At 44.7% G+C, this 70,856-nt stretch overlaps 2 protein-coding genes across 6 annotated transcripts; one reads left to right on the forward strand and one right to left on the reverse strand.

Annotated features, from left to right (window-relative positions):
• Positions 1-814: 814 nt before the first annotated feature.
• On the forward strand, positions 815-20,874 carry ZDHHC7 (zinc finger DHHC-type palmitoyltransferase 7). Of its 5 annotated transcripts, none has more exons than XM_041458679.1 (8): positions 815-960; positions 6,280-6,365; positions 8,635-8,963; positions 11,566-11,690; positions 16,075-16,171; positions 16,415-16,496; positions 17,633-17,763; positions 18,769-20,874. In XM_041458679.1, exons 3-8 carry the CDS (start codon positions 8,652-8,654, stop codon positions 18,943-18,945), a joined length of 924 nt encoding a protein of 307 aa, XP_041314613.1. In that variant the 5' UTR covers positions 815-960; positions 6,280-6,365; positions 8,635-8,651; the 3' UTR covers positions 18,946-20,874. The 5 variants fall into 5 exon arrangements, with proteins under 5 accessions (XP_041314613.1, XP_041314616.1, XP_041314612.1 ...); XM_041458678.1 differs by having other exon boundaries at positions 832-1,046; XM_041458680.1 differs by lacking the exon at positions 815-960 and adding an exon at positions 2,426-2,541.
• Positions 20,875-21,005: 131 nt separating this feature from the next.
• LOC121348784 (hepatocyte nuclear factor 4-beta-like) lies at positions 21,006-49,467 on the reverse strand. The gene is made up of 10 exons (XM_041458677.1): positions 49,353-49,467; positions 43,268-43,472; positions 41,309-41,403; positions 32,993-33,099; positions 31,846-32,001; positions 31,090-31,177; positions 29,722-29,874; positions 27,391-27,627; positions 25,758-25,871; positions 21,006-24,623 (listed from the first exon to the last, which is right to left on the reverse strand). The coding sequence occupies exons 1-10, from the start codon at positions 49,465-49,467 to the stop codon at positions 24,487-24,489; spliced, it is 1,407 nt and encodes a 468-aa protein (XP_041314611.1). The 3' UTR covers positions 21,006-24,486.
• Positions 49,468-70,856: the final 21,389 nt, after the last annotated feature.

The raw sequence follows: 70,856 nt of genomic DNA on the forward strand, positions 1-70,856 counted from the left end.
CACCTGCAGAGCAGCACAGCACGGACCTGGAGCTGCTGCCGAGAGCCCAGAGGAGGCTCCAGGGTGAGCAGAGGATGGAGCAGCTCTGCTGGAGGAAAGGCTGGGATTGTTCACCTGGAAAAGAGAAATTTCAAGGTGACCTCATGGCAGCCTTGCAGTGCCTGAAGGGAACCCACAGGAAAGATGGAATGGGACTGTTTGTAAGAGCCTGGAGTGACAGGACCAGACGGAACAGCCTCAGACTGACAGAGTACGTTTGGATTAGATGTTAGGAGGAAATTCTCCCCAGTGAGGGTGGGGACACCCTGGCACAGGTTGCCCAGCGGAGCTGCGGCTCCCCTATCCCTGGAAGTGCCCCAAGCAGGGCCGGACCATGGCGCACCCTGGGACAGTGGGCGGTGTCACTGCCTATGGCCGGGGTGGGATGAGAGGATCGCAGCCCTCCGTGCCCGCTCCATGAGGGCGCTGCGGGTGTCCCTGCCTATGGCCGGGGTGGGATCGCAGCCCCCCGTGCCCGCTCCATGAGGGCGCTGCGGGTGTGCCTGCCTATGGCCGGGGTGGGACGGGAGGATCGCTGCCCCCCGTGCCCGCTCCATGAGGGCGCTGCGGGTGTCCCTGCCTATGGCCGGGGTGGGACGGGAGGATCGCTGCCCCCCGTGCCCGCTCCATGAGGGAGCTGCCGGTGTGCCCTGCCCCGGCCCCGGCCCCGGCCCTGCCCTCAGGGCCGCGCCAAGGGCGCCCCGCCCGCCGCGCCTGCGCAAGGCCGCGCGCGCGTCCCTTCCGCCTCCCGCGGAAGCGCCGCCTCCGCCGCTTCCGGGATCCTGCGGCTCCTCGGGAGCCTCGGGAGCCGCGGGCGCGGTGGCGGCGGGCGCGGAGCTCCAGCGGCCGGGGCCCGGCCCCACCGCCCCACCGCGCCAGGGCAGCGGGGCCGCCGCCGCCGCTGCCGCTGCTGCTGCTGAGGTAATAAACCTCGCGGTCCCTCCCCGCGCCCCGGCGGCTCCCCGCGGCAAGGAGCGCGGTGGCCCCGGGAAGGGCGAGAGGGGAAGGTGAGCGGGGCTGAGCCGCCTCAGGCCGGGCTGGGCGCTGGGCTGCTGTGTGGGCGCAGTGCGTGGGGCGTTTCTGCGTCTGCTGTCGCTTTCCGCGTTATTTACACCCCCCAGAAAATGAAAAATTCTCCACCGGCAGCTGTGGGCAGAGCGCGGCCGTGCCCCCGTGCCCCGGCGGTGCGGAGCCCGGGCTGCCGCCGGGCGAAGCTGAAGGGCAGCGGGCAGCTCCCGTCGGACTCGCCCCTTTCCGGCCGTGCCCTGCCCCTTGCTCCGGGGAGTCTCCCTGGTTTCTGTGCTTCTCGTTTTCCTCGTTTCCATGAGGGGAGAACGGCGCTTGCACGAGTGGGAATGTAAATAGCTCTCAAACGAGAGGGTGGGTTCGTGCAGCACAGCGTGTGTGTGATCTGTGCCGTGAAAAAAAGGGGTTGGGAAATCACTGGCTACTTTTTGTACTGAATATCCCCGTGTATGAAGGGATCGGGATGCAGAATTACAGTGATGTAACTGTTTGCTTTGCTGGAGACATAATTAGGTTGAAGTCGCCGTGACTGTTCACATTAACAGACTTAAATTAGCTCTTTTGAAGTGAATGCTCTCTGACTTGGAAAATTTGTAGATAAAAAGGAGCCGTAGTGGTTCATTAGGAGATGAAACTGATGTGAAATTCTAGTGGTTTGAGATTAGAGTTAAATAGCTGAGATATCTGTGGCTGAAAGGAATTGGTGATACTTTTATCTCTCTAAATACACTATCTCTCTTCTTGGTTTTCCCTTAGCATAGTATATTTTGTATCATACAGATCTGACGATTTCTTTTTTATGCCTTTTATGAGGACGGAGAACTTTTAAGGAAAGTGAATGGATGGAATTTTGCAGTGGTTGAATGGCTGAACATGAACATAGAGGAAATACGAGGATTTATGTGTCTGATACGAGGAACATTTGAGACAAAGACTTAAGCATTGCTCTGATGAATATTGCAAGTTGCTAGTGAGAATAGTTTAACCAATAGCATTATTTTTTTGGAACCTGGGAAGAAGAATCACGTGGATATAGATGTGGATATAACAGCTGACATAAAAATGTGCTTGCAAGGTTGATACCACAGAGCAATCACTGTGTGTGATACCTGAGCTCTCTTCAGTGGAGTGTGAGGATAGAGTGTGCACTGATGAATGCAAAACTTAGAAATAAAAAAATTACTCTCTCAAGTAGGGTGTGATCCATGCAATTTTTGTTGGCAAAGAGGTAAAACTTTCAGCTGGTACATACCAGTGTTGATATTGGTGTGAGCCTGCAGCCTTGTGGAGTCTGATCTGAATTTGAGCCTGTGGCCCTGTTCCAGAAGAGGCAGAAATCAAAGCCCAGCCACAGATTGTGTTCGTGTCCTTCTCAGGTGAAGGTTGTTTAATCCAGGAGCCTTTTGTCCTTGCTGCTGTACCCAGTGAACTCTTGGTGGATCAGATAGTGTTCTTTGCTGGGCAGCAAAGTCATGGGTAATATATTTTCTTTGACTTTCACATCTCAGGGTGAAAGATCTGTTATTGAAAAGATATCCTGCTGAGCATCTCTTGTATTACTTTGTGCTTTTGGAAGAGTGATTTGGTATCATAAATCTATTCCATATCTGATGGCTTTGTAATACTTTGTACAAACATGTGTTGTGAATACATGCATTGGGGTGTTTTCCTGCATTTTTAATAACTTCTTTTATTGTGACTTCTCATTTCTGGGTTTTGAGGATGTTTATAAAGATGCTGCTGGCATAAATCATAGAAATGGTTTGGGTTGGAAGGGACCTTAAAGATCATCTTGTTCCCAGCCCCTCTGGGAAGATCCTCAAGCAGATGGGATTGCTCAAAGCTCCATCCAGCCTGTCCTTGAGCAATTCCAGGGATCCAGGGGCAGCCACAGCTTCTCTGGGTACCCAGTGCCAGGCCCTTACCAGCCTCACAGGGAGCAATTAATTCTGTATATCTCAACTAAATTTCTTCTCTTTCAGTTTAAAAAAAGACATAAATAATTAGATTATCAACTTCCCAATAAGACCTTCATAGTTATGCTGAAGTATTTCTGTATACCTTTAGTCTGAGCTGATTTATAAGCAGCACATCCCCTTTTCACAGCTGGAAAGGAGCAATTCCAGTGTTTCATGATGGACTGGCTTAAGGAGAACTGTTACAGCAGCTTGACACTTGACTGTATTAAATATGTACTTGGTGAATATTCTCTTCAATGTGTACACACAAATAATCTCACATTAATTCCATGTTCACTGTGACCTGTCCCTGTGTGCCTGCAGGAGAGCAGAGATGGACCAGCGCAAGGAAAGGGCTGCAAGGCATAAATGGGAAATCCAAGAGACACTTAATATATTGTAAGAACAACAACAGGGTTTTGGAGAGATGCTGAGCTGTGCCACTGAGCATGGATTTGGGGATAAGTTGATGGCAGCACTCCAGGGTTGTATCATTTATTCCAGCTGCTCCTCTCCAGAGTTGTGTGTGTTGTGTTAAGGACATCCCAGGTTCCCAAATTGCTGAGAGGGTGGCTGCTAGACCATCCCCTGGGAAAGAGCTGAAACAGCCACAGCTGACTTTTTAAATGCCTTTGCAGCTTGGCTTGCTGGATCTGTAATGAAAGTAGGTGATTCTTCTAAATGAGACGTGACTCTGTGCAGACGTTATCTGATCGATATTTATCGGTCAGCAGTGCACAGTCCAAATTGCCCATGGGTGCAGGAGGAGGTTTGCCTGCTTGGTTTACTTAAAACTCCCAAGTTCCTGGAGTTAATGTTTATGCTGTAACCTCTTAGGGAGATTACAGGGCTGTAATTTTGATTTGCCACCAGTGCTCTGCTTCCAGGTGGGATTTAAATCCATTGTATGCAAGTGCTGCAGGACTATTATTCTAATGTGCAATGTGTGTTCGTGTCTCTACAACTATGGAGAGCAATCAGAAATGTTGAAATAAAGGCATTTTCTTTATTGTGTTACCACTGAAATGGGAGGAATCTTAGGAACTGTCCATTGTGTAGCTTGAAGGAAAAGGCAACCAAAAAAAGTTATGCTTTGACAGCTGATGGATTTTTAGCCTGTACATAAATTCTTACTTGTTTAAAAAAATCACAGAGAAATAAGCTTTTCTTTTTTCCTACAGCTATGCTTTTCTATTCATCCTCAAAAAATAGCAGGGAAAAGGACTATTCTTAACTCTGAAATGCCTGGTTTTTTTTTAATTTAATTACCAGCTCAGGGACCTTGTGATACAATTAGTTGTGTTGTGTCATTTGTCTTCCCAATGCCCTTTGCAACCTTCTTCCACTAAACCCAGTGATCTTACAACGCCATCCTTCTGCTGGCCATGAGTTTATAACATAACTTCTTCAGAAGTTGTTTGGTTTTATTCCAACAGTACATCTGCATTTTAGACCTGAGTTTCAGTACCAGTGAGGTGCAGGTCAGGTGACACATTCCCAACTTGAGAATTTCAAATAACACCTAAGAGTGGAACAGGGTTGGCTCAGGTTTAATATACCCCCATGTGCAAACATAACATCGGGCATGAAGCACTGAATAATTTGGTGTTACCTTCTGGTGCTAAATAAAGATTTGTACGAGGTCAAATTAAAAACTGTTGCTTGATGTATTAGAGGTTGAAGTGTAATGCTTTGTACTCTAAGTATGCAACAAAGAGTAAATTTGGTTAAGACAGGCATTGAAGCAAATAAATGAGAGTTGAGGGAAGCTGTGAGCATCTCAGTGGGGATGCTGAGCTCTTCATAAAGGGAGAGCTTTCAAACATTGATCCTCTTCCCCTGCAGGGACCCAGGTGGGGGCCCTGGTGTGGGCAGCTGGGGAGGAGAAGGAAGGGGCAGATCACATGGGAATGCCTAAATCCATTATCCCTGCAAAGCTGAGCTGAGGGGACACTTGCACATCAACCAGTAACTGGTGAGGCTGTGACAAACACAGATTTTGCCCAGGATTGCAGTTGGGATTAGGGACTGAGTGAACAAATCACGTCCCTGTCTCGTCAGTGAACTCCCCAGGAGCAATTGCAGCCGGTGGCTGAGTTGAATATTTCACCTGCAGAGGCTGAGTGTGTCGTGTGCCGCCGCCTGTCATCCCCAGCTCCCCACGGGTGGGTGGCACTGCGCATTAATGGCACACACTCTGCTCCTGCGTCTGCTCAGCTGCCACCAGATGCCACCTCAGTGACAGCTTAATGGGTGTGCGTTTCACAATATTGTGAAGTTTAAGGAAAGTCTAAAAGCTTATTGGTAAAGCAAACCGCAAAGCAATCACAGCTTCCTGCAGCGGTACAGAAGATAAGGGGGGTGGTTTTAAACTAAAAGAGGGTCGCTTGGGGTTTGATATCAGAAGTTTTTCACAGTGAGGGTGGTGAAGCTCTGTCAGGGGTGCCTCATCCCTGGAAATGTCCAAGCTCAGGTTGCTTGGGGGTTTGGAGCAACCTGGCATAGTGGGAGATGTCCCTGCCCGTGTTAGATGGTGGCGCTAGGTGACATGTAAAGGTCCCTTCCGACCCAATCTCTTCCATAATTCTGATATATTCATAATAAACATTTGCATTACCGTTTAGTCTTGCAGTAGAACATTTGGGTTTGTTTACATAAGGTAAGAGACTTCTCCTTTCCAATTCCCCTTGAACTGGGCACATTTGAAAATGGGTACGGAAGAGCTCCACCCATAATGATGTGTTTGGAGTATCTATTTCTAATAAGCTGCCTTCAGAAGCTTTTCAAGAAAGTGACTTTGTATTTGCTGTAGCTCTGAAATGTCAGAATCCTTATATTACTTTCAAAACATATTAAGTTAACCTTGCAAATAAGAGTGATTTCTACGTCACAAAATTTAAATCAAATAAATAGAGAATAAAACCAATGAAGAAGAAAACCCTAGGTGCTTCTTTAGGCAGTTTTAATCAGACAGCAATTCAGGCCCACACCTCTTCTGTTCTCTTCCCCAAATAGAAATGAAATGCAAGGTTCTGTGCTGCAATCCTGCTCCAAGTGCCATGTGGTGATTTCCAAAAGTTAACAGTCAAAAATGTCAAGGTTTCAAGTACCTGGTTTTCTAAATAAAACACGAACTTTTTCATTGTAGCTACATGCAGCATGTTTCAGAGTGCTACTATTGATGTCTATTATTTGTACTTAGCAGTATTTTCCTGTTGCAACTTTGCTAATCAGTTTGTTGGTGATGTCTTTGCAGATTACATCAGACATGACTATGTGAATAACCAGGGATAAGCCAAAGGCAGGACAGGATGTCAGAATAACATACAAAACGTTTTTGAGGTATTTGTTTTGCTTTGGATTTCTTCAATTGTGCTAAAATTTTTTTATTGTCTTTAAGACATTTAAGCAAAATTAATGCAGTAATTCTGTGCCATTCCATACTTAAAACCTTCTTTAAAAGTTTTAGAAGCCCTTTGTAAATGAAGTAATAACTGATTTGCATGGTTATCTTCATGTTTCAACTGCATATTATGTATTTTTATGACACTTCAATTTTCTTGACCACAAGGGGTGGTGATGTCCCAAAGTGCTATTGGACTTAATTGGGACAGATTGTAGTTTTAACTCTGAACATTAAGAAAGATCAGGGTAATTTGAACTGGGTGAAAAGAGGGCCTTATTCAGGTTAAATTAAGCTTGAATTACTTTTAAGTAATAAAAATATAAAGCTCATTCTTTGCTAAGGAAATTTTCTAGTGTGTGACATCTTCATCCTTGGCTTAGCATCTGCATTCTGGTGAGAGAGAGGAATTTTGTCCAAAAAAACCCCAATGTGTGAACAGAAAATACAATTTAACTCCTAGAAATTGTAATAGATCCAAGCAGCAGAGCTGAATTTCAGTTTGTTCTGTTCCACAAGCTGAGAATGTGTCCTTCAGACACCTCACAGTGTCCTGGGAGCTTCCCAGCTATTTTTGCAGTTGCCCTCACATCTCTCTGCTGCTTCTGCATGTATTTATTTTTATTTCTGGTTTCTTGGGTTGCTCCTGCCTGGTTCTGACATCAAAGCTTAAGGATCAGAAGGATTTCCTGGGCAGAATGTGTTATTCTGATTCCTGATAAAGAGTTTTTAAAAGGGTTTAGACAAACACAGCTTCATCAAACACCATCTCAGTGCCAGTGTCTTCACCTGGTAACGGTCACTTGGACCATTCTAGAGGAACAAAGTGATCCCATATTCAAGGTCTTGGGATGGAAATTGAAATTGCAGTGCCATAATCCCTACAGTCGTGTATAGGCTCTCATTAATAAGGGGGGAAAAAGGGAGACCTCTGTGTGCCTGTCATAAATCAATAGAAATGCTTTCAGGTTTCTCTCAGACATGGCCTTTAATAGCAAGAATCAATATGATTTTTAGAACACAGTATACATTTAAAGCATCAGGATATTCTTCAGACCTAATGCTTAAGCTTTGATTTGTCTCCTCTCTGTTGATAGCACTTCAGTTCTGCCATTCCATATCTTTCCTTGGGAGAGATGTCTGGAAAATAATTCTGTTTTCATGAGAACTGTTAAGGCTTCACATCTGGTTTTTGCTCCATATTGGAAGGACAACAAAGCCCTTAAAAGAGTTTCATGAAATTAAATGAATTAATGTGTTCTTTGAAAATCTGATTGATGTAATCCATTGCCATGTCCATTTAACCAGAACCATTTGTTTCCCTTAAGTTTGGGTTGATCTGAGACCATTTGATAAGTTTTCCAATATATCTTTGTAACAGGCTTGTGGTTTTTCCAAAACAATAACATTTTTTGTCAACAAATTTAGCTGCTTTCTAATTTGCTGTGTTGTTTGTTATGAGCAGTGTACTAGAACAGCTTTATTTCCATCCTGGTTTCTTTCTACTCTTCCCTCGCTGGAGCAGAATGAAAAGTCAACAGTCTGGTGCCATAATTTGTTGTTTTCAGAGAGACATGAGCTGTAATTTAATGAAAACTTTACCATTTTAGTTTGAGATAAAAGAGAGAAGTTGAGTTTTTAACAGAAGAGTAGGAGTGGTTTGTGAGCACAGCATGATGGAAATGAAACCACTCTAAAATCCCTTTGTCAGGCATTAAAGTTGCATGTTAGTGGTGGGTTAACTCTGGCTGGACATCCACCAAAGCTAGTCTGTGTCTCCCCTCAGCTGGAGAGGGGAGAGAAGATATTTTAAAAAGGCTTGTGGGTCAAGATAAGAGCAGCAGAGATCACTCAGCAATTACCATCACAGGCTTGACCTGGGGAAATCAGCTTAATTTATTACCAATGACATTAGAGTAGAATAATAAGAAATGAAAACTAAAACCAATAACAAACAAAACTAAAAACAAACAAAAAAACCCCTAAAACCAAAACCTTAAAATGTGCCCCCCCTTCTTTCATATTCATCTTGCTGTAGTCACAGAATCGCTCAGGTGTCGATCAAAAAGAATCCCAATTCTATTTTGAACTTGAACATGCTTTATCTCCCAGAAACCAAAACCCAGAGCCAGCTGTACTCCATTTCCTCATTAATAATTAATAATAATGGTGATGATGATGATGGTGGTGGTGTGTTTGTCCCTGCAGGGCGAGGCCAGCAAACCATGCAGTCATCAGGGCACCGTTTCCGTGATGTCGAGCACCACCCGCTCCTGGCCGACAATGACAGCTACGACTCCTCCTCCTCCTCCTCGGAGGCTGACATGGCTGAGAGGGTCTGGTTCATCCGGGATGGCTGTGGCATGGTCTGTGCCATCATGACCTGGCTCCTGGTGGTCTATGCAGACTTTGTAGTGACTTTTGTCATGTTGCTGCCTTCCAAAGACTTTTGGTACTCCGTGATCAACGGGGTTCTCTTTAACTGCTTGGCAGTGCTGGCTCTGTCGTCACATCTGAGGACTATGCTCACTGATCCAGTAAGTATCCAGGAGTTCCTTGGCATTGGATTGTCCCCTCCACCTGCATAGAAGTTTGGAGAAGTGATATCAGGTCTTCTGCTGCGAAAAGTAGTGTTCGAGTCAAAGTCCTCGTGTTCGAGTCAAAATCCTCGTGTCAGATTAAAAATATTTGTGTTAGTCAAAATTCTCATGTTAGATTCAAAATATTTGTGTTAGAATCAAACTTCTCATGTCAGATTCAAAATCCTCATGTCAGATTCAAAATCCTCAAGGTTTAGATTATACCTGTGGTTATCATCAGGATGGTTCCTCTACTTCTCCTGTTATTTCATTAATGAAACCACAGAGGAACAGTCTATATAAAATTTATAAAAGTGTTAGACTCAAAAAAACCAGGAAAATATTACTCCAGGTCCTGAAGAAGCTAATAAAGTTTAGTCTTCCCTGTCCTCATTTTTCTTACTTTTTTTCATCAGATTTATTTTCAAAATTTGTACCTTCATCCTTTTGCATCTCTTTAATTGCTCCCATTTGTGGCACATGGAAGGATTTTTAGAGGTGGATGTGCTACAAAACCTCAGGTACACTTGGCATAATGGAAAAACCACTGTTCCATGTGATTCCTGCATTTTTGTCTTTGAATATTTGGAGTCAGAGGGAGGGGAGATTTAAGCTGAACACACATTGAAGCATTGTAGGTGTAAGAGTGCATTTACAAGAGCACTCTTGAAAGTGCTCATTTCTTAGAACTTTTACTCCTCAAGATTTCAAGAGATTAAACGGTTGATTTTGTACTAAAATCTATTATTATTTTTAGGGAATAAATCTGGGGAAAACATCTACTTTCTTCAGATATTTGAAGAAAAATGGAGATTTTTCTCCAGTATAGAGAAGTTAAGGGAGTGTTCAAAAACCCAGCATGGTGTTGTAGTTAATTATTTTCTAGGTCTTTGATTTACTTCTGTCCACACCCAGTGATGAAATATCACAACTTCTACAAGCTGTGACAGCTGAGAGTTAATGGTTTAAGGATTTATTGCTTATAAATATGAGCTGATAAAACTGGGTATCTTTCTAGACCTGTGGTGTTTTTTATGATACAAACTGAGATGAGTCACTGCTGTTTTCCTCCATTCCTTTCGTGCTGACTCCCAGAATGGAAGGCACAACTGTGTGATAGAAACGAAGATGAAAGGAACGAACTGCCTCAAAACCTATGTGAATTAAATTTACTCTTGTAAATATAAAAATAGATTTTTGGTGGCTGGCTGTGACTGTGAAAGATGTTTTTGAAATGGAATCTATTTTTGTCAGCAAAATGCTTGAAAGCATGGTGTAAGGTTCTCATCCTTGTGGCAGGTGAATAGGGGAATGTGAGATGTTTACACCAAATATTAACTGGGGTAAGAACGTTCAGATTGCAAAATCTACCTCAGGAGTACAACATGAGTGTTTAAGGAAGTCTCTGTGTACCCCTGTGAGCACCTGGTCAGGTTTGAAGCACCACTCAGCCAGAGAGCTCACCTGGGACAGGACCTGGGCTGTGTCTTGCCTAACACAAACACAAATTTGTTATTCCAGGCCACAGGTAACAAAAACTCCCTGCCTCAGCAGAGGGGTGTTTGGCAGTGGAATCTGAGTTCCTGCTGGCTTCTTAATTCTGTCCCAGAACTTCTTAAGGTGTTTGTGTCAAGTGCTGATGTTGCCAGGGAGCATTTTTGAATGAGAATTAATTGTGGAGTGTTGCAGTTGGCTTAGGCTGACCTGCAGAAGGCTCTCCCTGCGTGAAGGAAGTGCTGACCTGGAGCAGTTGTACAGAAAGGCCACTTGGATGTCACATCCCAGTTGATTTCACAATCACTTCCCCTCACAGATAAGGCCTTATCTCCACAAATGAGCAGGGTGACAATGGTGCAGTCCATTATTTTCTCCTTACTAATCCAAATTTAGATCCTGAACTCAGGATGCAGCTCTGTGATAATCAGATCAGATGACTAATCACTAAAAGTTAATTTCTTTTCCCGATCAATTATTTTTCTTTTGAATCAATTCCTTCAACTCTTTACCACAAAGCTGCACAATAAAGAAGAGTAAAGAACCAGTGCTGGTCCTGCTAACAGAGTCCAAGCTGAAGATTTTAGGGAAAAAAAATTACAGTTCTCAAAAACTTGGGCCAGGTGGTTAAACCCTGGCTTCAGAGTTGAAATAACATCTTTCAAGTAGCTGCTGATTGAAGTTTTGTGTATGGCTTGGCCCATTAATCAAATGCCACAATAAATATTCAGGCTAACTCCTCAGCAAATGATGGGCAGTGCTTGTATCTGCAGGGTAAGATGTGTCTCCCTCTTCATTTCTGTTGGCTGGTGACAGGATTTTCTATGAGAATTAAGCTAATACTTGGCCAGAGATGAGTCTTGCTGGAGTAAAGCTGAATTTGAGGTCAAGCAGAGGTAATTTATTCGTTTGGAATTGATTCTGGCTTATAGGAGACTGGCTTTGAATAAATGAACTTATTTCAGCAATTATCCTGAGGTTACTGGTATGAAGTCTATGAAATGTATTTTTGAATGCTCTCATGCCATTTAAGAAGCTTTTTCTCCTCTAATTGAAATGATTTCAGGGGGCTGTGCCCAAAGGAAATGCCACTAAAGAATACATGGATAATTTGCAACTGAAACCAGGAGAAGTGATCTACAAATGTCCCAAGTGCTGTAGTATCAAACCTGAGCGTGCACACCACTGCAGGTATGCCAGAGTTCCTTAAAGAGTTCTGCATTTGGAGGCGTGGAATAACGTTCCTGATATTTGTTCCTTTTTTCCCCCACAAATTCCTTTTGGTATCCACTATACTTTCAAATTCCTACATTGCAGAGTATTTTATGAATGTAATGCACTATGGCCAAAAATTACTGTGGATGAGGGGAGAGAAGTAAGAGACTCTATGATTTTATTAAAATAACTGTGCTGTGGTGTCTTAAATAATTTTGATCAGTGAATATCTTTTCCTTTATATCATTCCATTTACTGTGCTGTGTGTGAGTAATGCAGGGCAAAGAAAAGAATCTCAAATTTCTGAGGGAGCTGATTTAAGAAGTGACTCCTGCAGTCTTAAATTAACAAAATTTAGAGTAGTTTTAAATGATTACTTTGTGTCATCTCTTCTTTGCAGCGCATTTGAAGTTATATGTGAATTGGCAGATTATTTTTCCAAAGTTGCATGAATAATTGGTTAAATGCACTTCCACTTTCTGAAAATCCATTTGAATAAGGACAGGAATGATGGTCATTTGAACTAAACATGCTATGGAAGAGGTAGTTAATGTATATTTTTAATTCTCCGTCTTGGGAGTTTTCAGGCACTGTGGAAATGCTTTTGTAGTGTTTATTGTGTGCCAGTTGAAAATAGCTGTGCCTGCATAATCAGGCCTTACATAAAGATGCAAATGCTTCTCGTGGCTCTCTAGGTGTGGGGAGTGATGTGTGTTGAATTGTGAGAAGTACTAAATTGAAATCTCTGAGTTAGTGCCTGTCAAAAGCACAGAGCAGAGTCTTGTCAGGACTCTGAGATGATTCTGAGCTTTGTGGGTTCTAAATTAACAGCCTTGTGTGTGTCAGTGCTCAGTGCTATGGCTGAGAAGCTGCTCCCATTTATAAATACTCAGCCTTGGCATGGAGCTCCTGTTCTTCTCTCAGCTGTGAGTGGGTTTTTGGATCTGGAGTGTGAAGGAAGAAGTTCCATGGATAAACAGGCGAGGATGGAATGGTCTCCAGTTGCTTTGTGCGTGCTTTAGGCTGGCTTTGCTCAGGTGCAGATCCCAGGGCTGCCTTGCTGTGCAGGGATGCTGCTGCTGCTGCTTTATCAGCTCAGGAGTGCTCACTGGAGGATGGCTGGGGGAGGAGGCAGCACAGCTGCTCCTGGAAAATCCCTGGGGATCCAGGAGAGCTGTGCAGTGTTCACATGGCCTGGCTCTGTGTCCATGAGGGACAGCTGGGAGCCCCTGCAAAGATGGGCTGGATCTCACTCATTTTCTCATCCCGTATTCAGGTTGATTCCTACAGAGACCTTGCAGGTATATATGGAAAGCATTTCCCACATCTTTGGTCCTGGTAGGATTTGCTGATTTGGAAGGAGCCCTAAGTGAAGCCATAATCTGTTGAACTCTATATGAGAGATAAAGAGCTGGAGTATCAGACATCCTGGAGCTCAAATGCCTTCTTTATAGCAACAATTTGAGCAACATTTATTGTTAAAGCAGAGCAAGAATGAACAATGTCTGTAATAAAGGAAATTCCTGATATTTTCAAAGGGTTTGTTTTCCCCAAGCACCTGTTTGGGGATCCAGCTTTGTCTGTCTTAGAATTGTTTTAATCCTTGGTCAAATAATCTGTCAGATGATTTACCTAAGGGTAAAGGAGGCATTTTGGGGCTTGCTCAGTGCATTCCTGGCTCCACAGAATATCTGAAAGAGAAAGCCAGAGCCTGAAAGTGTTGTGAGGCTGCTGTCATGTTTTTCTCAGCAGCTGGTTCTGGTTTAATTGTCTTTGTTTCTGTTAATCTGATTCTTTGCCTTCTATGCAGGAGTTCACCCAATAGAAAAATAGAAATAGGGTTTGTTTGATTATGCTGCCAATTTTTTTATTGGTTTGCAAACCCATTCCAAGGACATTAAAAGGATGATCTAGTCCCAAGTATTCAAAGTGGCAATTTGCTGATAGAAGAGGCTTGAAAATGGAAATTGAAGTTGGTTGCTGTTGGGAAATACTTACACTCAGAGAGCCACAGTGCATGTTTTGAGTAGTAAATTATTAACAGAAGAGACTCTTAGGATGTAGTTATGAAAATTGTTGTGCAACACTGCAACAGAAGTTCTTTTAAGGAAGAAAAATAGTTTCATAATACACATTAGTGATGGGGAAAAGAGCAAGAACCTTTTATTTACAGCTAAGCATCTCTGAAACAAAGTGATGAAATTGAAGTGATGTTTTGGCGAGCAGTTAACATTTTCAGCACAGGGAAGAACCCTATCCTGAGTGAATGGGATTTCATTTTCACTGAAGGAACACAGCTGTCATCATTTCTGCCTCTTCTGAGTGCCTGTGTTTGTGTGTGGGGAACTGCTACTCTGAATAAAGTCACTGAGATGTTTCCACCAGGCTCCCAGGGAATATCTGTTACCCACACCCATTTCTCTTGAGTCTTTATCTGTGTTTTTCTGAATGTTATCTTTGACATTCAGAGCTGTAATTGCACCTGCCTGAGTTCATGGAGCAGCAATTCCAGGCTGGAGGAGAGACTTTCCTCCATCCACAAGGGCTTGTTCTGTTTGCTTCTCTCTTGTGAGCAACCCTGGGTGCAGCTCAAGGAGGGATTTCCCCAAACTCCTGCTGCACCAAAAAGGAATAAAATACAGGGGATGGGGTAGGAAGAAGGCAGAACCACTGCTGGAAGCACTGCTGTGAGATTGTTGGTGGCAGATCAGGAATGAAGGCAGGGTTCCAGATATCTGAGCTCCTGTGAGAGCTCTGTGTGGGCATGTGAGAAATTCTGAATGAGCAGAATCGAGTCCTGCCCACCTCACATCCTCCAGCCTTCAGCTCAGTTGAGCCTGTGTAGGATTTTACTCAGCACTTCACATTAATACTGTTTATTAGAGTGCTGGCATAGATTCTGTGGCACATGAGGAGCCTTGTCTGGTTGTGGTGCTCAGGAAAATGAGAGGCTGAACTTGCAGGCAGCAAGGAAAATCTTTTGAGGAGCCTCCTGAATGTCTCCTCTCAAGTCATACCCACTTTTGCTGACCAGAGAGTGGTTGTGGTATTTATCTGCTATTGGGATTTTCACTTGTATTTAAAAATTCATTTGTAGCAGAGGATGAATCCTCTTTAATGCCCACAAAACAAGAGGCAGGGGGAATGTAGGGGCTGGGTTTTGATAGCCCAGAGCAAAGGCAGCTTCATTTGGGATTCTTCCCCATAACCTGTACATGGTGTGTTCTGTCTCATGCTGAATTACCTTAGAATCATACAAATCTGACAACTTAAAAATTATTTTCTGCCTCAGAGCACTGATTTCCCTCCACACCTCTCTCTTTTGTCTCTCCAGTGACAGTCACCCAGCTTTGCTTTGTGGTTTGTCACTGCAGCACTTGTAGATACCACACATAAATTAGCCTGTGTCAAAAACAAAGGGGTTTGAATAACAGTGCCTGCATTTTTTAGGCTTATTTGGCTTGGTGACTGCTGAAGTGAAAATGTTTAATATTCTGGATATTCTGTGGGAAAATCTGGAGCACTGAGTGTGTGGCTGTCCTAAGTACAAAGCTGGGAAAATGGAATATCGGATTGCTTAAGCTATTGATTTATGAAGAACTACAACAGATGTTGCAACTGTTTAGTTTTTGGTGTGTAATTCTTCATATTTGGCTGCAGAACTGAGCCCTCTGCTGCTGTATGGCAGATGTAAAATGGAGTTATTAGAGTATTTATTTGTCTTCTGTGGATATAGTCTTGACTCAAAATTGGGCAGGAACCAAGTGAACCAGCAGAGAACAGGAGTGTTCAAGCAGTCATGAACAAGTAGCTGCTTGATAAGTGCTGGTTATAGTTTCAATATTTGTGTTTTCTCTTGAGGAAGTGAGGTTTGATACTGTAAGCTGTGCTTTAGTTGAGATTTTGATTGCATAAATTTAGAATTGTATGGCCGGTTGAGACCTCAAGAGTGACAGTTTCTCCCTTGAAGATGCAAATTTCTTCTTATCCACGAGCAAAATTTATAACCTGAAAGCCTGTAAAAGTGAAATATTTACTTTATCTAAAAATCTTCTCCAGAAGGGAAAGGGTCTTATTAATACTGAATGAGAGAGAGTTGAAGCTTTGCTTGTTCTGAGCTGCAGATGTCTGAATTTCTGGATCTGTTTTATTGTGAGGAGTATTTTATGTACCCAGTCCATTTTGGCGCAACCAAAAGTTGAGTTGTGAGAGGGAACAAACATTTCTTTAAAGAAATGCAAATAAAATCCCTGTCTGCAGTGTCAGGAAATATTTCAGCCCATCATCCTGTGACCACTGGCTGCCCTTGTTTCTACATTTCAAATACAATTTCTCAAGAAGCCTCTTGTCCTTTTTCCAGTATTTGCAAGCGATGCATCCGAAAGATGGATCACCACTGCCCCTGGGTGAACAATTGTGTGGGGGAGAAAAATCAGAGATTTTTTGTTCTGTTTACGGTAAGTGAGCAATAGCAGCTTGATTTTAGTCTGAATTTTCCTTGCTTGTAACAATTTATGTTGTGCTTAGTGAGTAATGGCTTTAGGACATGATAGTGTTGTTAAATTGGATGGGTTTGTTCCTTCTCTGCAAGGTATTTCCACCCATATTCATTTTAATTTTGTGCTGTTGTTTCAAAGTTTCTTGGTTTTGCTGTGTTCTGTGCAGTGACAGAGTGAAATGATGCTGTCTCTTGTTTGCAGATGTACATAGCCCTAATTTCAGCTCATGCTCTTGTACTCTGTGGATTTCAGTTCTTCTCCTGTGTCCGAGGGCAGTGGACTGGTGAGCAAATAAATACTTAATTTTCATTATCATAGTCTAGCAGATATTAGGGAAAAGTCATAGCATTCCTATTTTAGTCCCATCTTTCAGTGATATCCTTAAAGCATTTCAGATCTGTTTATCCATCACTTTCCTTTTCCTTTCTGGGTTTTTCCTTCCCTTTCCTTCAGTCATTCTCTGTAAGAGCTGTGGCTGTCAGGGGCGTTCTCACTCCCTTTACACTCAGGAGTAATTCACTACCTCTGTAGCAGGAAGGAAACTGAGCTGGTCCTCACACACCTCAGCACTACATCACCTAAACGTGGGCTTTGTGTGCCCCACCTCAATTCTGGGAATGACACCTGAAATTTAAACAGATTTCTCCCTCTTTCCATTACTGGAGCTCAGCTGTGGGGCTCCTGCAGAAAAGAAATTCCCTAAACTAACCCAGTTTTTTTTTTATTTAGGCTTCTGGCTTGTATTTCTTGATGTTCCAACGTGCCAGAGCTCATTCTGGTCTTGTGCTTTTGGCAGATTGTTGGTGTGTTCTTTTGGTCTATGAAGCAACAGGGAAATCCATGTGGTTTTTAATTTTTTTTCTGAGTATTTCATTAAATTGATGGAATCTTAGAACTTTGTTTTAGTTGAAACATTCACCTTCTGTACACTATCCCTGTTTAAATATAATTGAGTTAATCAGATGATCAGAGGCTCTCCAGAGATGTGTGAGGCAGAACTTGATTACTTTGTGTGGAGAATTAAAATAAAAAAATTAATAAAGCAATGACAGCCAAGTGGAACATCTGTATTGCAAGTCCGGGCTGAGTGGGGTTGGTTTTACAGTATCTGTCATGCAGGAAGCTCCAAGCTGCTCTCTCATGTGCAGTTCTGAGTTCTGCACTCACCTCATGCAAACATTTATTTGATAGCCTTGAAATCCCAAGCAGGATTGCAGGAATAGTTACCATGTGCTTTATAGGAAGCCAGAAGTGTTACTTGCATAAAATTCTTTATTTTCTTGATCAGCAAATAAAGCTGCTGCAAAATCAGAAGTTTGTTTTAAATGTGAAATATTATCTCAAGTGCCAGACACGTAGGACATGCTCTATCATTTGCTGTTGGTTTTTTTTTGTAACTACAATATTTCATTTTCACAGAGTGCAGTGACTTCTCCCCACCTGTAACTGTGATCCTGATGATCTTCTTGTGCCTTGAGGGTTTTCTGTTTCTCACTTTCACTGCAGTCATGTTTGGCACCCAAATCCACTCAATATGCAATGATGAAACGGTAAAAACCTTGACTTTTTTGTATTCTGTAAAATTTATTCTGGGAAGATGTGATTAGATGTGGTTTTATTTGCATGAGAGGCTGTTATTTCAGAGAAAGCTGCAAAACTTCAACAGTTCATCATTTTTATTTTCTGCAGTTGGGGGAAGATTGGAATGGTGTAGTGGGGGTTGCTTCCTAACAGAAGTTCTTGCACTATTTGCTTTTTTGACATTTTGTTATTTGGTTTTAAATGACAAAGAATGCAAAGCTTCTGACTTGAGGTTTGACTTTCCCTTCTGAGCTGGCACAAATTCCTGCTGGGTGCCATGGGAGGTGTCTGCTTTTCTCAGGTTTACACTGAAAATCACTGTCTGTCACCTCACTGTGGTACATTTTATCAGAGGATAAAACAGACTTTGTGCCATTGGCTCCCTTGTCCTTAGGTCTGCAGTGTCACACCTGGACAGAATAATTGCTTGGAAATTGAAAGGGAATTGAATCCTGGGACTGTTCAATATTTCCTCATGTTTAAAAGTGTATTTCTGTACTGAGGAGTAAGTGCAAAACAACTGGTAAATACTGAGCTTTCGTTAGTGGGAAGCACAAAAAATGACCATCAAAATAATGCATTTGGGAGAGTAATCCTGCCTCCAGTAATTGTGGAGCAGGAGCCCTATTGTCTGCTTTCATTAATTGAGTAAACAACTTGTAGTGTAGGATATTGCACATGGATCCATCAGCTTTTCTGGGATTTTAGTCTTTTAGCTTGAGGGGGAAAGAGATAGAGGTATCAACCTTCTTGTACATATTTTATGTTCTAAATCTTCTGCCCTGTATCCACAGGGCTAAAACAGTTTCTAACTTCTCCCTTAATAATTAATAAATAACAGTAAAAAGCCAATCAGCTGAGGAACAACACAATGAAACAGCACAATAAAAATGCAAACCTGGTTTTTATAGCCACCATTAGATTAAACTAAACCTTGGACTTAGCAGTGCATCCCTGCCTGTGTTTGTTTGCAGGAGATTGAAAGACTGAAGAGTGAAAAGCCAACATGGGAGCGCAGGCTCCGCTGGGAAGGGATGAAATCTGTTTTTGGGGGCCAGCCCTCCCTCCTGTGGATCAACCCCTTCGCAGGATTTCGGATCAGGAGACTTCTACTGCGAGGGAAGAAAGGAGGACCTGAGTTTTCTGTTTGAGCTGAAATATGCTGGAACTTGCAAGAATCCTATATAGTATTTATTTTGGGGCCAGAGAAGGCTGTCTGCATATAATCTGTGACCAGGTGAAACTGATATCAGACATTTGCTTGTAGCAAGCAGAGTTTTCTACGTTTATTGTCACAGACATCTCATTAATTCTGAGACAGGAACTGGATCTGCCATGATCTTCACAGCAGGATAAGCACGTGGTCACACTAAAGAAGCCAAATGTTGTCATGCTACTGTAATTTATTTTCTGAGATTACTTCCCCAATTTTTTGTTAAACCCTTTTTATTTGATACATGTCTGGGGAATTACCGGTGTGTTTTTATAACGAGTCTAAGTCCTTGGATGCAGTTGTCAATCATCAGGAGGAGCATTCTGGTGGAAGTTGATCTCCAGTGAGACACAGCCTTCTCAGTCCAGATTTCAGGGAATTGTGCTTTGTTCAGTTCTCCTTTCTCTTTCAGGTTGTCCTGATAAGCAGAGCTGTCCCTGTGTGTCCCACACATTCCTCACGTGCAGGTGATGCCCAGGACTGGTGCCCAGCACGGAGGCACTGTCACGCCCTGCCCTGTGTCTTCCCAGGCTCCCTAAAGCATGGCCTGTGTTTGGCAGTGCCCATCCCATCTGGCATTTAGGGAAAGGCTAAATTTTCACTTGTAATCTGGTGGGGGGCCAAATCCTGCCCTGGGATGTGCATTTCCAGTTCCTCATGCTTTGATTGCAGAGGAACTCAGGTGTGGACTGTGCAGGGATAGTGGGACCAGTGTCCTGCTGTGTGAGGTGACAGTGAGTGGACAAATTGGGGGTCATTCACTGCAAACACTTTGTCCTTGTAGGGACTTGCTCTGCCCCTTTTATACTGTACAGACTTTTCATAGAGGGAAAGCTGTTAATGACCCCTTGAACAAAGACAGCAGAGAAAGAGGCAACTTCCCTCCTTTCTCAAGTACAGCACATCTTAAATGTAGAAACATCTGCAATAGAAAGAGTTATTTTGAATTTAACCATTTCCAACCAAAACTACTTTGAAGAAACGAGAGCAATATAGATCTAGAACTGCTTTATGTGGGCCTGACAAACAACAGTAGTGCTAAAAAGTGTTCATAAATCTGCAAGTAATGAAATACAAGCTGCAAGTCATAAAAATCCAGCTAAAAGTTGATTCTTTAAAAATGACATTTAGACTATTTTTTGTATTATTGTTAACCTATAAATTACTGACCATATAAAGGATAAAGCAGGAGCCTTGATGCATAGCTTGAAATCGTGCCTAGAAAGTAAATAGCTCCCTGTTTTGGGACTTGCCTTAAATTTGTCCTGTTCTTGCTTTTGCTCAGCCAGTGGCACTGGTGACCTGTCCCACCTCAAGCAGCTCAGAGCCCTGCATTCCAACCTTTGTGCCCTGCAGGAGCTGTTTCCTTTCTCAGTGCCCTGCTTCTCCATCTCTTCGTGGCATCCTGATCCCAGCTCCATCAGTTTCTGTTCCATGGGGTGGCTGAAGGTACCGAGGGATCCATTTCTTGTCTGTGCCCTGTGAACAAAACTGTGCAATACTTTGGGATATTTTCACTTTGCTTGGGGGAGGGTGGTGGTGTGGAATGCTGGAGCCTTCCTAGGTGGAAATCCACTGGAATTGCAGTCCTGTGAACAAATATGAGGGGGAAGCTGGAAGTTCCACAGGATTCTGTGCAGATTCAGTTGCACACCTTAAAGACTGGGGAGAAAAAAATGTGTCTGGCTTTGTCCTGAGGCTCTTACTGTGTATATTGTTCAATGAGAAAATCAGAAAATAGCACTCCAGGTGGTTGGACCCTGTGACTTGGCAAATGTGTGCGTGTGAAATCCAGTTTACTCGGCTTTTCAAATCCTTACGTTGTAATTTTTTTTTAATGTAAAAAAGAATAAACTAATGAATTGAAGTCTTAGTTGATTAACTTCTCTAGATGTCAGGGTTTTTTTTTTTTCACATATATTTAGATTGAAGCAGCTTCAGGGAAATACTCTTGAATCCTTTGGTTTGTAATTAATTTGTATTTATATTAATTAACAGGTGATACTGCTCCAAATTAAAGAGGCTCCTCTGCTTATTAAGAATTTAAAGCTACATTCTGTTAGCCCTTCTTGGGCATTCCCTTCATCTCTGGTGTAGTTGCTTATTTTATTACAGAACCATGGAGTGATTTACATGGGAAGGGACCTTAAAGCTCATATTGTTCCCACCCAGTTTGTCTGAGGTGAGTGGGAAAACACTTCCAATCTGAAAACTCACCTCAGTGTTCCAGCCTTTGCACTTCCAAGGAATTTGGGCTAAATACAGGTTTGAGTCTCCAGTTTTTCTGTGCAAATGTTGGATTTTTCCTCTGTTTCTGCAGCTTCTGGAGCAAAGAGAGTTCTGAGCCTGGAGAGAGCAGTAGCTTGGGAGTGTCCACCGAAACAAGGGGGAGGAGGAACAAATGGCAGGAAAGGATGGGCAGACTCAAAGCTCCCTTGCAATAATTCTAAAAAGCACTTTGAGATATTTTCTGGGTCTGTATCATGCTCTACTCTGATGTTTCTATGCTGAAAAGAGCTCCAAATCCATGAACACAAACTTTGTGCCAGTGCTGCTGGTATTTTGGAGCAGGTTAATGATTTGATTGTGTTTATGTGTATTTTAAGGAACAGTTTGTTTATTCTCTGAAGGGAACAGACATCCCAGCAGATGGATCTTGCCAATTTATCTCCTTTTTATTTTCTTGTTTAATTTCTAGTAGTAATGTCAGTATTGTCCCAGAAATCCTTTCTGAAGCCTTGGACTTAGCAAGAATTCATTTATGGATTCCTTTATGCCTGTCCTGTGCAGAAATGTTGAATTTCTATAATTGTTCTGCTTCTCTCTGTTGGCTTCAGGTCAATACTGTTGGAGAAAGAAAATAGCTTAAGGGGTTTTGAAATACATAAATTGGGCTGTAAAATGATTCTGGAATCTGTTAATAACACTGAAATGAAATGCACCAGCATTGGTTCTTTATATTTATTATTTTTTTACTTCTGAACAGGGTTACAGGTCAATTCTAATTTTAATGTGGTTGGTGCTTCTTCATTGATGAGATTGTTAATTTTTTATTCTGCTTCTTTCACTTAGTCATGTTTTTTTGTGTTCTGAATAGCTTTTAATTCTTTTCCTGCCTGTGTTCCAGTAACACATCTGCTCTTTTCCTGCACTTCACTCCTGTCATCCCCAACCAGAGCCCTGGAAATTATCCAACAGGCATCAAAGCAAGCACAGGCTGCTTTTTAATAACAGAAACAAAACTTTGCACCTCCAAAATACTTCTGCAATTTCTCCATATATTATAGTGCAGCATAAAGTTAATATTGGAGCCACATTCAATGTTAAAGATGCCAAATATTAGAATTGGCAAGGAAGGGGATAACTCAGAAATATTTAAGATTTGCTTGCCTGAAGTTCCCCATTCTGATAAGTAGCTGGCACCTGACAAGGGAAATATTATTAAATGATGGCTTTGAATCTCTTTTGTTAACAAAATCATTGCAATAAAATAGTCATTTGCAAGGTGTGTTTAATTAGAATGGGGTTTGAGATAGGGAAGCCAGAAAGATTCACAGCAAAACTCTATTTTGGGCCTTTATACAGTAAATTATTGTTGCTGCAAACCTTCACCTTGGTGCATGGACAATTTTATTTTCTTCTTAGTTTTTGAATTCCATCAGTATCCAGTAGAAGCCAGGCTTTGCAGCCAGAGGTGATTCTTTTTAATGAAAAATAGATATCTGTATTGGAGAAATCAGTGGAGAACCTTGGAAACTTGGTTTTGAATTCAAGAAAAAAGGCAAACTATCCGGATGAAATACGAGAATATGGAATTTATTTCCCCCATAGATTTATTTTCTTACCATTAATGAGTATAAATGTACATTTAATGTCTGGAAGAGGAATGGAATGGAGCTGCTGGAGGCACTGGAAGCAATGCTGGCTCAGAACAGTTGCATCTGTCATGCAGCAGGAATGCCTGCAGTGGAACCTGCTCTCCAGATAGAGCTGTTTCAAATCAGGGCTATCAGCATAAAACGTCAGCTCAAATTCATCAGAGGCAGGAGAAAAACAAAACATTCTGATCCAGGTGAAACCCGAGCCGCTCTCTGATGGCTTTCAGCTCTCTCTGGTGCTGCAGAGTGGCAGTGCTGAAATTCCCCTGCTGCTGGAAGCTCTGGTGCTCCTCCCAGGCTCCCTTTCAGTGGCTGGGATTGTGTTTCCTCCAGCTGGGCAGCTCCAGGTGCTCCCCAAAGCCCCTCTGGGCTCCACCAGCTCGGCTTTGCCATCAGCAGGGAGGGGTGCCTGGGGAATTTGTGCAGAGGGTGAGAACCAGGAATTCTCCATCGTGTCCAGGGCTCAGGACGGCCACTCCTGATCCCTCAGTGGCTGTTTGGCAGAGGTTGGTGCACAAATGAGCTTAGGTTGTGTGGAAATCTGATAATTTGCTTTTTAATAAGGTCCCATTCATTCAAATCAACTCCATAGCACAACGACAGCACCTTGGGAACTCTTGAGGCTGTGTAGTCACCACTGGGCTTATTCAATTTGTTGTTGAACTGCTGATTAAATTTTACATTGAGGCAGAAGCACCTTGTTTTAAATACAAACCCTTTTGATAAAAAATGGCTCACAGGCTTGCCTGTTGCTTTTCTTGGCTAATTTAGAGCCACATTGCAGACATTAGAAAGAAACCCAAAACTATAGAAAAATCACATCTGTGTACTGGGAAAAGGTATTGTGGGCCATTTGCTTCTTCCAAAAATGTTTGCAGTAAAAGTTTGCAGGAGATAACAAGCAGGGTTTGGGATAAGTCAGCCTTGATTTGGGGTTTATCCAAATCAGCCAGAGCAGCAGCCATGGTGAGGGGCAGAGATCTTTGCTGCTAGATGTGCTCACAAGGTAAAACCCATCCACTGGCTCACAAATGGACTCTGGCTATACTGGAAATTATGGAAAAGAGCAAAATGTTGGCACTTCTGTTCATAAAAAAGAACTGGACAGCATTAAGCGTTGGCTGCCCTATAGGGACCAGGCCCCTCTGGGTGGAATAAGGCCTTGGCCTTCTAAGGATGATGATGATGATGATGATATTTTTCCTAAAGCTTAACAGGAGAAATGGGAGTGCAACTAATTAAATTTGTGTTGGGAATGGACCTTTTGATCCCAATTCAGGCCACGCTGTGTGAGGGTTACCAGGAGCCGTGCGAGGCCCTGGATTGATGAAGGGTCCCGAGCCACGGTCACAAACACAAAACCCGAAGAGCTGCCAGTCCTGGCCCTGCTGAGGAGGGCACCAACCCCAGTCCTTGTTCCGGGGGTGCTGCTGGGGGCAATCCCGTGGCGAGGCTCCTGGGCAGGCTGTGCCTGTCCCGGCTCACGGGCGGGGAAGGCTGCGGGCAGGGCCGTGCTGTGCCTGGCCTCTGCACAGAGAAAGGGCCCGGTTCGCTGTCAGCACGGATCCCACACTGCTCCCAGCTCCTCCTTCCTCCTCTGCCTATAAAATCTCCTGCTTGGGCATCGCTGTCTGAGGCAGCAGCTGCACTATGGTGCTGGGCCCCGCGCTAGAGCCTAGTTTATAGTCTTCACTGCCTGTGCTGGCAGAAGGAGATGGAAGGGATGTCTCGGGAGATGCTGTGGGAGAGAAAAGGAACAGAATTAACGTGGGCTTGGATGCTGTTCAAATAGAAATCGGCAAACCATCCTACAAACCCAAAAGCAGGAGCTTGGGGGATCCTGGCACGTCCTCCTTTCCTGGTTTGTGAGGAGGCACAGGGTGGACTGGCAGACATGGACCAGTTCTTCTCAGTGTTTTGCACTTGGGGGATGCCCCAAGGGCTCTTCAATCCTTCATCTCCTTGTCAGAGAGGAGCTCAGCCCCACTGCACCTCATCTACAGAGCACTTCTCTAATCTCCTTTGCTGGAAAGGGGCTTAAAAGCTAAATAAAAGCCACTTAAAATACATGATGCCAACATTTATATAGCTGAGAAACAGCAAAATACACTACAGGAGGTAAATGACTGTAACTGGCAGAGGGAGGGACACTGTGAGTACAGGACATTGTGATTACATGGCAGTGTTGTTAAATTCCACCTCCTGTTCTATTTTCCTTTTTCAACAGCGTGGTCCTACAGGGGATAAATGCCTTAACCCACAGCCCAGCAGTGCCCAGGGGGATTGAAGATGCTCTTGTATTCAGGTCCTGTTGTTGGGCAGCAGCCACAGGGAACTCCTGCCATAAAGAACCATCTGTCCTCTATTGTGGCTCCTCCCAGTGCTGCCAAATCCATAGAAACACCCAGTCTTGATTTCTAGCCCTTTTTTTTCAATCTTGTGTTGTTTCAGTAACATCTCAAAATCCCTGGGTCATGCTACCATTACAAACCCTAACTTCTATTTGGAATCGTGGAAAGGAGTCAGTCAGGGGGGCTGTGAGCTCTGATTCCAGTGTAACACTTAAACTCATAAAAATAAAGAACTAAACTAAACGCACATTTACTTCAATAACTTAAAGAATTTAAATTTATTTTAAAATAAATAAACTTTTTTTTAAATAAATAAAATGTTAACTAAATAAATAAGCTTTAAAAAAGAAACTTTTCAAAATAAATAAAATTTTAAATAAATTAATAATTTAATTTAATAATTAATTTTTTTCTTTTTCTGAGCTGTGTCTGCTGCCCAGTTCCTTGCTTATGCTGACACTAATGATGGGCTGTAAATAATGTAAAAATAGGCTGTAAATAGCACAAAAAGGGGGACATACGGTCTGGAGCAGTGTGGATCACAGAGGTCATGTTGCTTTGCAGGACGTGTCCTGGCAGTGGTTCCAGGTTGAGGTTGGGAGGTGCTGACTGGTACTGGAGATCAGCAGAGGTTCCTGCAAGTGCAGTTGGGAAGAGACATCATTCCATGCACAGCTCCTGACAAGATGCTCTGGGCTAAATCTTTTCCATCCAGAGGATGTGGAAGGCCTCTGTGGGTGAAGGTTAATGGCTCATCTTTGCTTCCTTCCCCTGCTCTCAGCCTCTGGCTGTGTAGGAGCAGCCCCCTGGGATGTCTGGGCTTTCAGCTGCTCTCCAGCTGCACTCTTCTGCCTGGGGGTGTGTCCCAAGTGCTGCTCTTATCCGGGCTTCCCATAAAGTTATAGCTTTTACATGTTTCTAACAAAAGATGTGTTGTCTGCCTTAAACTGTCTCAGGTTGGAGGCCACACCACAGAGGGGATCCTTTGCTGTGAATCTCACCAGGTTTCCAGAGCTAGGCTGGAAAGAATGGCTCTGGGATTGGACTGGAGTGAGAAGGACCCTTCAAGCTACAATTCATCAAATGGTTTTGGTTGGAAGGGATCTTAGAGCTCATCTCATTTCAACCCCATGCCATGGGCAGGGATGCCACCCACTGTCCCAGGTTCCTCCAAACCCCACCCAGCCTGGCCTTGGGCACTTCCAGGGATCCAGGGGCAGCCAGAGCTTCCCTGGGCACCTGTGCCAGGCCCTGCCCACCCTCACAGGGAAGAATTTTTTCCCAAGATCCCACCTAAACCTTTTCTCTTTCAGCTTAAAACCCTTTCTCTCTGTCCTCATAGAATTCACAGAATCACCAGGTGGAAGAGACCTTCAAGATCATCGAGTCCAGCCCAGCCCCAACACCTCAACTAAACCCTGGCACCCAGTGCCACATCCAGGCTTTGTTAAACACACCCAGGGATGGTGACTCCACCACCTCTCCGGGCAGCCATTCCAGAACTTTCTGTAAAAAACTTTTTCCTAATGTCCAGCCTATATTTCCCTTGACACAGCTTCAGACTGTGTGCTCTGGTTCTGTCAGTGCTGCCTGGAGAAAGAGCCCAGCCCCAGCTGAGCACAGGCACCCTTCAGGAGCTGTGCAGAGTGATAAAGTCACCCCTGAGTCTCCTTTTCTCCAGGCTGAACACCCCCAATCCTTTCCCTCCATCCTCTGATATATGGTCTCTTTGAGTCAGGTCTTATAAGCTCTTGAGACCTACATCACACCCAAGATAGCTCAGCTACCTTAGAAGGCATAAAATTAGCAGGATGGCTTCTGTGGTAGTGTTGGAAACAGAAAAGTTTTAATAAATGGCAAAATAACAAAGCTCTTTACAGAGAAAAACCAAGCTAGGTGCAAGAGGTTCTTGCTCTTGGTAAAACACCCCACAAAAGTTTGAGTTGAAAGTCCCTCAGGTCTTATCAGGTGTCTTTTTTGCTAACTGAGGAAAGAAACTTCTGGGCTTTCTTCCTTTTTAAGGAGACATAGGACAATTCTGTCACTCCATCAACAAGAAGCACATTCCTACAATCCTCCCCCAGCAGACACAAAGCCCTACAACAGCTTTAACACAACCCAGCTTGGCCGCCCCTCCTCGGAACAGCCTCGTACCTCCCAGCAGCATCTCCTGCAGCAAGCTGTCGATCCTGGCCACGCCGAAGAGCTTCACAAACTGCACCTGCTCGATCATCTGCCAGGTGATGCTCTGCAGGGGCGGCAGCAGCAGCAGGATGTCGCTGAAGCGGCCGCGCGAGTCGTACTGGCGGTCGTTGATGTAATCCTCCAGGTTCACCTGCACCTGGAAGCGCATGTTCTTCACCTTGCCCGGCTCGCTCAGCCCTTTGCAGTCTGGGACAGAGGGAAATGGGGTTAATTGGAGGCCTGTGCAGGCAGGTTTTGGCCTGTCAGGCAGTGGGGTAGGTGAGTAACGCCATGGTTGGCTCTCACAATTAAAAGGGCAAATATCATGTATATCTGTTAAGTTTTATAGGTTTATAGTTATGTTTTACCCCCTTGTGTTGTTATCAGGGGTGGCCTGGGTTTGGGACATTTGGGAGGGCTTGTCACTATGGTAACAGCTGATCTCCAATCAGGATTTAAGGCAGTGATCTCCACCACTGGACAATGAAGGAGTCGATGGACAGAACTTTGGGAGCGGCTAAAGGGTTAAAAGGCAAAACCTCCATGTGTGGGTGAACACATGATGGGGAAAATCCTCTGCTCCTGGCACTGTAATATTTCCTCTATTCAATTGAATAGAGAAAAATCTATCTATCTTCTGTTGTATTTTTGATAAGGTTTTAATAAACCTTTCTAAGTTTTTGGAAGTGAGTAGCATTTCTCACAGGGGGGCTGTGTGCAGGGAAAAGGATGAGATGGCAGTGATGCTCTGAGAGGGTCTCCAAGATCAGCTGGCAGGCTGGGCTGCCATTGCTTCACATCTCATATGGAACAGGGAAATTGTGAGTGGAATGGAGGGGAAACAGTAATTGGAGGAGACTTTGAAGGGAAACTGTCAGAAAATAGGAGAGAAAATAAGTAAGAAAATAGGAGCTTGCTTCACATGGATGTGTCTGCCTACTGCCATTAGCAAAGGGGAAACATTTAGAAGTTAAAATATTTATCCTTCCAAGGAAACAGCCTGGAATTTTCCCCTGAAAACTTTGAGTCACAACTGCCACCACTAAATGCAAGGAGTTTTAGTGCCTGTATGTTGTGATTACACTTGCTGCAGCATCAGGTTCTTGTTTTGCTCTCCTGTCTTTGACCTGTGGTCAATGGTTTTTTTCAGGGACCACTGGTCCAGCTTTCCTTAAGCAAATAAATTTGTCCCTGGATCGGGTGAAGTGCTGGCATTTACAGCCTTCCACTCCTGCCTCTGCTCTTATCTAAACCTGAGATTTCTGCATCACTGCATCATTTCCTTCACTGTCTGCAAAGAATCCACAGGCACCACATTTTGGGGAATGTAGTGCCAAGAGATTAGATAAAGTGGTTAACAAATGATTGTGTGTCAGCACGGAGCTCTGAGGACATTCCTGCTCGTTAGCATGGATGAACTTCACGCTCCCTCCTTCCAGCTGAAACCTCAGCACCTCATTGTCACATTGATCTAACCCTGCATGGAGACACTGATCAGCTGAGAAGGTAATTTGTCAAAATCAATCGGATGAAAGCACCCTTCCTATGTTCACAGCAGGCTTTGGTGAGCCAAAATCCATGACGCTCCTGAAACACCTGGATCTTGATTTTGAATCAGTGAATACAGCAAAAAACCCAATAATTAATGGATGACACTCTGATTTCTCATGCTAAAAGACAAAAGGGCATTGTCTGGACTTGGGATTGTTCTCCCATCTCCTCCCTGAGCTCCAGAGATACCCACTGGAACCCTGGCCAAGGCAGAACCCCTGTGCTTCTGGAATAAAGCTTCAAAACAAATTGGTTTTTCTCTGTATTTCCCTGTTCTCCATGCTGTGGACCAGCCCTGCCCTGGGTTGCTGCTGGCTTCCAGCAAGACCCATTAGCAGATCCCTGATGTTTCTGGGCACTGTGAGCTGCCCAGCTCTCTGTGGTTTCTGATGGTGCTCTCTGGACTCTTATGGACGCTCCACATTGCTGCTTGTTTGGCTCTCTTTGCTCATACATAATTAATACAGGCATGTATGTCCTTAATGATCATCTCCTGCATTTCAGGCTGATGGGCTTTCCCAAAGCCAAGCTCCTGCAGCAGCCAAACTCCTCCAGGGCCTGCAGAGCCTTGCACATCAGCCTGGCTGGAGTTCACACTCAGGAACCGGTCACTTCTGCCTTAAAACTGCACCACTGAGTGCTCCTCATTACAGCACGAGATGTAGAGCTGCTTCCAAGGGGTTTTCCTGGAGTTTGGAGAGCCCCAGCTGCTGTGCCAGCCCTGTGCTTGGCAGCCAGAGGGAATCTCACCTGGGTCAAAGAAGATGATGGCTTTCAGGCAGGCGTACTCGTTGTCATCGATCTGGATGTCCCGCAGGGGCTTCACCAGCTCGTCCAAGATTCTGGTGGCCACACGAGCGATTTCCAGCTCTGGGCAGTGCATTGGGATGATGAAATCATTTCCTAAAAAGACAAGAGGAATTCCCCATCAAGTTTTGTCTCTAGCCCTGGTCTCATCCAGCAGTTCCCTGTCACTGTGATGTTTTATGAAAATCCTTTGCTAGGATTTTTCTCCTATTCTAGCTGAGAAGCCTCAGAAAAGAAATGTAAACAATAACTGTCTGATGGCTGTGATGGCTGGAAGTTGTTTACCAACAGGGGCATCTTTGATTGGTCCATGCAGATTGTTTCTGCTTAATGACCAACCGTGGTCCAGCTGTGTGGACTCTCTGAGAGTCATGGGTTTTTGTTATTCATTCCACTCCTTTCTAGCTTTCTGATGGATCCTTTCTCTCTATTCTTATTAGTATAGTTTTAGTATAGCATTTTAATATAATATAATATAATAATATAATAAATCAGCCTTCTGAAACATGGAGTCAAGATTCTCATCTCTTCCCTCATCCTGGGACAGTTGAACACAATCACAGTTCCCAGAAGAGGGTTTCCTGATAGTCCCAGTGCCATTTGCAATTTCCAGTCTGCAGCTTTATAATCTGATCCACGAGAGAAAAGCAAGCCCAGATCTCATCCCCTGCTCCTCATTTATCTCAGCTGCACGTCAGTGCACCCACACTGTGCACACAGCCTGCTCCATGTTCTTCTCTGCTTTGCCCTGTGTTACACTGAGCATCTGTTTGTAAGCAGGGCTGCATCTCTATTTTTGGTTTTCTTTTCTCACACAAAGTTATCCCTCTCTCTTTTCTTTAATGAGAAGCTTTTAGGTCAGTATTCTCATTTTTCTGAGAACAATCCCACCTGTGGTGGAAAACACCTATTTTCCTATAAAATAATAAATAAATTGAAAAATAAATAATTTTCCTTTTCCTATAAAAGGAAACACCTATTTGCACTGTAATTTTTAATAGCCATTTCTGATCAGTTTTTAAGTATCTATACCCAAATACCTCATTGCTTGGGCCTTGGCAATTTCAGATACAAAACCAAGACAACCCAATTTGAGATGCCATTTAAATCCTGGGGCTTTCTCATCCACAATTTCAAAGCAGTGAGGGAACAGTTAAAAAAAAAAAAACCCAGTGAATTTACTTGTTCCTTTTTACTCCAGCACTGTGTCTCCACCCAGATGTGCAGCCCACGCCCAGGAGTGCAGAGGGGATCTCAGGGATGCAGAAAATGACTGAATTATAAAAGCAGGAGTGTGTTTCACGACTTTACCTAGCAGCAGGAAGTCAGTGTATGGTATGGACCTCTTGGCCACCCCGAGGAGCAGATGTTCCCCTGCGTGGGCTCTGAGCAAGGCAACCTGGAGGTGGCACAGGAGACAGAAATAAGATTTATTGGAAAAGCAGAGGATGGAGTGCTGTGCTGTTGCTGTTTAATTAAGCCCCATTTGGTGTTTGCTTAGGTCTGGCAGATCTACAGATAAAGTTCTGTTCAGGGCTAGAAAATATCAGTGTATGTTCACTTTGAGAAGTGCTACATTCGTGGCAAACTAAACGAGAAACTGTTTTTGACTAAAAGAGCAAAGAGGCCCTTGAGTAATTTGAGTTCTTATGAAATAATCGGATTCTATATTCAATTATTAAGTACCAGCAAAGGCAAAATCAGAACTGCCTTGTAATTCAGAACTGCAGTAGCCTGACACAATCAGAATTTTTTGACTGGATCTTTTGCAGGTTGGACTGACCAAATCTATATTTTGAGGGACTTTGGCTACTGAAGTTATTTTAACTGGCCCCTCTTTCTCTCTCTGCATAGGGCGATCTGTATGTTAATGCAGGTTGGACTGACCAAATCTATATTTTGAGGGACTTTGGCTACTGAAGTTATTTTTAACTGGTCCCTCTTTCTCTTCTGTTTGTACTCTGCATAGGGTGATCTGTATGTTAATGCCAGATCCTCCCGTGAAAGCCCAGCTGGGAATTCCTTCCAAAGGCACTGGATTTCCCGGGAAGGCCCTTTGGGTTTTACCTGGTCGTCCAGGGGGAGCTCACAAAAGGCTGGGATGTATTTTGCCCATTCCACCAGCACCAGGAGCTGCTGTTTCATGGATTCACACACGTCGTTGATGGTGGCAATCTTCTTCATGGCAATGTCTGTGCTGTGCACGGGGCTCAGGGATAAATACTGAAAGAGAAAGCAGTTTTGGCTGTGTCTGCACCAGATCAGCGCTGTTTTGTCACCCTCCACAGCAAGGACTCGTCCCTGAGGAGATGTTCCCGATGTGGTTGGACACTCTGTGCTCAGCTGTGTCCGACTCTCAGCCCACGGAGCAGCTTCCACGAGGTGGTGCTCAGTCCCAACACACACCCAGCCCTCCTCAGCCTCCCTCCCTGCTCTCCAGGACAAAAATCAACATTCCCATCCCTAGCAGCAGCCAGCAGCACCGTGTCTCAGCTTCCCAGCAATCCCTCCTGCCAGGCAAATGACAAAATGCATCCAGCTTTTCTCCCCCAAGGTGGGACAAAATCCTTTTGGATCTCTACAGGGCTGCCTGGCAGGGAGAGGGTTAAAACCAATGATTTTTGAAAGGAAGTGGGCTCATTGCTGCATGTAATGTGCAACATCTGGGCCGTGTGTTTCAGTGGGGAAAGGGTATTTGCATAAGAATTTAAAGGACGCTCAGGGTGAAGTTAATGGTGGAGCATGAAATAAAAGAGCAATCAGCGTCGCTGAAGGCCAGTGGATTTACTCACATTATTTTTCTGCCCCGATAAAGAAGTTATGAGGAGAGATACAATCAACCATGACTGGAATATTATGTTCAGAGCAGGACAGAGTGCAGTGAGGAAGGATAAAATTCTGTGTGAATGCAGTGAGATTGTAGGGGTGCAGCAACAATTTAGGCTGGGGGAAGAGGGGACCTGAGCTCTGCAATATCCCTCAGCCCTTGGAATTTCAGCTTTCTACCTCCCACCAAAGGTGCATCTGCTGCCTGCAGCATGTATGGCCTTGATAATGGATTTTTTTCCTGTCTGCTTTTGGATATTTTGCATTTTCTTCCCTGTGGGTTTGTGCAGGAGCCATCCAAGGGCAGAAAAAACCCTGGCTGGTTTGGTGGGCTGGGATTGCTGAGGGCCATGGACCCGTTTGGAGGGGCTGTGCCCAGGTGTCCTACCTGCTGTGCCATGGCCTCAGCCTGAGTGAGGATGTTGATGGAGAGAGAGCCATTGTCCTCATAGCTGCTCCTGCGGATGCTGATCCTGTCACGCTCGTTCTGCACGGCTGAGAGGAGAGAGAGAGGGGCTTGTGGCAGTGAGAAACCCCCAGTGCTTGTGGCAGTGAAAATCCCAGTGCTTGTGGCAGTGAAAATCCCAGTGCTTGTGGCAGGGAGAAACTCCCAGTGCTTGTGGCAGTGAGAAAATTCCAATGGTTGTGCCAGTGAGAAAATCCCAGTGCTTGTGGCAGTGAGAAACCCCCAGTGCTTGCGGCAGTGAGACACTCCCAGTGCTTGTGGCAGTGAGACACTCTCAGTGCTCGTGCCAGTGAAAATCCCAGTGCTTGTGTGAGTGAGAAAATTCCAATGGTTCTGTCACTGAGACATTCCCAGTGCTTGTGGCAGTGAGAAAATCCCAATGGTTCTGTCAGTGAGAAAATCCCAATGTGTGTGTGAGAAAATCCCAATGCTTGTGTCAGTGAGAAAATCCCAGTGCTTGTGGCAGTGAGAAACCCCCAGTGCTTGTGGCAGTGAGACCCTCCCAGTGCTTGTGGCAGTGAGAAAATCCCAATGGTTGTATCAGTGAGAAAATCCCAATGCTTGTGCCAGTGAGAAAATCCCAGTGCTTGTGGCAGTGAAAATCCCAGTGCTTGTGGCAGGGAGAAACTCCCAGTGCTTGTGGCAGTGAGAAAATCCCAGTGGTTCTGTCAGTGCAACACTCCCAGTGCTTGTGGCAGTGAGAAATCCCCCCAGGCAGTGGCTCTGCTCCTTGTGGTCCCTAAACAGGAGTGTTTGGGGCTTTGCTCCTGCAGGACCCTCCACTGTGGTTGGATTTGGAATAAACAGGCTCTGGAGAGGGAAAAGGGCCATTTCAGAGGGACAAGGCCAAGCACGAGAGGGGGATGAGGCCATGTGGGGGTCAGAGCAACACCCACGGGGTGTTTGCTGGTCCTGCTGGATTTGACGCAGCTCGGGGAATTTGGGGGTTTGGTGTCACCTCTCTCCACCTGGCAGTGCTGGAGCCTTTGGGACCCTTTGTGCCGTGGCTGCACTGAGGGCTCCTGTGCTGGGCTCCTGCTACAGCAGGGTGCTCCTGGGGCTGCACCTGCTCATGGCAGGGCTGGAAAAACATCCCCTGATGCCACCTCAGAGCAGCCCTGGAGTGTCCCCTACCCCTGAGGTGGTGACCCCAGGGGACAGCCCCACTCCTGGGGCACAGAAAGAGTCACTCCATGAAGGAAGCTCAAAGAAAAGGAAGTTTAAATCCCCCTTTAAACCATTCCCTCAGTGTTGCCCATCACACAGTTGGTTTCAGCCAGCCTGAATCCCCAACAGCAGTGACACATGAGGACAGCACCAAGCCAGGGTTTGTCACCAGCCCTGCTGCTGCAAATCCCTGCTGGAAACCAGCTCAGAGTCCTGGAACAGCAACACCACAGACCTTGGACACACTGCAGGGACCACAGAGGAGTGAAGATCAGCCCAGACCCTTTGCTGGACATGCCATGATGAATTGGAAAAACCCCCACTGATTTTTGAGGCCCATTCCACCCTTTAAACCATCCTTCCCCCTGAAGCACGAGCCACAGCCAGCCTCATGCTCCATCAGCCCAGGGAACAGCAGGCATGGATTGCACTTCAGCAGCTCATTTTTGCAGCAGTTTCTGAGAGCTGACTCACCTCCACTGCAGCCATGGAGTGAAACAGCAGCAGAGAAAAAAAGAAAATTTTGATTTAACCCAAGCTGGTTTCAGTGCTGGTTTCTCCCCCAGCCCCTCTTGCCTCTGTCCAGCAGCTCGGGGCTGGGGGAAGGAGCCTGAACACACTCAGTGTTTTCCTGGCAGCTCACAGACCTTGGCCACAAACAGCTCAAAAGGCACTTGCCATGTCCCTGAGGCAGAGGGAGCAGGAAGGTTCATGTGGTGACAGGGCAGCACATCCCTCCTCCTTCACACAGCAGTCCCAGATTCCTTTCACTTTTTTGGGGAGAAATGACTCAAACAGAGCTGCCAAAGCACGACTCACTCTGCGCTTTAACCCCTTGGGTGCAGAACACTGGGGGTTTGTCTCAAAAGTGGCCACTTTTGGGAAGATTTTTGCAATTTTTTTCCCCTTTCTGCAGAATCTGAAGAGTTATTTTGCCATGATTCTTTTGAGTCTCTGCCTTGCTGCTGGGTCTTGTTTTAGAGCATCAGGACTCATTCCTGGGAATCCATAGGAAGGAAAAACGTGGGCAGTGCTTTGCACAGTTTAAGGGAAGGTGTTTTTTGCTGCCTGCTCATGTCCAACCACTGCTCTGTTTTCCTAACCTGCCTCTGATGAGGGGCCAACAAAGCAAAAGGGCAGAAAACAAGCACCAGTGACAAAAATCAATGCCTCCCCTTATCAACAGGAGTGCAGGGCTTATTTTCCAAGATCTGGGGCTCAGCCTTGCTGTCAGTCAGGATCAGCCTGTGGGGATCTGACTTTGTGCCTCAGAGCCAGCCTTGCCTGCAAGGGGCTGCATCCATTTCTGAAAGGTGCCACACACAAACACATCCCTGGAGCATTTTCAGGCTGGGGCCACTGCAGAGAGGCAATTTGTCATCAATTTAGAGAAAAAGCAGCACAGCTTTTGGGAGCCTCTGCTAACCCTCCTCAGACAGCAGCATAAGTTGCCCTGAGCCTGAAGGTGAAGGTGGTTATAGGAACCATAATCTTGGCACTTTGTAGGGTTTTACTGGTCCACCAGAAAGGTGAGTGGCAGCATCTCAGGGGAAACAAGCCTGACCCCATCTGTGTCATCACTGGCTATTTTGTAAAATCCCCATCCAAGCTTCTACACCTGGGTTTGTATCAGATGCTCCCCCACATGCTCTCAGGGCGGGCATCTCTGCCTACTTACAAGCAAAGGGACAGGTTTTGCCTTTCCAATCGAGTTACACATCTGATTTTATGTAAATCCTCCAGTGCCAGGCAGACCTGGACCCTATGACAGACTCCTTTAAGAAGCCTCAACCTGTTTTTCCCCCCAGCCTTTTTATGGCACATATTTCAGTGCTTCCCTCATGCTCTGATAAGCTCAATCTTCCAGTGCAAGTGGATGGTACAGAGTGACTTTCTCAAGGTGATTTGGGTGTTATCGCTGAAAGCACCCGAGATGTGATGGAATTAGATACAAAGGGGAGTTAATGTTTCACCTGCCACAAAAATTAATCTATTACTGTGCAGTGATTATATTGCTGTATTTATTGTGTTTGTGGAAGGGAAGGGACAGGTCACTCCTGGTGAGGCAGTGGGAGTGCTCGAGGGACGTGCTGGCCCTGGGGGTGCTGGGCTCAGGTGTCATCTTGGCTTTGCTGTCAATAAAACTCAACAAACCTGCAGGAAGGACTAAAAACCCACTGCTGAATCCCTCTGTCTCCCAAAGGGCTGCTATTTCCAGAAGTGCCTGGCAGAATCTTCGCTCCCTGTTTTTTTTTACCCTTCTCTGCACATTCCCAAAGCCAGAAAACACCACAAAAAGCCACCCAGCCCTGCAAGAAGGGACACGAGTCCCCAGGATGGTGCTGGCCAGGGACAGCGTGGCCCCAGGCTGGGCTTTCCCACAGGGAAAGGGGAGAGAGGGCAGAAGGATGCTCGTGTCTCCCTCCAGGGACTTGTCCTGGCTGTGGGAAGAGGATGGGAAAACAAACATCTCCTCCCTGTGACGCAGGGGAGCCCTCGGAGGGGTTTTGTCACCCAGAGCAAGGCTGGACACTCTGGGCAAGCAGGGTTTGTGGGATTGCAACAAGCCCCTGCTTCCCAAACTGTTTGTCCTCACTGCTTGCCATGCAGGATGAGGAACCTCCAGGGAGCCCAGTAAATGGGGGCACAGGCGCTGGGAGAGCAGCAAACCAGTAACTTTCCACAGCAAGTGAGGAAGTTCCAGCTTTGCCTACACAGGAATTACTGTTTCCATCATTATTCCACTAAAACCAGCCTCAGTTACTGCTGGTGGGGTTGGAAATGCAGTGATAAATGGCACAGAGGGAGCAGGAGGGGGGCAGTCCCTGCGTGGTGCACTCACCAGTGCTCACAGTGTTTCTGTGTTCACCGACAGATTTACTCCTCCTGCTGCCTGATTAATTTATATCCACAAATAATCTTTTTTTTTTTTTTTCCTGAGCTACCTCAGATTTTGTAGGTGTGGTGTGTTTTATTTGCAAATAAATCCCAATGGTACATGTACATTTAATCCTTTCATGGGCTTGTGGGCTGATTTATGACTACTGAAGGCAGAGAAGATCCTTTATCTTTTCCATCATTCTCTGCAATAAACTGCAGTCCCAGCATTCTGAAAGCTGGCAAAGAAATGTGCAAACAAAAGGTATGAAACAAGATAGAGGCCCTGTGAAGCACTAATAAAACTGTCCTATAAACCTGTCCAATTTCACAATAATAAAGAGAAACCCTCAAACCCTCCCTCCTCCTTACTGTTGCAGCAGTGAGTGATATAACAATTCTTTTTACTTCTGCATAAAACTAAAGAAGTTCATTCACATTCATAAATTACTTTGAAGGGGATGAGAGGTTAAATATTAACCCCTCAATTTTTCCCCCCACCAGCAAGCTGAGTCCTGACAGTGCAGTGCTGGCCTTTCAAAAGGCTTCCAGGTTTTCAGGCACTCAGCTCCATGTGAGGAGATGACCTGGCTCACTTGAGGAATCACACCCTGCTGATTTATTCCAGGTTAAACATGATCTCAGGGAGGTGCTAAAAATAGAATCCCCCTGTTTTCTCTGGGTGTTTGAGTACCTGGTGTTCTACTCAGCCACTGATGCTGCAGTGGCCAAAAACCTGTCTGGTAGCATTGTGCAAGACAATAGAAATTGAACCTTCTGAGGACAGAGGAACTCAGGGGGAACAGCCAGAAAATCCCCAAAATATCCAGAGCACTCTCTGGCACAGCCCCAGCCCTAACCCCAACACAAGAATCAAGGAGTGACTCTCCTGTAAAAATCTTAGATCCTGATCACAAAAGGTGCTCAGGACATAAAAGGGTTTTTTTGTTCAGACAAGGATTTCCCCCTCCCCTCATCCTAACCTTAATGGTTGTTATTAAAGTGAATTGTTGATACCAAAAATGCAATTGGGATAGTTCTGAGTGAGCTATTTTCTAGGAAATCTGGGAACTGGACTTTCCACAAGACTCAAGTTTTGTCCCTTCCCTGCTCTCATTAGTGCTGATGGAACCTGGATCTCATGCCAATTCACAAACCTCTTGTGGAGGCCAGTGTTGGTCCTTCTTGAAAATAGGATTGAATTCAGGCTGGACAGACAAAGCAATCTAAAGATCAACAGGTAATTTTCTCAACCATTCCCTGGGGAGCCTGTTCAGTGCCCCACCACCCTCTGGGAGAAGAACCTTTTCCTAATATTCAACCTAAACCTCCCCTGACACAGTTTAAATCTTGCAACCTCAGGCAGATCTGGTCACTGTGTAGCTCAGGTATTTGTATTATATGTTTTTTTCTTCAGGGAGAAATTTCCTTTCTACCCGGCTGCACAGCTCCTTGTGATTCCTTATTCGCTAGAAAAGTTTCCAAAAGGGAAAAAAAAAAAAAAAACAAACAAAAAACTAAAAAACAACAAAACCCAATCCCTCTGGATCCAAAATTCCCGTTTATCAGTTAGCTTTGCCAGGGAACAGCAAGTTCTCCGAGGCTGAGCACACAGACACCGAGCAGTGGGTCAGTGGGGCATGGCGAGGGTGACACAGCCCCGCTGACCCCACCCCAGGTGTATTGTCACAGCCAGCCTGGGAAAAGGATCGCTTCCAGCTCCTTCCCTTCTGCCGTGGATAAACAATGCTATTGCCACACCCTGGAAACTCTGACTGCCGTTATAAGGGCTGGCCCTGAAGGAATGTGCCAGGGAAAGAGGGTTGTGCCAGTGCTGGGAAGCAGAGCACGGATGTGGAGTGTGGATGTCACCACTGCCACCTCCCAGCACCAACCCCTGCACGCTCCAAAAGGTTTTGTACAAATATTTGGACACTCCAGTAGTGCCCCATCCAAGACATGGCTTCTCCTCCTCCCTAACGCTTCGCAATACTGTTTAATATTAATCTAGAACCACCCAAAAGCAAATAGCTGTGTTCTTTTTGTGCACACAGTTGTGCAAGAATTTTTCTTTCCCAGTCCTGCACATGTGCTCGGGATAGAGCTCTGGTCAGCTAAGCTAATTTCTGCACAGCAGTTGCTCAAGGTGCTTTAAAATCTTCCTTGCCAAACACAGGAGCATTTTCCGAGCACACAACCTGACTGCACTCATAAAAAAGTTTCAAGGAATGTGACGATGTGGAACCTGAAATGAGTCATCTCCCATCAAGCTGCACTCAGTGATGGAGGCATGAGCCAAGGTTTTATAACTTTTACCATAAAAACCAATAAAAATCATGCTTCAGCTCAAAGAATAGATCTGATAAGATGATTTCAGCCTGTCCAAGCAGTGCAGTTTGCTGCATTGGCAGTTGGCTTGATCCCATCTAGAACTGACCAAATCAGCTTCAATTTTGTCTTCATTAATTTGAGGACTATTTGTTTTTCCATCTGCTGTATTTACTCCATTTCTCCTAAATTAAACCAGTTGGCATTTTTACTTCATCCATGGTTTCAAAACACCCTTCTTCTCCAGGAAAACATATGGTCAGAACATGGGAAAGATCATTTAATCACCAGTAAAATCTTATGAATTACAAGAAATCAACGGCAAATTTCCCCTTGGGTTCAGTGGGACCACAATTCCACCCCTTGGGTGAACTTGGTGACATGGAAAGAAACTTCCAAGCTCCTTTCTACCTCCCTCATCTTTTAGCTGCCAGTGGGTTGGGAAACAGCACAAATGAAGGGTGAAGAGTGCGAAACAGCACAAAGGGTGAAGAGTGTGAAACCATCACCCAACAACCTGCACCTTGGGTGGGTTGGGCCCCCACTTTGTCAGGCACTCAGTGGACAAGGACAATCACAATAAAACAGGATCATCCACGCTCTCCCAATGTGCAGAACTGGACAAGCAGAGGTCAGAAGTGCTGTGGTAGATCTCAGAATTTCCCAGGGAAGCTGCATGTAGGCACAGGTTGACAGAAATGGGTTTTCCTTGCAGAGCATTAGGCACTATGACAGCATTTCCTTTGGAAAGGGCACATCCTGATGGTCACTGGCACCCAAACCTACAACTCTGCACCCCCTCAATGCAGATGATGGGAAGTGCAACAAAAAGCCTTGGCCAGTGTGGGATTGGCCCTTCAGTGTTGGTGCTGGCTCCACAGTCACCCTGTCACCAGCAGCACGACCTAAGGGTTTTGCTCTGAGTCATGTCCCCTGCTGGGGTACATGAGTCAGCTGTGGGGGACACATGAGTCACCCTGCTCCTGGAGCTCTGCCCGTGTGCCCTGTGCCATGGAGAGGCTCCCACTCCTTAAGGCTCTGTGCTCAGGCTGTACCTTGCCCTTGCGTGCAGCTACGTGGGCATCAGCTGAGCCAACCACACCACCTGAAGCAGCAAACTGATGGCATTTATGAGATTGGAGGTGGCAGATCCTCGCTGAGATTGGCACAGGTGGGATTAGGAGCCACACCAGTGGGTATGGAGAGAGGAAATTGCTATTGTAAAGCACTTAGGGACCAAATAAGCCCTGAGGAAGCCCATCCTTTTCCCAGAACTAAAAGACCAGCCTCACAGGATGGGTGAATAATGTCACCGTGCTCTCACTGAAATTGAGATAAAATGGCAAACAGCTGCAACAAAAATATCTCTCTGTGACACGCAATCATCATCTCTCCAGCCAGTGCTGCTGCTGCTCCCCACCATGCTTTGCAGTGGAACAGGTCCTAGGACAGCAGCAGGAAGGCTGGAAATGTCTCTTTGCACCCACCTTCTTTCTTCATGCCAGCTCTGAAGCACTTCTTCAGCCTGCAGTACCTGCACTGGTTCCTCTTGTCTTTGTCTATCACACACTGTCGGTTGAACCTGGGAGGAGATGGGAAATACGTGGAGCAACCATCTGTGACCCTGAGCAGCCCCAAATACAGCCCCAGACCTCCCCAAGCTCCACACTGCATGATCCTAAATAATGTCACCATGCTCTCACTGAAATTGAGATAAAATGGCAAACAGCTGCAACAAAAATATCTCTCTGTGACACGCAATCATCATCTCTCCAGCCAGTGCTGCTGCTGCTCCCCACCATGCTTTGCAGTGGAACAGGTCCTAGGACAGCAGCAGGAAGGCTGGAAATGTCTCTTTGCACCCACCTTCTTTCTTCATGCCAGCTCTGAAGCATTTCTTCAGCCTGCAGTACCTGCACTGGTTCCTCTTGTCTTTGTCTATCACACACTGTCGGTTGAACCTGGGAGGAGATGGGAAATACAACGTGGAGCAACCATCTGTGACACTGAACAGCCCCAGACCTCCCCGAGCTCCACACTGCATGATCCTCGAGAAGAGTCAAAGGTTTGCCAGAAATGGATTGAATCAAGGTTGGCTTGGCCCAGCTCCTCCTCTTCCCCACCGCCGCTCCTTCCAGCTGGGAGCGCAGCGGCTGCAGACCACCCACCCTGCAGGGATTGGGATGGTTTTGGCCATGAAAACATGACTGTGACCCAAGCTGTGCTTTTGTAGGAGCTCCATCTCCCACTTCCAGACAGTTTTTGGGTGTTTGGCACTGGGGTTTGTCTGATTTCACTTGTTAACTATTCTGCGTTTTGCGTAGAATAAAATGCGTTATGGGCCACAAGCCCATTGAGTCTGCGGCCTTGTTCTGAGACCCATGGCCTCCTAATTCCTCCTCCTTTCCATGGGGATTTAGGAACCTTTGTGCTGTGCCAGGGGTGGCCCACACAGGCTTGGCAGCTCTCCCCATGGATGGCAAAACAGTGGACGGGGAATCTTCCACACGGAGAGGAGATTTGGGTTGCTCCGGGACCATCAGGTTGTGAAAGCTGAGGCACTTTCCCAGACTGGTAAAAAGCCAAAGGTACAAGGCCCAAAAGCTTTCAGAGGAATTCACGTCTGCCATAAGCAGAGCTCTGAGCTGGGCTGAGCTCACCAAATAAGGGCTTGCACACAAGCTTGGCTTCCATGCTGTGGATCTTCCCTGAGCTGCCAAATATCACAGAGATTCATGGATTCCTGGGGAGAGGCAACAGCTCCGCTCCCAGGAGACTGACAGCTGAAATTTCAAATAAACCATTATAGAGCTCATCTCCTCCTGCAGGAATCCCACAGTTCATGGGATGGGCACTGTGCAGGGGGACACTGCTGTCACCTCAGGTGTCCTTCATGGCTGGTGTGTCCTGGAGTGATAAGGGCACCAGGAACATTTTGAACAAGTAGGGCGACTCTCATTGGAAAAATTTGGAATGTCCTTAGAGGAGGAAAAGCTTTGGAACAGAAAGAAAACTTCCAGGTTTTAACTAGACATGAAAGGCTTAAGTGTATTGATGTTTGGGATTTCTTTCCACTTTCTCCTGTGCTAAAATAAATATCATTTTTCTAAGGTCAATCAAGATAGCAGCTTTATAATTTATAGCCTCCTCCTGGCAAAAATCTCTCTCCAATGTATACCTGCGTGCCAAAGTGGATGTGAATCATCTCTGGTCCACACATATTTCTCAGAATATTCATAAAATCATCACTGATAAGTCAGTGTACATAATTTATTGTACTTCAAAACAAAAATGGAGAAGCTGTGAGAGGGCTTTGGAGATGACAGATTCTTGGATGCCTGTTGTTTTTACCAGGAAAAGCAAGAAAGATGAAATCTCTGGAGCTTTGGTCCTTTGCCACCTTGGCTTCCCCGTGCTGGGCTGTGACGAGGTCATGGTGTCACTCCACACCCAGTGTCTGTATTTATGTATTTTACACATCAGTCAAACCTCAAGTTTTGGGGTTGGACTTGAGATTCTTAAAGGTCTTTTCCAACCTATTCCATTCTGTGATTCTCAGGTCTATGATTTTCCCTCAATTTACCCTGTGGGGAAAGCAGTGATGGCAAATTCACTCAATGCATCACTCGGTGCCACAGAAGGTCTCAGGGTTCAAATGAGATAGGACTGAGTTTAAAGATAAGACTAAGTTTACTCCTTGTAAACCAAACTGCAGTCCTACTGGTGGCCTCCACGGCGTGGCAAATTGGCATTTGAGACTCCCTGACCCCCACCCCAAACCATTTCCCTGATAAATCGCATTTGTTAATTGCCGAAATTCGGTACCTGCAGGAGTAGACGTGGTTCTTGCGGACGCTCCTCCTGAAGAAGCCTTTGCAGCCGTCGCAGCTGGAGGCCCCATAGTGCTTGCCCGTGGCCCTGTCCCCACAGATGGAGCACAGGGAGTTGACACCGTTGGGGAGCAGGTTGGTGTTTGCTGACTCGGCCGCGATGGCCTCTGCGGGCAGAGAACGGGGACAGTTAGAACTCCCTGCGATGGAAACCTCTGAATTTATGGCCATGCTCGTCCCAAGATCAGCTCCTTTGCTTCTGGTATTGGTGTTTTTCTTCACTTGAGTGATCAGAGAGATTTCAAGCTGCATAGCCCAAACTGCGCTTGAGAATTTATCAATTATCGCTGCTTTCCTGGAGAGGTATAAAGAAACCTCACTTGCATGTGAGTTTTTTGTCTTTGAGGGATGGGGAGCCACCTCCTCAATGTGATGCCTGGAGAACATGGTTCAAAGATGGTGTCCACAGAAGAAAATAGGAAAAAAAACCTCATTAACTCAAATAAATAGAATGCAGAGAAGAAACAGCAGAGACAGAAAGGATGAACAACTTCATGCCCATGACAGAGGTGTTGAAGATAAAAGACTGCTCTTGAGAGCTCCTCTGCAGCTGGAAGGCAGAGACAGCAGCTCCCACAGGCATCACATGAGTTCTGAGTGTGGTCCCTCCTCTGAAATTCTCTCTGAAGAGGCTCACTGCTTTCCACTAGAAAGCAACAGAGGTGTGCAGGAAGATCAGACTTCTAAATTAGGGACTGAAAATTAGGTGATATGAACACCCTCTGTCATGTCTTCCATTTGCACCCACTCGTTTGGGGCAGGAATAGCTCTACCCCTGTGTGTACACACTGCTGAAAACTCCCCTTGAAACCTCTCCCTCTGCCCTAACAACCAGACTTGCTGCCCTCTTAATCCTCCCAATTTGAGGCACAGCTTGGGGAAGGAAAGGAGAGGAGACCCTCACAAAGAGGGCAGCTGACAGTGTTTGTAGCTGTTTGCAGAGCCTGACCTGGGCACTCGCTGCAGGATGATTTTATGAATTTATCACACCTCTGGGAGCATGTTCTGTGCTCCAGGGGGGCCCATCTCATGCTCCAGTGACCTCAGAAACGTCCCTGGGACAAGGCACACCCTGATGTGTCTCTGGGATGGGACACCCTCCCAACAGAGATGGGAAAACTCAGCTCAGCAGTTTCTTAGAGAAAACTGCTCAAAGGGGAGGAATTGCCACCTGATCTGCCTAGAGAGAGTTTTCTAATCCATAATGCATAAAAACAGCTGTGGGTAATCCACGCACAGAATGTACGTATACAAAGAGAGAGAGAGAGAAGGTTATTTTTGTGTGTGAATACACATAAAAATTTATAGTGAAAGTATTGCTGTGCAACAAGAATTGTAATCAACCCCACACCCCCCAAATAAAAATTAGCAAAGCCAACAAAGCTTCAGTTTTTTTAAAAACTGGATAGTTTCTTAGCTAAGGCTGAGACTAAGAATTTTTAGCCAAGATTTCACTAATGCAAAGTTCAGACTTCCTGTCACCTCCTAAAATAACCCTTTTGGTCCATATTCACCTTCTGGCATATGGATGAGTAAATAAGTGGGTTACAATAAGATGGGAGCAACATGGTAAGAAATAATGACAGCACCAAAATCATTCCTAGGTCATAATGACAGGAATTGAGATTTGTCTCTTCCCAAATTCTGTGTAAGATTCTCCCAGCCCTGACATTTGTCAGGAAGTGACACTTGGGTCCTTTGGGAACATTGTCTATGTCAGAGATGTTTAATGGCAAATTAGGTTGATTTTTAGCTTTTTTTTTCCAATTATTCTTGATTTTATGTTACTTAATAACTTAGTATTAAGTGAACAGTACAGAATATTCCTTTGAGGATAACTGCAGAACATTTGGGCATCTGTTGCTCCATCCATTTTTTGAAGGAGCACATGACCATAAACAAATGCACTGTGCTGGATTCCATTTTAAAAATTTGCACAACCGAAATAAAGATAAGGCAGCCAATTTCCTCTTCACTCCACTCATGCTTTCTCTAGACTTCAGAGGAATCAAGCCAAGGTCAAACAGTTTAGGTCTCCATCAGACCCCTCATCCAGGTCCAGACTGCAGAATATTCCTGATGCTGGAAAGTATATACACACCAGAAAAGACTTTGTTTCCTTTTATGCGAGTAGCACATGAGGATCTGCTTGCTGATATAAGGAAGAAATTAATAATCTGGCCTGAAACCAGGTATTGCTGGAGGGGAACCATCAGCACTGTGTGTGTGAAGGCCTTTGGAAATTAGCAAACCAAATTTTGCCCTCACTTGTATCCATGGAAGCACAAACAAATCACCAGTGAGCTGGGTGGCTCTGTGTTAGGGCAGCTCCACAGCTAAAAGTTCAAACTCTGGGAGGGAGCCACGTGTCCTTTTCAGCTGAATTGGCTGAACGTGGACAGAAATTTTAAAAAATAAAAGGAAAGCCCTAATCTAGAACGCACGTTAATTATGATCACAATTTTTAATTACAAAATCCTGTCACCAGCTAATGATGGGCTCCAAATGAGAATAAGGTCAGAGAAGAGCAAAGCACAGCTGAAATCACAGGCACCAGGAGACTCTTTCAAGAGACAGCTTTCAAACCTCCCCAACATTTGGGTTTTTCCTGGGCTGATCTCTGTGAGGAAAGGCAGAGGAAGGCCAGGATCTGCTTTGTGTGCTCCATCCCTGCCTGACACAGGGAGACAATCTGAGCAGCTCCTGTGTTCTGCCACGGTGCCTTTGCCATCTCCACTGGAGAGATGCACTTGATTTTGTTCTCCAGGAAGAGACCACAACTCATCCTGACTTTTTGTGCTCCCAGGCTGAGCTGAGGCTCTGCTTGTGGCCAGACCCCTCACTGGGGCTGCCCCCAAGGTTCACTGGCAGAAATATCTGAAGTTTTAACCATTTTTTGAGTTATATACGGTCAGTGTGCAGACGGAGCTCCCTAAGGCTGAGAAGAGCGCCCGGTGGCTTCCCCAGATTTGGGATCAGCCAAGTTCACAACTGAAATGCACACAGATTTTTTGGTACCTACTGCCTCTGTATGTTAATCATTGTCTAACCAGGGCTGAGATGATAATGCCAGTTTTACAGTGATAAGGAATGACACTGAGGATGTTCTCATCATACCTGACCCCTGCACTGCTTTTCCTTTCAGTTCCTTTACTGGCTACAGCTCCTCTAGATGCACATTGTAAAAGAGAATTGTCCTGCAATACTTTCCAGGGTGGCTTTTATCTACCAGGAAATCCTAGTTTTGGTGCAGATAATTTGCAGTTAACAAATCCCCAAATTACATGTGCTGGGCTAGAATGTGAAGAGGTCACAAGTGTGGGTTTAGGGCTTGAACTCACGCAGCCAAACTTGGTGCCAAAGCCAGTATTGTGAAACCTGTACACACAAATGTAGGGCAGGAGGGGGTTTAAACCCTGGCCACGTGCGGGTCAGCCTCTTTCTACATCAGGTTTTAGCAAATAGAGGAGTTTTTGAGATACAGAACATAGCTGTGATTTAGTGACCCCAAATCCTAGAGGAGCAATGATGAAGGTGCTGTTCAGGCACTGGAAGCTCAAGGGATGATAAATCACTCCCAAAACATCTCTGGTGGCTTTTGCACGGTCTGAAGTGGGTCAGACTCCTGCAGGGCTGGGAAAGATTTCACCAACCTCGTGCCAGGGTCCCAAGGATCAGTGTGGAGTGTGGGGCTGAGGCAGGACAATGAGCACCACCCTGGCAGAAAGCGCTCCCCAACTCTCCGATGAAGAATTGGGGCTGCATTGCAGCAGTGCTTCACATCTTCACCAATATGAGACAGCTCTGACAGGAGAGTGAGGGAATGGCCACTAACCACACATCAAAACTGAAAATGTGGGTTCTAGTGCCAGCCAAGGTGAAGGAAACAAACTTGTACAGAATGGGAAAAATTCTGCTGTTGCAACACATATTTCACATAGGAAAGACAGAATTAGCAGTGATTTTTGCTCCTTTGCTTTTGCCAGTCTTTCTATTTAAACCTTACATATTTCTTATATCACTCCCATAAAGCGTTCTATTCTTTATTTTGAATTAATCTTAAAATATTTGGCTATTTGAAGGTGGAAAATCCAATTTGCCAATATCTGGGCAAATCTCAGAATGACAGCAACTTCATGAAGAAGAAACATCTAAGCACAGGAAGTGCTCCACAGAATTATTCCACCCAAAATTTTGATGAAATAATGTTCTGAAGAAGGAAAGTGCTGGTTTCAAGAAAGCATGACCTTATTTGAAAATAGTCCAATTTTCACTTTTGGAATTGTTCAGAAGGTAAGAAACTGAGCTGAGTCCACCAAGATAAATATTTCATCCTTTCCTGTTCATGTTTATAGAGGGCAAAGCTGTCATCATTTACTAGGGAAAACACAGATGAACCTTAGGAGAGATATAAGCAATCTTAAAAAAATCCAGTATAATTCTAAAAAAATACCTAAAATGAGGTTGTTTCTTGATTCTAAGAAATTTTAAAATATTTTTGAAGCCACAAGGAAACTCTGATTTTGAATTACCTCAGCTGGACAGCAATAGATTTCCATGCATGGCCATTACATGTATTTTTTGAAGTTATTTTTACAAACCATAGAAAAGGACACTTACACAAGACAAACAAGCTAATTTCAAAGCAGCTACTTCCCGAGAGAGCTGGTTAGTCATTAACAGCTAAACAAATAACACAATACTGAGTTCGATAAAGTTCAGAAAAAAACTCAACCTGTCAGTTCTACTGCATGAATCAACAGAGAGCCCAAACAGATACTGGTGGTTCGTTTACAAAATTATATTGAATTTCAGGGAAATTTGTGCTGCTTCAAAAAGTGAAAAGTATCTTCTTGTTCAACGGGAAGTGACAAAGCAAAACATCTGTGTTAAATGACATTTCTGGAATAGGATGGGAGGTGGAAAACTTTCTGCAAAAATAAGATCCAGTCTAGCTGGAGCTTACAAAAATTATATATATCGAAAATCCTTGATTTGGGGACAGCCAGAGCTTTACAGAAGGTAATTTTAAATTCAAGTTCCTTTGGGCCTTTTAACTTTACTTGTCTTCTGACCTCCCTCCAGGCCCCACAATAGTAAGTCTAATAATTTTATATTGTAGGTGATATCCCTACTGAAACTCTGATTTCTTTGGATAAGCCAGTTAATGAGCAAATGTGAAAATCCCATCTTAATTTCACTAAGCTTCTTAACAAATTAAAAGCCTGCCAAAACTCTCCAAAGGGATCGTTAATGCCCGGATCTCATTCAGTTGCACAAATGGTTTCGGGCAAGATGACCAAATGCCCTTTATTTTTACACAGCGAGCAGTTGATTTCACAGGATGGAGCTCACTTTATGCCAGAGTACTTTTGACTGCAGAAAAATTAAATACCACACAAAGCGCTTTACTCCTGCGAACCAAGCGGAAGTCTCGGCGTATAAACACTCCCGCCTCCCAGCCAAGTCCTTTGTGCCCTAAAAGCTGTTGGACCATCATGGTAGCCAGAAAAGGAACACAAAGCTAGCAATGATTTGGATATTGCTTCTCAATTCAGGTTCCCAGGACCAACTCAAACAGGGCACACGGTCATGGACAAATGTTGTTTGGGACAGCATGTTTTCCCGAGGATTAAATGTCAACTGAAGTCGTACACGGGAAAGGAACACACATTTGAACGAGAAATATTGGTAATAACTCCTCTCATATGCAATACAGCAGGACAAATCCAGGGTATGCCATGAAGACCTCTACCAACACCTGCAAAACCTGGTGGGCTCTTCAGGGCATGACGCTCAGCCCACCAATGAAAAGAATAACCCAAAACAGGACCGACCAGCGAAGGGGTCATGTTTCAGCCCAAGCATAACCACGGATCCAACAGAGGTTGACAGGTCAGCTGCTTAAATATTACCCCTTCCACCCTTTGCCCCATATCTCCCACCAGCCTTTCCTCTGTGTCCAGCTTTACAGCAAAAGTAGTGGAGCTTATTCAAGAGAAAAAGAACAAGAATCTCACCGGTGTTATTGGGGAGCACGCGGAGGTTGTCGAATTCCAGCATGGTATAAGAGGAGTCCAAGGAGTCGACATAATCTGGCATATCCATGTCCATGATGGACTGACAAAGCTTCATTATTACTTGACAGCAGCGGGGGAAGTGGCAGAAACAGCCCCACTGTCAATCACGGCCCCGGTTTCCTCTGCAGAGAGAGACACCCCGGTCCTCGCGATGACAAATCATTACCCAGCTCTGCCCGCAGTCCCTCCCCGTGCCAGAAGAGAAGGGACGAGGCCAAACCCTCTGGCGTAGTCCCCTCCCTTCCCGGGGTGCATCTCGCTCTCTGGCTCCTGATAAGGTGATGTAGATAAGGCCTAGGCTCAAGCGCCTTGGATTGCATCTTCGGGTCGATACAGCCGCATTTATGGCTGCCCTGCACAAACATTTTGAGAAGGGCTGAGGAGAGGCCGTCACACACATGTGTCACTCTCCCAGAGCAGAGCAGTGGTCACCTCCAGTCACCAGTTGTCACCTTGCTGGCCTACCAGCCCTTGGGGAAAGAGCAAACGGTGTCACTTGAGGCTCGTGAGGACAATAAATCAATGTCCTACCGAATGAAGACCATTAAGGCAGGTCAGCATTGAGAACCTGAGTCACTTCCCTGAGACACCACAGTGCTCACACCTCGAGTCGCAGCTGGAAGGGGAAAATGAGGCTTCATTCCGGCTGTACACATGGTCTCACCCTGCTCCAAAAGCAGAGGCGAGGTGCAGGAGGTGACTTCCACTCACCACCCTCTCACCTGTGTCTTCCTCCCGACTCCAGGCAGCCCCAGTGTCCCAGAGCTCCCTCTGGGGAAGAGCTGGGCTCTGCTGGTGAGTTGTCATCATGGAAAGTTTCAAACGATGGCAAATGATGGAAATGGAAAAGGCTGGGAGGACTGGGCAGACTCCCTCCCAGATGTCTGGTGTTGCATTTCACGCTGACCCCCTCCTGGCTTTTCTGGGAAAGGTCTGTAGTACAGAAATTAAATTCCATTTTTTCCCCTACAGGCCCATGTTCTTTGGTCTGAGGTTTTTTGGGTTTTTTTTTTAATTTACTGAATTTTACACAAACCAGCTTTTTCGATTTACTGAATTTTACACAAAAGTTCTTTCCTTGTTAAAGCCCATGAGCTGTGCTTCAAAAGGCTGGAAGTGAAACTCAGCCATGCAAAGCCATAGAGCTTGGAGTGATTAGTTTATTCCCACTTTGATCTTCCAGATGCCCTCCCTGACATTACAGCTCCCTCTCCAGTGACGTGCTTTTGTGTCAGAGGGTCTTTCCTCTCCATGAGCTGTTCTGAGACATCCAGGTCAACATCCTGTTGAATCTGGAGAAAAAGAAGAGTTCTTGAGAAACAGGGAGACATGTTGCCAGAAAAGGAGTCTTGGCCAAAAGGATGGGATTGCCAGACTGCCTGAACTCTCACTGAACCGAGGAGCAGGCCGGCCTCAAGGATCCCAGCAATCTCCAAATAGCAAGAATTATTCCAAAATCTGGATCTTTAATTGCTTTCATTATACTAATTTGATTTAATCCCCATTTCACTTTTTGTTTTAATATCTTTTTCCGTATCCTGGGGCTTTACAGTAGACATTGTAAGGGGTTAACTCTAGATAGGCTTTTCCTCTATAAAGATTGGGTGTAGAAACTTTTAGCTTTACTTTCTTATCGTTTCTGGGAAATAAAATAATTTCATGTGCCATATTTTCCTTTTCCTTCTTTCCCTTTTTAAGGACGTGTTGTAACCTGGTGCACAAATGAGTCCTTGCTCAGATAAGACGTTATGTTTTTATCCTTGGACTGTGCCCCAGGCTCCCAGTAATGCCAGCATCAGCTAAGTTGGGATCTGATTACTTGTTCTTGCCTCTTACTCAATGTCAGGCTTGATTATGCCCATTAATCTGGTTGTTTTGTTTTTTTTTTTTTTTTAAACTGAGCTGTGGGCACCATCCTGCCTGATTCTCAGCAGTCTGCTACTATTACAGCAAGATTTTTCACATTTCTACAATTCTAAGGTTTTGGGGTTTTATTTTTTTTTTTGGTGATTTTTTTTTAATGATTTCTCACCATTAAAATAGCCATTTTGGTATTTATCAAGCTTTTGGGCAGCTGTGGCTCAGAGAGGAGAAATCTGGGCTCCTGCCCTGATCTTGTTGGCTTTAGAGATCTCTCAATGTTTTCCATCCCTCAGTCTGATGTGAGGGTGGAGGATAATTTCCAAGGAAAGTTGTGGGATGAGGATGTGCTTGGACAATTTTCATTCTGGGAATGACAAAAGGTTATAGAGCAAATTTCGTAGTTCAGGACCAAATTTCAGCACCACATCCACACTGATAATCAGGACTGACTTGTGGAGAGTGGTGTTGGAGGGACAGAACGTGGCATTTGTTCCAAACAGATGTCAGCACCCTGCTCCAAACCACTCCAGCACAAAAGCAGCCCTGAAGATGGACAAAACCTTGCTGAGGTTTGGGCAGTTTCTTCTTTTTCCTCTCCCTTTTCTTACATCACCTTCTGAGGAACAGCTGCAATCCAACCAGGACCTACTCAAGGCTGGGGCTGATTTTTTATCAATATCAGGAGAAATCAAACTCACCCAGAGGTGGCCTCACATCTGCTGAGCTCACTGTCACACTGAAGTGACAATGGCCCAGCAAGAGCCAGGAATCTCCAGCTGGTTTCTTATTGCCTTGCCACGAACCAACCTGGCAGAGCAGCCAGGGAGATGGGAAGAGAACTCAGATCCTTCCCAGAGAGTGGCCACGGAAAGGAGGGGCTTGAGAAGAGGTTTGTAAGGTTTGTCACAGACATATCTTATGAAAAGTCCTTTTCCCAGGATCTTTTCTCCTGAGAAGCTGGGAAGCTTCAGCTTCTCCATGTTTTGCTGCTTTGGAATGTGATTTGGAGCATTGTTTACCCAGCATGTGAAATTGTTTTTACTTGATGACCAATGACAGCCACCTGTGTCGAGGCTGTGAGCAGTCACAAGGTTTTGTTATTCATTCCATTCCTTTCCTTTCCAGCTTTCTGATGGATCCTTTCTCTCTATTCTTTTTAGTATAGTTTTAGTACAGCATTTTAATATAATATATATCATAATATATTAAATCAGCCTTCTGAAACATGGAGCCAAGATTCTCATCTCTTCCCTCGTCCTGGGACCCTTGAACACAACCATAGAGGTTGGCCAACACTTTGTGCTGAGACACTTCCCAGGGTGTCTTCCTTGGGTGCTCAGGCGTTCACTCACCTGCACAGGCATCTTAGGTGGATAACCAAGGGCAAAACTGGTATAACTCAATCTTCCCAGTTTGGAAATGGATGTCAATCCTCCTCCATATGCACATAATCCTCTTTTCAATGTGTTTCGCATTTATTCCTGCTTTGATTCTGAGGCTGGATATAGCTGCAGGGTGCAGGGGAAAGGGGAGAAGGGAGAAAGAACCAGAGTTAAGTTTAATAAAAATAATATGAGCGTTCAAAGTTCGAGCTCTGGGAATGAATCAGTGTGGATTCTCCTGTGTGAGGGCACAGGGCATGCTCTGAAGAACACATGGTCCCAATAAGACAACACACTTATTCCTAGAAATAAAACTCAGGTGCTCTTGGGAACACTTGTTAGACAAGATGAAGTGCAGCAAAGATAAGGACACTTTGATTGATTAAGAGAGAACACAAAGTACTGCGGGCAGGGCGTCAGAAATAACATTTCTCTGGCGAGGTGAGGGCTGGGGGAAGATGTTTGCAAGCCATGGAAGCTGCACATCCATCTCTGGAGGCTGATTTTAATGGAAAGTAACTCAGTGCTGCATATGGGGAGAGGTGTCTGAGAGACTGAAACTTAATGAAGGACTTGTTGGTATGCAAAATGGTGAGGCAGAAGTCACTACATGTATTTTTGGAACAGAAGTTTTCTTCTTTTATTCATAGAAGGCCACTGAAAATCCCCTGCCACTGTTGTGACATTTTCTCTGACTGAAATGCAGCAATAATCACATTTTTGGGAACTTGCAGGGTTCAGGAAAAGGATTTTTATGCAGTGAGCATAAATCCATAAATGATCAGGGGGTTTTCAGAAGCAACACTAGCCATAATATTACCTACCTGGACAGGTGGTGTTGGGATAAAAGCAATAATTTGAAGACAGAAGGCAGCAAGGCCCTTTTCTGGGTAATGTATAATTAGAAACAGTTTCTGACATTATAAGCAGTGTGAAATTGTATCTTTAACATGTAATTACCATGGCAGACATTTCAAAGTTATCTAGACCAGGTGTTATTAAATCAGCTCCCTCCTTTCCTGAGTGCAGTTTGGTATTTGTGATGCACTAAACAGCAAAAGGTTTCTTTCCATTTTCAGGTATTTCTTATTACAATGAACATTACATTTTTACATGTTGTGACCTCCACTATGAGGGTCTCCTTGTTCTTCCAGCTGTTATCTCCCTAAAAGATCCTGTCTGTGTGGTGATTATTCATAAATAAAAATAATTTAAGAAATTTCTGAAGTCCAGTGATGGACAATGACCTGATGGACATGGGAGAGCATCACCCATCATGCAGGAGGATGGAGAGGAGAAAAAACCCCAAAAAATCAAGACCTTCACCTCCTTTCTCTGCAGACAAACTTATTTTGCTTAACTGCTGCCAAACACCTTCATTTATCATTTACTCATTTTGCTTTAGAACAATGAGGTTAGCTCTTACATAACAACCCTTTGGAGTAAATAGAAACTTAAGCAAGCTCCAGTCACTATGCTGGAAAAAATCCTCTACAACAATTTAAACGAACGAGCAAACAAACTGAAAAAAACCCCACAAACCACAACAGCAAAAGACTAAACTCAAACCAAATGAAAAAACCATTGAAATCTCTTTCCACCAGGTTGGAATGATGGATTCTGGTCTTTACACACTGTCAAGTACAAATCACCCAGAGACCCCACTGCCAGCAGTGACTTCAGGCTGGCTAATTTGTGAAATTCCCAGTTATTGCACCAAATGTTCAGCGCAGATGAAACCTGACTTGGATTTGGGGAATAACTCTGAGATGTTTTACATTTTTCTGATGACCAAAGGTCAGGCTGATGACTTGTTCTTTCTGAGTTCACTTAACTTTTGTTCTTGGCTGCAGAGCACTTGGCCATTGCCGGAATTTCAGAAGCACAAAGGGCTCCCTTTGATTTCCAACTGTGAAGCAGCCTGAATTTCAGCTCTGTTGAGAAACGGGAGCTCCCGCTGGGAATAACAACTGGATTTGCAAAGAAGTAGCCACAGGTCACTGGTGATTTAGAAATAAATCCCCTTTTTTGGACACCTGAGTGAAATCTGATTAAAACCTCATTTCCCTTATGTGGGGTCTAAGACCTTTTAAAAACCTGTCCCTGCCTGGCAAAAGCTTCATACCAACATCTGATGCCTCCATGCATCAGTTGGAATTTCTCTTTGTTTCCCATAAGCAGAAGTAAATTCTCAGAAATAAGAAATGCCTGCAATATTTTTGAAAAAAAAATAATTTTTTTCCTCACATTAACAAATACTTCTATCAGTGGGTATTCCTTGTGGATGTTTCAGAGGACTTCTTGTCTCTTTTCCTTTCTGGAAAGAGATCAGCTGATCAATACTTGAAATAACTATGGAAAAACAGGAACAAGTTTCATTTAATACTTTTCTTGTAGAAAAATAATCGTTGGTTTCATTTGTAATTGAACTTTGACACTCACTGAAGGGAAGGCAATTAAAATATTTAATAATGAACAAAACTAAAAGTACTAAAAGGGCAGAAACAAAACATTTTGGTTCTTATGTTTGTTTGCAAATGTTAAACATGGACTCAAGTTTGGGAGCCTTGGCAACATTTTAAAACTAAAATTAAAGTTATGTCCCAGGTAGCAAAACTGACAAATTTGTGGGAACATCACCCTCTGTCTGAAAATTTAAAGTTTCAATAGATATAATATCTGGCACAATCAAGTCATGAAAACATCAACTTGTTTGTGAAACTCCACCTCACTCACCAAAATTAAGATGGGACCTTACTTTAATGAATTTATATCATGTTCCACAGGTGAGATTTTAGCAGTGTTTCACTCTAAGGCAGGGAAATGTTCTTTTTCCAGTTATTTCCTACACAGATAGCAAGTTTTTCCTACTCTGGGCTTATACAGGAAAATCCAAACTCAAATAATTGCAAGTTTGGGCTGAGGTCTGCTTCATCTTGGAACAATCCATCCCAAATTCCTCCAAGCTGTTGATTTATCCAACACTGAATAGAAACTGGAAAACACAGCATTGGAATATGCTGTCCAGAGAACCAGAACATGGGGAAGAAATCATAAAATAATCAAACGTCCATTTTTCCCCCTCATTCTCCCCTCACTGCCCTGGGGATGAGTTGTTCCCACATGTTCATCCAGATTTTGTCCATCAGAGAACCACAAGGTTGCATCAGAGCCCCTTCTCCAGATCACCATCACTCAGTTCCCCTGATTTTCACCATCCCAAACTAAGATTTCACAACTGGATTGGAAAAAATCAGTATCTCTGCAACCCCTGAAGAAAAACTGGAATGTCATGGAATTATTAAGATTGGAAAGGACCTCCAAGACCATCGAGTCCACCCATTGCCCCACTACTACCCCACGTGCCACATCCACAAGTTTTTAAATCTCTGCAGGGATGGTGACTTCACCTCTTCCCTGGGCAGCCAGTCCCAGCACTTGATAACCCTTTCCATGAAGAAATTTTTCCTACTATCCCATCTCAGCCTCCCCTGGCTCAGCTTGAGGCCGTTTCCTCTCCTGCCATGTCCAGAGGGTGATTCATCCCAAACTCAGGTGTCCAAGGGACCTCAGAGGAACTCCACATCAGTGCCAACCTCCCTCCACGGAGCTCATGGGCAGTTTAGGTGACTTCCACTCAAACTTTATGGAAGGTGAAGTCACAGAAGATAAACTCCCCCTGCCAAGAATGAAAATGACACACGGAGCCATCAGGAATTAGGTTGGATTCCTCCACCATGGGTGATGTCGGCTCCCGACTAAAGCAAACAGCAAACTGCAAATAAATAAATAAGAGGGAGTAAATAGCAAACAGCTAAAAAATAAAAAAATAACAAATAAATAGCAAATAAATAGCAAATATCCCAGCCTGAGACAGGGCTGGCAGCAGGAGAGGAGAGAGGAGCCAGGGAGAGCATTACCTCACCGCTGTAGCCGGAGTGGGCATGGGACTCATCTGGAGCACTCCACTGCCTCTGGGCAAGATTTTGGCTTTTCCTGCTGAAAACTCTGTTTAGTCAGGAGTAACCAGCCTCGAGGAGAGTATTTGCTGTGACTCCCATGTCCCCTGTGAACAACATTCCTGCCACCTCGAGCTTTTTCGGCTGCGGTGTTGACACTTCTTCAGCTCTGTCATTAGCTCAGCTGAGGAGAGAACAGAAATGCTATTCAAGCCCCAGCTCCAACGTGGGAGGTTAGGAGTGCAAATCCTTGCCTTGCACTGAAAACATGATGAGTGTTTTATGTTGGTGTCATGCTTTCTATTTTAGGGAATGCCTTTGTTAGGTTACAAGCCCTTTCCTAGCACATAAACCACTGTTTTTAAGAGGCTCTTCTGTCACAGCTATATTCATTTATTCTGATCTGTAATCTCTCACATCCCCAAAAATTAACCCAGGACTTGGGTTTTGACTTGTATCTCACAAATTCCTAGTTTTGGGTTTAAAAGCATTTACCTTGTCCCTTGTTTTTCTTTTGCATTTTAAGATTCCTGTGGTGGAATCTGGATCCAGATTGCTCACAATGAAGATTCAAATGTCACCAAAATTCACCTTTTCCGGTTGTAAGGGTTTTTTTTTTTTTCTGTAAACCATTCTCCTCAGTGTCTTCACACTGTATTTTTGTTTTATGAGATGAACCAACAGATTGTATTTCAGAGAATCACCAAGGGTGGGTTGACCTTTGACTGTGATCACAGAATCATCAGCAGCTTTACAGTAAACTGAACAACGTTCCTTCCAGGGAAATGAGGCAGCATTTCTTGGGGTAGTTTTGATTTCTGTTTCTCTGTCCCCCAGATTTTCTCTCTTTGCCATTCTTCAGAGAAGTTAATAATTCAGGACAAGGATGGAATTCCTCCAAAATACTCCTTTCAGTGTTGCCTGCTAAGTAAACTAAGTGCAAATATAAAAATTTCAGAGAGAAGTTAGACCACTCAAAAAAAGCCAAGACAAAACCCAAAGGTTAAGTCCATTTTATCTGCAACAATCCATTATATATTTACACATCTGACCTTGCAGCTCATTGACACACACAAACATTTTGTAGGAGCTCAGCATCAGGGTAAAAGGGAGAAGTCCTCAACCAACATTTTAAGTGTTCTGGAGAAAAAACTTCCCATTTCTGCAGGGAATTGGAAAGCTGAAACAGGCACAAACCTAAATAAATATTGATTTTATTTTTTAAATGATGGATTATCTGAAATATTTATTGTGTTTAAATTAAGGGGGCTTTGGAGTAAACATCTATGAGTTATAATAGAATCAAAGGGGTAAAGTCAAGAAGAAAAATGAGAAAAGCTTCCAGAAGAGATCAAAGAATTATAGAATATCCTGAGTTGGAAGGGACAAGAATCATCGAGTTCAACTCCAAGTCCAATATCTTGTTCTAAAGATCTGAGGCACAGGACCAATCCCCATTTTATCTCTTTTTAAAACAAGAGATGAGAAACCCCAGTAATTCTGGGTCTCACTCTTTGTCTGTGCAGCCAGAAGTCATTGAAAATACCCATCTCAGCTGGACATGGAGAGACAGAAAATGAGGCTCATCAGCAAATATTTAATCCAGCACTGTTGTTTAGTAGTTTATGCTGAGATTCCTTCACAAAGCAGAGCTCTCAGGGACATTAAGGCACTGCAGTCTCTGGGAATGAGGGAAAGAAATGCTGCTGTTGGTTGGGGGCATTTTTGTACCCTCCCAGTCCTCGGCACACTCCAGTGTGTGAATCATCTCTAACAGGCTCCCAGGCCTCTATCCCATGGAGACTTTTCCTTTTTTCTTATTTCTAGTGAGGGATAGCTTTTAAAAATGCTTTAGGGACCGTAGAGAAAGCGTAGAATTATAGATACAGCATAAAAATTCAGCAATGCCCATGAGGAAAGCTGTGGTGGGTCATCAGTGAGACACCTCTTACTCAAACCCTGGGGTTTCAAGATTATGTGTTCCTCTGTTGGAGAGGGCATTTGGGGATGGAACAAAGGGGTGATGGCTTTAAATTGCAAAAAATTTAGGTTTAGATGGGATATTAGGAAAATATTCTTCCCTGTGAGGGTGGGCAGGCCCTGGCACAGGTGCCCAGAGCAGCTGTGGCTGCCCCTGGATCCCTGGAATGTCCAAGGCCAGGTTGGACAGAGCTTGGAGCAGCCTTGCTCCAAGAGCTTGGGACAGGGGAAGGTGTCCCTGCCATGGCAGGGAGGGAATGGGATGACCCTTAAAATCCCTTCCAACCCAAACCATCTTTCATAATCCAAAATGACAAGTTATTTTTAAAGCATCTGGGGCAAATTGAGACAGATTTTCCTTTCTAAAAGATTCTCCCCCACAAAAAAAAAGGCAGTGCACAGACACACTGACGTGTGGAAAGATGCTTTTCATGACTTTAAATTGAAGAAATTACTGTAAACATCCAGCTATATTTTCCCCATAATATCCATTTTTGAACACTTCAGTCTCTTCCAGACTGTCTTACTCATAATTGCTGCCCTCTTAGTGGGTATAGTAAAAGCAAGTGACTGCTTGCCAAGTGACAAACACCCATCTCCAAACCCCTGAGCCTCACAGATATTTTTTTCAGGAAGCTGTAACCCCTGATAAATCTCTGCAGACCACTGAGATGAATAATATTTGTGGATGCATTTTTGAGGCTGCCATACTGGAGAGGTATTTGTGGCTGTGGGCTTTGCCACTCACATGGAAAAGTATGCTTTCCCTATACCCATCCTATAGGCTATATTTTTCACATCTGCCTTTAATTAGAACCATTTCATATCTTCAGGAATATGTGCCATCAAATGAATCATTTAGAAATTGGAGTTAACCAGCAAATTATACACTCCTCTGTTTTCTTCATTCATGAATTGCCAGGGTCAAAATTCCCTCAGGGCAGAGTTTTTAGCAAATCTGGTGGACCCAAATGTATGGTAAATGTCACAGGCTTGGGGGGGACAGATCAGCCCTGCGTTTTTACACCATACACCTATTTACAACAGCTATTTTTCCACATGGAATAACCTAATCTCTGTCCTCCTGTTTGTTTGGGGTTTCCTCCCCCAGATATTTCAGGGAAAAGAGCCTTAAATTGTGGAAGAGCTCTCCAAGTCAAGCTTCATTTCTGCTTTCAGTGATGTTTAGAGCATTACAGTTGTTATTCCATGGTCCCTTGCTGAAACAGGTCACTGTGGCCTCCCCTGTTAAAAGCTGCCTGCCAATTACATTTTGCTCCAGGCCAGAATTCTGCATAAAAACACCAATGAATTACTAGCAGAGGGAAAAGGCTCTTTATTGCTCTTATTTATACTTCAGCAGCACTTAGGGGGTGGGAGCTCCCAGCCCAGGTGCTGCTCAGGAAAAAGAAACATCCCTGCTGATAACAACTGCAGCAGACAAGAGGTGAGGAGGAGAAGGAAAAGGGAAACCAGACCAGCTCAGTCCCACCAAATAAAGGCACTGCATTGTGAGAACCACCCAAATGTGACCTGACTGCATGGAGAGTTTAACCAGCTAATTATTTCAATTTAAAAGGAGCTGTTCCACAGAACTGATTTCACCATGAAAATGAGAAAGAATGGAACAATCACTGAAAATTATTCAGCAACATCTCATGAGCCAATGGAGCCTCCATGAGCTCAGAGAGAAACACCATCACCAAGGACTGGAACAATTTCTTTCTGGCCTGGATTTCACTGATGGGTATACAAGGCATATATAAAACAAATTACCTGTCACTCTGGAACTCTGTTTTCCCAATTTTATACAACAGCTCGTCTCTTCTTCCTCCTGGACATCTCCAGCCTTGCTGCTTTCTTCCAGCCCGGACTTTCTAAGTGGCATTGGCCCCCAGGAATAACAACCAGCCTGGCAGCCACAAGCAATTTATGCTCCACAGTTGCAATATTCTCTTTATGCACTTAGGTTTTGGCCCATTTTTCTCTCTAGAAGATTATGCAATGCTAATTACATTCTTTTTATTTTTTTTTTCCAGGAGAGTTGATAGAAACACATCCAAAGGCATATTTCCCTAGGCAATAGCCTGCTTTAATAAATTCTGGTTGCACTGGAAATATTTGTATTTTAATCTGCAAAACAGAGATTAGGCAGAAGTTCCTAATATTGCTTAAGCACTTCAAGCCAAGGAACAATTCCATTGTACTTTAAATTAAACATGTGATTTTCATGGCATTCTAAAGGGGGGTAGAAACATTTCTTCCCCAAATGTATTTTCCGGTTGTATATTCGTGAGTTTAAATCAAGATGTTAGAAAATAACCAACATTTGCTGTGTGCACAGCAGGTGACACACCAATGCATTGCTAAACCCCACACTGCTGATCAAGTGCATTAAATATCTTTGCAGAAATTTAACCTAATCCTTGCTTGAAAAATAAATCCCAGACAAGAGCAATAAGGCTAAGGAGCTTTCAGAGAAAGCAGTACTTGCTTAGGCAAGATGGATAAATTAAATAATGAAATCCACACGTACAAAAATTATTTTACTGTGTTCTCTAAGTAGGCAGATCCATAGACATTGTGATAATCTATAGACAATCAGATTTAGCTGCTGGATAACTGATCCCAGTAAGAAATACCCACGGTTTAGAGGGGAAGTCCTTTCTTCTATGCTACAGCAGCAGCATTGAAACCAGCTCACCTAAAGCAGGGTTATTCTGGATTTACCATCATTCTGAACAGAATCTCTCCCAGTTAAACCCACACAGAGCATCAAGAAATCCTGCTGGTAACACAAAAACCTTTTTGCTTCGTTTCTTCTCACTTTTCAGCAGCACAAGGACACAGCATCAGCCATGGATACCCTGGTGAGCATGGGAACCTTTCCTGGTGCAAACAGAGCTTTTCCAAAACTTTGAGCACCAGATACCAGCTTGGCTTGGCTAATTGAACAAAGCCCACTTTAAAAACCTTGATCAAGCAGCAGATGAGATGCTCAGGCTTTCCTCTCACTCCAGATGGCAGCAGAGATGCTGACTCACCCAGCAGAGCTGGGTTTATTTCCTGCACCTCCAGCGGGGCTGCTCCCAGAGCCTGGAAACAGCTTCCCTCTGGAATGGAACAGGGCAGAACCCAACAGAAAATACAGCGAGGGAGTCAGGAGTGGATTCCGGATGTTCCTTCCCGTGTCCTGTTGCTCCTGGCCACCTCCCCTGCTGTCCACACAGGAGCACATGATGTTTGCACAGCCTCCTTGCAGAAATCACTTGTCTCCAGGTTGCAGCATCGGAGAGACAAACTGGAGGAGTATCCTGGAAAAGGAGGAATGGGTGATGCGAAACAGATGTTTTCTCTTAATTGCTTATTGCAGAGGCAGCCCAGTAACTAATCCACCTGCTGTGTTCCCACAGGGATAATTACTCACCCCCCGTGCTCCCAGCCAGCTGAATTTATGTTTTCCATGCCTCATTATATCCATCTCTGCCCAACAACATGCCCCAAAGTGCTGCACAAAGTGCCACACTCATACAAATACCCATCTCCTTCTCACCCAGAGCAGCTGTGGCTTCCCCTGGATCCCTGGAAGAATCCAAGGCCAGATTGGACATTGGGGCTTGGAGCACCCTGGGATAGTGGAAGGTGGATTGGAACAAGGAAATTCTTAAGGTCCCTTCCAACCCAAACCATTCTATGATTCTGCAGCTCAAGGTACAGAGCTAGAGCACTTTCAATGAGTAGAGGTGTTTTCAATGTGGCTTAGATATAGAGATTCACATGGCAGTAGGCTTTTCCAGAGAATCTGGAGGTGTTAATTAAAAATAATGTTATGGTACATGTGAAAGGAGAGCTTCCCAATCAATCACAGCAGTAAATAATTCATGTCTGAAATCCCTGTTTCTTCTAAAACCCCTTTTGTCATAGAAAGTGATCAGAAACACAGTGAAGGCTCCTGAATATCCAGGTGATGTTGGTGCTGATTTTTAACTTGCTCACACATTGCTATTCTGAGTCACGTTCAGCACAGAGCAATGGTTGATTTTTACCCATCATTTTCCCCAAATATTTCAAGGCTTGCACTCAAAGGTGCTGCTCAGTGAGGGGAGAAGCCCTTGGTAGTGAGTTCTGATCATGGTTAACAGGCAATTAACAGTTGCAAAAAGTTAATTGAATGAAGAAAAACAGAAGTTTCAAGGGATCTCTGCTTCTCACCCAGACCTTGGAAGCCCACATCTCCAGTGCTCCAAGAGGGAGACTGGATCCTTCTCACTGCCAGAGGAATTTGATTTTGATGGAGTGGATGGTGCACAAGTGATGGGAGGTGAAAAATTGTCACTGACTGGACTTGCTAAGGCTGGAAACAGAACATGACCTGAGCTCCAAGCTTGGTTCTGCTCCTTGTTAGCACAGCCTTCCTCTTTCCTTCTTTTCCAGAGCTACTTATTTCAGAGCCTCAGGCGAGGGCCAGCAGCAGCTGGAGATAATTTAGTCCTACTTCACTAATGTTGATGTCTCTGGATTTAATATTGGCTTTTCTGGAACCCTCCTAGGGCTCTTTGGCTTGGCGAGGTGGCTCAGGTAGTTATCCTGAGCATAATATTTTGTTAACCAAGCGGGTGCAGATCTATTTCAAATACAAAACAGGAATCTGCTCATCCAGGACTAACAAAGCTCCCCAAACTCTTCCCCTGCTGAATGCTCAGCAGCCCTCAGCTCTGGGGAACATCTTCAAAAGCCTTTCAGGCTTAACTAGTGCCTGCTGGAGTAACACTAAAAAGTAAAATGAAGTCCTCAGAGAGAAAATCCAATGGCTGGAGAGATGGATGTGGATGGAAGTGGATGTGCTGGGAATGCAGAGAGCATGGGTGAGCGTTGAGCTTTGCCAGGGGGGTCACCAAAGGCTTTGCTCAGTGGAAGAGGCATCCAGGTGCAGCCAGACAGCCCCCAGTGCTCTGCCCATGGCTCCTGGGAATACCTGAGCCAGGGTGATGCCTTGGGAAGGCTGAGCTAGAGCAGAGGCTGGACAGAGCTAAAGAATAAAGCAGGGATTTATTCAAAGGATCTCCTCAATGCATCCACCTTGGGCAGCACAAGAGCCCAGCCAGGGCTGCACCCAAGATGAACCCAAATGGTCCCAAAATGAACCCAAGATGAACCCAAATGGTTCCAAAATGAATCCAAGATGAACCAAAATGGTCCCAAAATGCACGAGCGCTCACGGGGTCTCTCCCTGGGATCAGCTCTGCTCCATGTGCACATTGCAGTTCAGTGTCCAATTCCAGCTCAGCCCCTGCACTCCCATCCTGCTTGTTTTTCTCTCTCCAGCCCACGGGGTTTGTGCTCTTGGGCTGAGATTTGGATCATTTGTCCTTGGTGCCCAGCTGGAGCAGGAATTGTTTTGTCTCCCTGCTCTGTGCACAGAGCTCACCATCCCATAATATCAAGCTCAGACCCACACACTAAAGCAGCACAGAATGTGAAAATATAAAAGCTAAACCTGAGGCATCAAGGGGACCTGAGCAATGGCCTAGGGAGGAGCTGGGAGGGAGCCCAGATAGAGCAAGTTTTGAGAAGAGCAGACAATAAAAAGCTGAGGCTCACCACAGCAGCATTTGCTCACACCCTTGTGCCTCGGGACAGGCACAAACCCATGAGCTGAAATCCCTGGCAAACCAGAAATCCAGAAGGAGATTCAAACATTGCCCCTTGCCAGACTGGCCATGGAATATTTTCCTGCATTGCTGCTCCTGAGCTCTGTCCAGGGGTGTTCCCAGGCTGGTGTATCTCTGTGCAGGATGATTTAGGACAGAGATGGAAAGGAGATCCCAAATGTGTCCCCATCAGTGCTATAAACACCATGGGTGTTATCCCAGGAGCACAGGAAGGGCACAAAGAGACTGAAGAAACCTGTAGGTTTACAGTAACTTTGGTTTACCAGACTCCCCTCAGTCATGCCCAGCAAAGCCAAATTTAAAATATCATTTTTGCTTTAATTTCAAACTGTTCAGTTGGATGCCTGCCTTGCACATGGGTGTGGTGGGAAATGTTGGTGTGATATATATCACAAACAGAGGTTTTCCTTCAAGCCTCTCAAAATCTCATCTGTTTTATCACTGGCTGCTGTTACTTCCAGTTATTTATGCAGGTAACTGCAGTCCCATTACTTGCCAGTGGCATGGAAAAGCCCTGGAATTAACCCAGCAGTTTTGATGTCTGCAGTAATTGTACCCTGCCTCCTCTTTCATGAAGAGAAAAAATTGCTACAATACTCAAGATAAAACAAATAAATCCAATATAAAAGCCCATCTAATTGAATTAAATGAAAGTAGCCTCTCAGACTGCCCTTTCTGTGAATCACATTATCTTCATGTTTACTGACTCTTTGACAAGAGACTAAATGATCCCAAATTTTATCAGAATAAATCAACTAAACAAAAAAAAAATCCCTTCTAAAAAGGACAGACATTCTTAACAGTCATCTGGAACAGATTATTCCTCTCCAAGTAGCATTGTTGATACTGAAAGTGTTGTAACAATATCCTTTTCTAATGTGGTTCTGCTGAGGCTCCATCCATAATAAAACCAGTCAGTGCCAAAAAACCCACTTAGCATGACAAGCTCCCCAAAACCTGGATAATTTGTGTAAGACTCTTTTTTGACTTTCCAAGCTCCATGATCTGATGAAATTTCTTTTAATATTTTTAAAGGAGACCAAGTAATGAGAATCACCTAATCTGAGGAAATGTTTTTGCTGAACCATACACCCTCCAAGCCCTTGTAAATCCCAAATGCCACTAAAGAGAGATGGAGACTGGAAATCAAAATAATTTTCCCTGTTTCCAGCCTAGTAAAGCCTAAAAACACTGCACCTTTTTTATTTTCTTGAGTATATATTGTCAGCTGAGCAGTAGGGCTGCATTCAAAGGTTACAACAGATAAAGCAGAATGTATATCAGTCTCATAAATGATGGATAAATATCAATCAAAGAACACCACCTTTACACCAAGATAGTCAGAAAAATCCAATAACATTGAGGGCTCAAAAGGAGGCAACTGAAACAAAACTACCCAGCAGAAAGAGCTGAACACTCATCATTTTTTTAGCTCAAATGGATAAAAGAGTGCTCTGCCAGGATCCTAAATAAAGACATTTCTACCACATTAATGGTGGCCAGTGCTGGGAAGGTGCCTTCTTTTCCTAAAAAACATCTCCACTTCTGCCACCTCACAGATGTTTGTGCCTCATTGCCCAGCACGTTTCTGTCCCAAGCCATAAATAAGTGATCAGGGACAGAGAGATAAGGACTGCAATTCCCTAGGAAAATGGCATTTAAAATTACAGAAGTTCCATGATTTTCACCATATTTTTACTTTTTCCCATTGCTCAATTGCTGATCTGTTCCTGTTCTACTTATACAACTTCAGTTTCTATAGATGTACACGTTCATGGTTACACAGAAAAATAGTTATTCTTCAAACTAAAAGCTCTTCAGATCTTCATGGGGAAAAACAAGTAAAACAACATCATAACAGAGCCTGTTAGATGCTGGACATTACCAGTTCCAGCTGTTCTATCAGCCAAACACTTCCAAACCATTTAGCCCAGAGCAGCAAATCTCAATGAAAAACTGATCAAAAAAAAAAAAAAAAAAGAGAGAGAGAGAGAGGGGATGAGAAAAGTCAGAGCCACTTCAGAACTTCTTTGAAGTCTTAGCCTGCTGTTCCCCGAGGTCACTGTGCTGTGCCTCAGCCCAACATCCCCTGACAGAGAATGAGGAGCTGTGCATTGTTCGCGCCCGCACGGGGAGCGGAGCCCGCGATCCGCCAGGAGCCGCAGAACCAGCCAGCCACTCCTGTCCCTGTGGTTGTTGGCAACTGCTGGGACAAAACATGGCTTGGAGTCACAACAGGACCTGGGCTCCCCTCCCTGCAGCCCTGCCACCCTCGCTGGGAGCCAGCTGGGAGCCTTTCTTCTCGTTCTCTTTGTTGTCTTTGTTGGCTGATAGCAGAGGTCCTGCCAACCTACAATGGGAAACAAGAGCTGTGCCTTTGTGCTCTGTCTGCCCAGAGATAGGGCAGTAATTTATGAAGCCAACATGCCAAGGACTTGCCAGCAATGTCAAAAGAAAATTCATAATAAATTACTCTTTTTGGGGCACTTCCTTCACTTGCCGATGGAGGAAAAGCAAAGAAAAATGACAAAGAGCCCCTCTCGTTTCCTTCACACAACTGTGATTTATTACAGGCGAAACAAGGAGGATTCCAAAAACATTACTCCTATAAGGGAAGGTAACTCAATCTCCAGCAAAAATAAACAGCCATGTTTAAATAAACCTTCTGAGAAGTGCTACTGCCCTTTTCCCTAGAAATTGGGGGAGCATTTCTTTGCCCTGATATTGTTCTGCTGTGTGAGACGCTGACCCAGGGATCTCATCTGCTTTGGGTGGCCTGGTAAGTCATCAAAGGATAAAAGGCAGAGAACAAAGGGGAAAATAAAAGTATTATGAGTTGCAGCTGAAGTGCCTGACAGATGTTGGGTGGCTGCGTGTGGGAACTGCCTTCCATCTCTGGAGCAGAGGGTTCACCCTGCTCACTGCCCAGGCTCCTGCTCCTGGTGGGGAAGGGGTGGGATGGGCAAGGTCTTTCCCCAGTACACCACCCCAGAGGCCACTGGTCAGTGGTTTAGGGACTTCCCCCAGCTCTCCCATGAACAGTTAATTCAATAAATCACAGCAACACTTAGGTCACATAGCCTGCAAGGGTCCTCACAGACTTTGGAGCTTCCAGCAGTACCAACAAACCCAAGAACAACCCGTGGCTCAGAGGACAGGATCCAGCCCCTCTGCACTGACCCTCTCCCGACCTTTTTCTCTCCCTGGTGGGAAAGGTGGGAAGGTTAAATCCCACCTTGTTTCCTCCTCTCCTTCTTTGTCGCCAGGACGGCACACTGCCCAACACAACCAATAGAAGTGGGTTAAAAGAGTTGGGGAACAAATGCAGACCTTCTAGAGAAGCCAAGTCATGGGCATCCAGCCTGGCAAAGCTTCTGGAGAGATGGCATCCACCTGCCCACTGGCTGAAGTCCTGCTTTTCCTCCTTATCACGCACGCAGCACCCCAGCCTCTGCTGGCGTGATGTGTGAAAATTGCTGTGCTCCCCAGAGCCCTTGCACAACCACAGGATTTACTGCCTCCCCTCAGTGTGATCCCAAGGCATGCCCTCTGCCTCCTCTGCTGCTGGCCTTGCTCTTTGCTTGACTTCCTTATTCCAGAATCGCTCCCTAATTAACAGGAGCTATTAGGAAAACTCACTGCAGGAATGTCAGTCCCGCTCTCTCCACTGAGATAAGACATGATTAATGGCACGAGGCAAATTAATCATACAGCTGCTGGGGTCTGTGGATCTCTTACATGCTGTGAACACATCAGATTCAGGGTGGATTTTTTTCTTATTGAGCTTATTGTGCTTTAGCAAGAGAAAGGTAATTAAACCAGCCTTTTCTGCCACACTTTAAAGTAATGGGGTAAAGGAGTGGGGAGAAAAATAGCAAGACTTTTCTTTATGGATTTCTGTGATGATGAAAAGCCTGGAAAGGATAATTTATGAAGTAATAGTGATCTGAGCTGCTGTGGTCAGCTGAGAACAAGAGCTTGCCCATTGCTTCAGGCAAACCAGGCAGGGTTAAATCCCTGAGGAGCCCAGGCAGCTGGGACATCCCAAGTGCAGAGCAGGCAGTGCTGCCAAGGCTCCTTCTCCAGCCCATGGAGACAGCAGGACACCTTGGCCCAGGCTCCAGAATAGCTGGCATGGCAATCAGGGAGCTGCTGGCCAAGAGAAAACGCCAAGGGAAGAGGCATGCCTGCAGCCACAGCCCTGCAGAGAACTGGGTGCTGGCTCCCAGTCTGGGCTATCCATCCACGGCTGGATAAACGCCCTGAGGGAGAGTCCTGAGGAGAACCACAGCCCTCACCTGCTCATTCAGTGCTAGAGGAGTCACCTTTGAGGTGTGGGATACCTCCCTTACTCATGGGCTAAGAATTCCTCCTCTATCCCATGCTCTGGTGCCAGCCCTTGTCTCTGTGGATGGCCACGCTCTGGCTCAGCTCTCAATCAACTCTCCAGACTGAGCTCTGTAACTAAAAAAGCTCCGGGAACACCCTCTCCTTGTAGCCAGAGGCCTCTGGAGAAGACAGACAAATCTGAAGAAGACAGACAGAGGACCAACACTCATGGTCCCAGGATGGGAATGAGGAGATGGACACCTGTGTCTCTGCCCCACCTTCCCCGAGGGCAGTGACGGTCAGCTTGCCCAGGAACATCAGCAGAAGGGACACTCTGCTGCCCCAGGAATCTCCTGGTGGAAATGGAGGTGGGTTTTCAGGGGCAGCAAGCCAAAGAGGGAAAGATTAAGGATCTATATTTTGGCCTGAGACACTGAGCTAAACCACCATCAACCAACATTTTCCATTGGTGACTTCAGCCTGAGTGCCTAAGCTCTGCTTGGGAGACCCAGCTCATCAAACTCTGCTTGGGAGACCCAGCTCATCAGCCCAAGCCCCTGTGAGGCAGGAGGGACACCTGAGACCCTCTGCAGAACTGGAGCACACAGCCTGCACAAATAACCCTGCAGGAAAAATAACTCCATTTCAAAGTAGCTTGCAGTGAAAATAAAACACTTCAGCACGAGGTGTTCTTTGATGTACATACCTGTAAGCACGTGTTGTTGTGATCTTTTTGTATCATTTCCCAGATTGATTAGAAATAGACCTATTAAAAAAAAAAATATTTAGAGTGGTCAGGAAAGCACCACCTGAGTCATGTTCTCTGGCTTCTCAGCCTGGGCTCCTGTGGTGTGAATTGTGTCACACATCCCAATACAGCTTCAAAGGAGACTCTTGAAAGAACTCAGAAGCCACCACCCTAAACTGACTGAGAGAGTATTTTAAGAAGTATTTTAATAAGTCAACTCAAATATCTTTCAGATACAACACTGAACTGCAGGGCTCTTTGCTTTTATTCCCCATGGGATAGTCAGTTTTATTCCCCCCAAAAATGGAATACTTACACTTCTGATCCCTGTTCTTTCTGGCAGCTTTCACATTTCCATAACTTGGCAACACAGCAAGGATTAAGAGGCTTCCTGATCTCCTCCTCCTCCCTGAAAAAGAACTCATGGCTGACACAAAATTTTTGATTTTAATATTTGGGCACACAACCAGTGGGGATCTCTTACCTGCTTTGTTGTCACTTCTTGTGCTTTGCCTGCCTCACTGATCTGACAAAATGCAGTGCCAACGGAACAGATTTATATCAGGGAGGATTTATGCTGGGAAGTAGGATCCTCTCCCCATAAATATTCCCTAAAAGGGAGAAGAAAACAGAGGAAAGAAAACACCACATCTACCAGGTAACAGGTTATGATTTCCCTGGATTGGTTGAAACAGGGAGCACATCCAGGTTATTGTGAAGGTTTGGTACCTCCTTAACATTTTTGGTTCAAAAGGTACCTCTTAGTCTGGGCCCTTTTTGGACAGATCACCACAGAAAAAGTGAATGGAAATCCACTGACTGAAGAGTGTGCATTTGCAACACTAAGAGATATCAGCCAGCCATAAAAGAGCTGTAAACCAATATTTCATATCTGGTCACACCAGTAGCCATAAGCAATTTGTGATACTCTCACGTGCCTGATCCATGACGTCTTTTATGACTTTATCTGCAGATTTCCTCAGACCTGGAAGTGTCCAAGGCCAGGCTGGATGGGGGTTGGAGCAACCTGGCAAAGAGGAAGTGTGAGGAATGGATTTGTAAAGAATTCTCCAAAGCTGACAGAAAGCTCACACAGTTTTGTACATCTGTGTGCAAACACTGAGATAAGGTGTGCTGATTTAGGAAGGCCATGGAATAGAGATGATATTGCTGAGAGACAGATTGAAGTGGAAGGAAGTTTTAGTAAGTTACAAAATATGGTCTTACAAAATGATTAGATATTTTAGAGAATTAGAAGTGTTAAAGATGCATGGTAGTAGGAGTAGGAGCAGGAAGTTTTAGTAAGTTACAAAATATGGTCTTACAAAATGATTGGATATTTTAGAGAATTAGAAGTGTTAAAGATGCATTGTAGTAGGAGTAGGAGCAGGGAAAAATGTAGGTGATTGGTGTTAGAAGTAATGGTGTGTCTCACTATTCATCGAGACTGATAATGGAAGAAAATCTTTTAAAATGCCTCTCAGTTACCCCAAATCTGTAAAAACTAAAAA

This window comes from Pyrgilauda ruficollis, unplaced genomic scaffold, assembly GCF_017590135.1.
Source record: "Pyrgilauda ruficollis isolate IOZ18807 unplaced genomic scaffold, ASM1759013v1 scaffold13, whole genome shotgun sequence".
Taxonomy (NCBI): Eukaryota; Metazoa; Chordata; class Aves; order Passeriformes; family Passeridae; genus Pyrgilauda; species Pyrgilauda ruficollis.

Bases quoted from the DNA above. Each gene is read 5' to 3' on its own strand.
- LOC121348784 (XM_041458677.1), bottom strand. From the start codon at position 49,467: ATGAAGCTTTGTCAGTCCATCATGGACATGGATATGCCAGATTATGTC. The intron at 41,404-43,267 runs GTACCGAATTTC...ATCTCCTCCCAG, and splicing joins AACCACGTCTACTCCTGCAG to GTTCAACCGACAGTGTGTGA. The intron at 25,872-27,390 runs GTACGAGGCTGT...CTGCACTTGCAG, and splicing joins GCAGGAGATGCTGCTGGGAG to GAACCTCTGCTGATCTCCAG.
- ZDHHC7 (XM_041458679.1), top strand. From the start codon at position 8,652: ATGCAGTCATCAGGGCACCGTTTCCGTGATGTCGAGCACCACCCGCTC. The intron at 8,964-11,565 runs GTAAGTATCCAG...AAATGATTTCAG, and splicing joins GGACTATGCTCACTGATCCA to GGGGCTGTGCCCAAAGGAAA. The intron at 16,497-17,632 runs GTGAGCAAATAA...TCATTTTCACAG, and splicing joins TGTCCGAGGGCAGTGGACTG to AGTGCAGTGACTTCTCCCCA.